The sequence below is a fragment of the Benincasa hispida genome, chromosome 1 (genome assembly GCF_027475165.1).
Source record: "Benincasa hispida cultivar pf3 chromosome 1, pf3_genome.v1.1, whole genome shotgun sequence".
Taxonomy (NCBI): Eukaryota; Viridiplantae; Streptophyta; class Magnoliopsida; order Cucurbitales; family Cucurbitaceae; genus Benincasa; species Benincasa hispida.
The window spans coordinates 51958539-52030627 of record NC_143478.1 but is presented as its reverse complement, the minus strand read 5'-3'; the positions used below and the strand labels follow the sequence as shown (position 1 = coordinate 52030627).

The window sequence follows — 72089 nt, the reverse complement described above, 5'->3', positions numbered from 1 at the left end:
CTGCTCCTTGATATTTTGATTGACAAAGTGTGATCTTTCATCACTTATGATGCCACGGGGAGTGCCAAAACGGGTGAAAATATTTTTCTTCAGGAACTGGGAGACTACCGCCTCATCGCTTGCGGCGCATGCAGTTGCCTTTACCCACTTGGAGACATAGTCGACGGCTAATAAAATATAATGCTTGTCGTTTGAATGAAGGAATGGTCTCATGAAATCAATACCCCATACGTCAAATAGTTCCAGCTCCAAGATAGTATTCATTGGCATTGTGTTCTTCCATGAAATGTTGTCTGTGTGTTGACAACGATCACATTTCATTGTGTAGTCGGCAACATCCTTAAACAATGAAGGCCAAAAGAATCCACTTTGCAAAATCTTGGCTGCAGTACATTACCCTCCAAAGTGCCCTCCATATGGTGAATCGTGGCACTGTGACAATATGCGTTATTGAGCAGCATCTGGTACGCATAATCGAATGATTTGGTCTGCACCTTTTTTTATACATATTCGGCTCATCCCAATAATAGTGTCTGCATTCATTCTTGAGCTTCTTTCGTTGATGGTAGGTGTAATCTTCAGGGAATTGTTCATAAACCAAATAATTAACGATGTCCGCATACCAGGGCAATTCTTCTATGCGAAACAGCTGCTCATCCGGAAACACAGCACTCACTTCAGATTCATTGCGGTCAACCTCGGAATTTTCTAGTCTGGACAAGTGATCTGCAACTTGATTCTTTGTCCCCTTCCAATCAATTATCTCGATATCAAATTCTTGAAGGAGGAGAACCCATCTAATCAACCTCGGTTTTATGTCCTTCTTTGTCATCAAATATTTGATTGTCGAGTGATTAGTGTGAATGAGTACCTTGGTTCCCAATAGATATGCTCGGAATTTTTTCAATGCAAAAATCATAGCCAGGAGTTCTTTTTCAATGGTGGTATAATTGATTTGAGCAGGGTTCAGAGTTTTACTCGCATATGCGATGGGGTGCAAAATAGTTTTCTTTTTCTGCGTTAATGCGGCTCCCATCGCATACCTGCTTGCATCGCACATGATTTCGAATGGCAGTGTCCAATCCGGTGCAATCAAGATGGGCGCAGTAATCAATGCATCTTTTAAAACTTGGAATGCGTTGAGGCAATTGTTGTCAAATTCAAACCTTCTGTCCGCCTCTAACAACGCACTTAGTGGTCGTGCTATTTAGAAAAGTCCTTGACGAATCATCTGTAAAATCCAGCATGCCCTAAGAAGCTTCGCACAGCCTTCACATTGGTTGGAGATGGAAGCTTTTCAATTGCGTCGATATTTTATTTGTCCACCTCCAACCCTTCTCGGGAGACCTTGTGTCCCAACACTATACCCTCTTTCACCGTGAAGTGACATTTTTCCCAGTTGAGCACCAGGTTCGTCTCTTCACATCTTTTCAGAATTTTCTCCAAATTGGCCAGGCAGACTTCATAAGTGTTCCCATAAACGGAGAAGTCATCCATAAATATTTCTACTGAGTCTTCGAGAAAGTCTAAAAAGATCGTCGTCATGCACCTCTGGAACGTGCTCGGCGCATTGCAGAGGCCAAACGGCATGCGGCGAAAAGCAAATGTCCCATATGGGCAGGTGAATATGGTCTTGTCTTTGTCTTCAAGAGCTATCATGATTTGATTATACCCGACATATCTATCCAAGAAGCAATAGAAATCGTTCCTTGCTAATCTGTCCTACATTTGATCGATGAATAGCAAAGGGAAGTGATCTTTCTTCGTGGCTGCATTCAATTTGCGGTAGTCTATGCAGATGTGCCATCCAGTGATGGTCCTTTATGGTATTAATTCATTATTCTCATTTGGGACTACTGTCATTCCTCCCTTCTTCGGCACACATTGCATGGGGCTGACCCACGTGCTATCTGCAATGGGATAGATAATGCTCGCATCCAGCCACTTGATAATCTCCTTTTTGACGACCTTCTTCATCTTAGGGTTAAGTCTACGTTGTTTCTCAATAGTGGCTTTGTGATCATCCTCGAGATGAATGTGGTGCATGCAGTACGCAGGGCTAATTCCTCTGATGTCAGCGAGCATCCAGCCAATTACTCGTACATGTTTCTTGAGAATGCTCATCAATGCATTCTCTTGTTCTTCATTGAGCACAGAGGAAATTATCACTGGTAGCTTCTCATGCTACCTCAGAAATGCGTACTTCAAATATGTTGGTAGGATCTTCAGTTCAAGTGTTGGTGGTTCCACGAGGGAAGGTTGCGTTGTTTTTCTTCCTTCTTTTGACTCTTCTTCTTGCATTGCGATAATTTCTTCTTTGTTTGTTTTTGCTACGATCGCATTGCAAGCAGCTACGGATGCGTTGGCATCCTCTTCTTCACACTCTTCATCAGACTTCTCTTCTTCAATCAAATTCAGGTCATCGTTAGAATCTTGTAGGTCTTCCTCATCCGGGAATTTCATGGCACGAATTATGTTAAATTTGAGCTTCTGTCCGTTTATGCTAAAAGTGATTTCTCCCTTGTGCACATCAATTTAAGCACGACCCGTTGATAAGAAAGGTCGCCCCAAAATGATGGGCACATCTTTGACGGCCTCATAGTCTAGAATGATGAAGTCAGCTGGCAAAATAAATTTATCAATCGTGATCATCACATCCTTCACCTTACATTCTGGATGAACCAATGACCTGTCAGCCAATTGGAGAGTCACTGATGTGGGCATGAGTTGTCTTACATTTAATTGTCGAAAGATTGACAACAGCATCAAATTTATGCTAGCCCCCAAGTCACATAGGGCTTGCCCAATATAGAGTCCTCCTATCGAGCAAGGAATAATAAAGCTCCTAGGATCGCTCATCTTCGGTGGAATAATAGATTTGGAACTTTGCGTTAATGCCACCATGGCAAATTTTTAGCACCTCTCCTCTTAGTTACCATGTCCTTCAGAAACTTGGCATAGGCAGGCATTTCCTCAATCGCTTCACTGAAAGGGATGTTAACATGTAGTTGCTTTAACATAGATAAGAAGCGTTGGTACTGTACCTCTTCTTTTTTCTTCTTCCTTAACCTCTGAGGGTAACTAGACTTTCACGATTTCTGTTTCATTTGACTTTGAGGACGACACAACCTCAGGTTTCACTACTTCATTCTCTCTTTCTTCTTATTGCATTACTGCAATCTCGGGCTCAGTTGCGATGGAAGTTGTTCTACTATGATTCTTCTTTTCTCCTTCCACAGTCCTTCCACTACGCAATGTCACAACCTGATATTGCTCCTTACCTGATCCCCCTAGGTTTCGTGGAAGCTCGGTTGAACTTGGCAACGCCCCTTGCGGTCTACTTTTTAGCTCATTCGCAATCTGGCCTATTTGCAATTCTAGGTTGCGGATGGACGTAGCCTGACTTTGAAGCACTGTCTCGTTTTTCTCTATATATTGCTTCAATAGGCTCTCTAGAGAAAAAGATTGCATTGGTTGTTGTGAGCTACTTGCTTGGTTGCTCTCTTGACCGTTGTTACATTGGAAGAATCCTGATGGCCCTTCTTTTTGCGCCACAGATTGAAAATTTTGTTGTTGATTCTTCCAAGCAAAATTAGGGTGGTTTCTCCATCCGGGGTTGTAAGTGTTTGAAATGGGATTATTCTTTACAAAATATACAGACTGTGGATTTTGCAGGCAATCTTTCATCACATGTCCATCACCGCAAGTCGCACACTTGCGGTGTTTTGACTTATTGTGTTAATTTGCCCACCTTGTGATCTTGGGCTGCTGATCACCATTCCTTGAATCAAATTCATCATTGCGGTCATTTAGTTTTGTAATGAAACAATGGCACCGTTATTTACATCAGAATCTTTGAGTCTCAATATCTGGTCATTCTCCCTCAAGTCTTCATGGTTCTTGGAGATACGGTCCAAAATATTCTTCGCCTCCTTGTAAGTTTTGTCAAGCAGACCACCAGCGGCTGCCACATTGGCAGCGGTCTGCGAAGCAGGATTCAAACTGTGATAGAAAATTTCCATTTGAAGGTAGTCTGGTAGCCCATTATGCAGACAATCTCGGACCAACCTTTTAAACATCGCCCAAGCATCGCTGAGCTATTCGTCCATATCTTGTTCAAAATTAGTAATAAGCTTTCTTCGTCTTGCGTTCTCAGTAGGTGGAAAATACTTTTTCATGAATTTCTCCACTACCTGCTCCCAAGAAGTAATCTCTCCTGGTTCGAGCGAATAAGCCCATTTCCTAGCCTGATCACAGAGAGAAAATGGGAACAACGTTAGTCGAACTTCTTTAGCAGAGATGTTAGGGAACAAAAAAGTATTGCAGATTTCAATAAAATTTCGGAGGCGGGCGTACAAATCTTCGCCTCGCCTTCCTCCGAATTGACCTGCAGTCTGGATCATCTACAGCATCACCGGTTTCATCTCGAATCTGCTTCCATCGAGGGCAGGCCTTATGATTCCCGGAGAGAAATCAAAGAGATTTGGCGATGCATAGTCCCTAATGGGCCTATTGCGATCGTTTGCCAACAGAATCGGATTCGCCATGACATTATTATCATTTGGTGCTCCACATCCAGGCTGCTCCGCTATCTCTTCTTTATCAGATTGTGGTTGTTGTTGGCGGTCTCTTAGTCTCCTTCGAAATGTTCTCTCAATCTCCGGGTCATAGTTCGCCAAAGATTGAGAGTTCTGCAAAGAAATCACAAAAATTACCCTTAACAACTATTTTGTCGAAGTCCCCAGCAACAGCGCCAAAAACTTGATGCGTTATTTTATGAATGGAAATATGGGTGATATGCGTTGATGGATTACGTTGTGCACTTAAGTTTCTCCAGCAGAATTCAAGTGTAAATTTCTCTGAGTTTCCCGGTAAGTCCAGGGTCGAACACAGGGACTTGTGAAAATAGTTGCGTTGGTAATGTTTATGAAAACTTTGTGGTAACCAAGTAAATAAATAAAGTGTGGGTGTGTTGTTGCGTTGAAGAAAAAGCAGTAAATAGAAGCGGCGGATTTGAGACAGATAGTTGCATTGATAGATGCAATGAGTATGTGATGAACGGGTTGAGAAGATTTTTAGCTAGCGTTACTTGGGAATGTGTCAAACTTTGCGATCATGTTACAACCATGCACAGCAAGTCATTTCCCAATATAAATGCGATGCTCCTAAGTCTAGGACGCATGTGTTGAATGCAAAATGTCCATAGAGCTTATCCCTAAGTCTCCACCCTTGTCCTATGCGTTGATGCAAAATGCATGAAAGCAAGGTGACCGCATACAATCATATCTTATTGCTAAGATGCATGCGATGCGTTAATAACAAATGGTGCTCATTCCTAAGCACCTATCTCCCGTTTATGCATTATAATCTGGTTCTTCTAAACCTAGATTCTGACCTGACCTTCCCAAGTCTAGATCTTCTCTTTACACTACCCTCCCGAGTATCTCTAATAGACGAATGAAGCATACATAAACAAGATAATCGTAGAGAATGAAGATTCCCTCATTATGCTAGCTAACTACTTCTTAACCCATTCAACTAATTTAGCTACTCATGCATAAATGACAGAAAGTGAATAGATATAGGGAAAGAAATTCCATTGTTATAAATGAGTTGAGTACAAAATGACAATGGAAAGTAAGGTAGAGAGCCTGGTAGCAATTCCTTGTTGACCGAGGCTTTTTACACTGAATCTCTATTCTGATCTACAAATGTTCCCGCTTCGGTAGGCGTTGACCCTCTCTCTGTCTTGGAGCTTCCAGTGCTTTCCCAAGCTTACCGGAACGATCTATCGGCATACCTTCTTTTGTCTGTCCACTTTAAAATGGAAAAAAAACTATAGACAGAGGTGTGAACTTGTAATGTGATGAAGTAATCGACTGCTTAACCCCTTCTCTGAAGAATGCATTTGGTATTTATAGAGTTTCCATGGTGAAAGGCAGCTTCTCTCTTTCGGTTGTACAGATGGGACAGCTTTAATTCTTGATTGACGCATCAGATGATTGTTACTGATAAAGCTGAATGTACTTTGTGACAGTTATCGGTTGTCAACTTAATTTGGATCCGACTGTCATCAGCTTTCTATCCCATCGCTCTTAATTATCCTTTCATCCAGATGCGCCCACCATGTTGCGTTGACCAAGTTGCAGTGATTCTTCTTGGGCGAATGTTTGCGAGCACGATCAATGCAAAGTCTTGCAGTGAAGTTGCGGTCGACCAATGTATTCCTGTATTGCACTCTCTGCATTATGTTAACGCATTTTCTGCACAAAAATGTAAAGATCAACTGCTCTAATGCATTGGACGCATGCAACCGCAATATTATAGAATTTATGCTTAATGGACGCAATTTAACATATTTCATCAACGCAATCTAACATTGTTTAAGAACTTAACACTATGTTAACGTGCATTTCTGCCCGTTATCAACCACCAATACTAAATGCAGATTCATAAGCAACAGTAGTGACGGGAATGGCTAGAATATCTTTTGAAATTTGATACAAAACAGGATATTTCACTCCATTCAACTTCCACCATTGCAAAATGTTAAAATCATTCAACTGCGGTAGAAGACACTCATCCAAATAATGATCCAACTCTGATTTGACATTATCAACATCATTTTCAACATTATTAACAAACTCTTCAAACTTGAGATATCGATCTTTCCTATTAACAAGAGCAATTGAACTACTACTTGCATCTCGCCTTGAAGTCGAATAAGTACTAATTGTAGATGTAGAACGTTGAGGTTCTTCTATTGTTCTTGAATTTAAACTATAAAACTTCATCAAATCACAACACGTCTCTAACACGTTGATGACATGTAGAAATGCATGTCATCGTAGACCTTTTACTTAGAATTATGAAGGTTGTTAGGCAGAATATGCGTCGATCATGATAGGAATTCACAAGAATATGAGCTTACGTCGATCAGCATGTCAAATCTCAGCTAACCAGTTATTTTGCGTTAATTATGCATTCAATGTTCTATCTTTGTAGCTAATGCAGGAAATGAATGAAAACGCGGAAACCGGACCACCACATAGACGACTGCATGCGGAGAAACACTCCATCGCAAAGGCAAACGCATTGATTAACGCATGGATGTTGTGGTAATCAGCCATATGCGTCCATCGTATGGGAGTTGCGCTCGTCAAGCAAATGCGGTCATCGTGTAGAGTTGCGGTATTAAGCGAATGCGGTCATTGAATGATTACGACTATGCGACAATGCAACTAATTGGATCAACGCAAGGTACGTGGAATGAACGCATCAACGCATCTACCTCAAGAAAATCCAAAGATGATGTTGACATTTCACCTACCACGCCGTCAATGGCAGAGGTTCAGAAAGGACGAACACGTCGAATGTCAGACTCAGAGCAGTACAATTAATGCTATCGGTGACCCAAGCTCTATAAATAGAGGCCGAAGAGCTAAAATTCAATCATCCGGAGAGTATCCCTCAACCAGGGACTTTCCCCGTGATCCAGACAAACTGCATGAGAAGATGGCTGAGAGTTCTTTGCCTCCTTCATCCATTTCGAGTGACGACCGAAGCCTTCGACTGGAGCTAGATCTCGAGAGAGTCATCTCCTCCACCCATCCATGGCACCACCAGTATCCTTGACGCACATCTGCTGGAAGCAAAGTTTTGCTTCCAGTTGGAAATTTCTTTTTCCTTTCTTTTTCTATATTGTAGTATGACATTTTTTAATTAAGAAATTAATACAATGTGTTTTCAATGCATTTCTCTATTCTTGCTTAGCATCTTTACTTTCATTGCAACACTTAGTGAGATTGCTTGGGTATTGCATACTTAGTCATGTGGATTAGGAATATGAAGCATGTAGCAACCCACTGAGAGGTGTGTGTTGTGCGAGTATGTGAGTAATCTTATTTGCTTAGTGTGAAGTTGTTGCAACAGTTGTCTATGGGCTAACGCATTGCTTGTCTATGAGTGAAGTCAGCAACAATCAACTGCCCAAGAGGGTAAGTGGTTGGACGCATGAAGCAAGGGCATTATTCACTAGGGATAGTAACAATATTAGGTTAGCAAAGTTTATGCGATTGTCTTGTATTATGTATGCTTCATTCGTCCATTAGGGATACTCGAGAGGGTAGTCTAAAGACAGGATCTAGGCTTGGGAAGGTTAGGTCAGAATCTAGGCTTGGAGAGCCAAATTAGAACACATAATACAAGAGATAGGCACTTAGGAATGAGCACTATTTGTTATTAACGCATCGCATACATCCTAGAGATGGGATATGATTGAATGCAGTCACCTTGCTTTCATGCATTTTGAATCATCGCATAGGACAAGAGTAGAGACTTAGGAATAAGCTCTATGGACACTTTGCGTTCAACACATGCATCCTAGAATTAGGAGCACTGCATTTCAAAATGACTTGCCGTGTATGGTTATAGCATGATTGAATGGATTGCGTTGACTAGGGTTGCCCTTGCGACCACTCTTAAGTTTTGCAATGAAAACATCTCCACATTTTATCTACTTTCCCATATATTTATTTCATGTCAAGGTTTGTCACATCTCTACCTTTCATGCATATTCTCATTGCGTCTTCTGTTAGATAGGAGTAGGAGTAGGATTAACTTAGCAACATCCCCTCCATTCTTTTATTTAAACCGCCGCATGCACATCACCACAAACATATAGCTACAAGTCCCTGTGTTTGACCTCGGATTACTCAAGAAACTTGCATCCATGTTATACTTGGCGTAAATGCAAGAAAACTTGTGGCAGGACACATGGTCATCGCATTCATTCGTTAATGCAAATGTCATTCTAACGCATGACCGTCGACGCATGACTATCAACGTATATCTGAGGAACATGCATCACATACTGCATCCAAGGGAAGTTGGTTGTCGAGTAAAATTGACTTCCAATTTCCCACCACCACACGTTTAATTTCAACAGTATGATGAGATCCATAGATTTGAGGAAAATAAAACTAGATCAATCTCATCTTAAATGTAGGATCTAATACTGTAGCTATTGCCAATACACCATGAATCCCACTCCAATATTTTTCAAACTTAGCAATCATTCTTGATGCCATTACTTGTACCTCCTCAACATCAGAGTTAAGCCACTTAGAAAGTTCCAACCAAATTTCACAAACTTCTTCAAAAAAGACATTGGAGGTTGGATAACTTGACCCAGAAAACAACTCAGTCATCAAGTAAAATGGTTCTAATCTATCACACATTTCTTTTGCAAAATTCCAATCAGTATCTGAAGGAAGACAAGTGTATAGTGGTTCACATTATTTTAAACGAGGAAAAACATCCTTGTATTCCAAAGCAGTTTTGAGCATCACAAAGGTTGAATTCCATCTTGTAACACAATCAAGATTGAGTTTTTTAGTGCATGGAATTTGTTGTTGACGAACTCCTTCTTCAAATTTTTGCTTCCTTTTTGGAGAAAGTGTCCAAAAATGAACAGTTCCTCTAATCTTCTCTATACCATCCAAAATCATAGCCAAACCATTTTTCACTATCAAATTCAAAATATGTGCATAACAATGAATGTGGAATAAACTTCTATGCAACCACATTGTCCTTAAATCTAACTTCCTTAATAAAATGTCAATCATCGCATCATTTGTTGAAAAATTATCTAGTGTTAAAGTGGATAATTTACGATCTATGTTCCAATAAAAAATACACTCCATTAATGCTTCAGAAAGTAACTGTCCCGTATGTGGATGTGGCACGTGTACAAACCTAGTATAGTAGTATTACGTAATAATATGTTAAAATGAAAACTACCAAATGAACAAAAAATACATAACAACGTAAAAGATTTAAATTACCTTCAAAGTCTGCTCTACAGGATCCATGAATCATCAATAAAATGTGCAATGATTGTCATGTATCCCTTCTTCTGACTAGACGCAGTCCACATGTCTGTAGTAAGAGCAACACTACTTCTATTGTTTTCCAAAAATTTTATTGTTTTAATTCTCTCTTCTTCATAAATTTTTATTATATCTCTCCTCATCGTGGTTCTTGAAATCATCTTAAACAGCGGTTGAACACCACTCAAAAACTTTCTAAATCCTTTGTGTTCAACCATGTTTATTGGATATTCATGTCAGATTGTAGCACAAGCAAGATCTCTTCTAGAAGCTTCATAATCAAAGAGGGTCGGATTTAGGACTACTTTTCCTTCATTGATTTTAGTGAGTCACACACGTGATTGCCTAATGTCTCTTTGTCTCCGTAAGGGACAAATTTTGAAATGGTCATGTAAATGCTTTGTCCCATTTTTAGATTCCCCTCCTAACTTTTTTTCACAATAATTACATATTGCTTTCATTGTGTCATTTATTTTTTTGTCTTTTATAATGATTCCATACTACTGACACCAACCTATTACTTTTTAGTACATCCTCATTATCATCGGTATCTAATGTAATAGGCGTAGATTGATCATTACCACTAGAAACACTGTTTATTGGGTTGATTCGCTCATGTTCATGGATGTTGGAGTTGAATCACCTTGTTCTAACTCATTATTATTCGATAGAGTCATTTTCAAAGTTCACCTACAAATAGTCAAATAGTAACATTCAAAGATCAAACATACCAAAATGTCAGACATATAAAAAAATCAATTTTGAATTTCTAACAGATCAGATTTCTAACCATTCAGAAATATCAAATCAAACATACCAAAAATCGTACATACATTCAGATTTATAACCATTTAGAAATACCAAAAATCAAAAAATAAAATAACCATAACTCATTTTATCTTTTAACAAATCAGATCTGAAAGTAATATTCAGATTTCGGAGTCTCGGACATACCTTGAGGGAGAGTCGGCAGATCAGACAGTAGATCTGACCGAGTGACTGTGAGGGAGAGCCGGTGGAGAGGGATTCAAGTGACTAAGCCAGCGGGTGAGTGACTCAGAAGAAGACGACCGGACGAGTGGGACGACCAGACGAGTGACACAGACAGAAATGATCGGACGACTGACGAGTGGGCGAGGAAGGACAACCGAATGAGTGGGAGAGCTGGTGGAGAGAGTAGGGACGAGAGTGGGCGAGGAAGTCGAAAGTTGGAGCCGAGAGGGAGAGCTCACACGGAGAGACGACCGGACCAGATGAATGGGAGAGCCGGCGAAGAGAGTAGGGAGAGGGACGTGGACGACAGTGGGTGAGGAAGTCGGAACTCGAAAGTCAGAGGCGCTGAGAGGGAGAGCTCACATGGACTATAGAGACACACACAAGTTGATGTGTTATTTTATGAAGTGGAATAATGGAATGAAATGTGGTGATGGAAATACGTTGAGCAACAAGTTTTCTCAACGGAATCCAAGTATAAACCCCGCTGAGTTTCCTGGTAAGTCCAGGGTCGAACTCAGGGACTAGGGAAGATAGTATGTGGTGATATTTCTCAGAAACTTTGCGGTAACCAGGAAATCAAATAAGTGTTTTGGTTTGTTGTTTGCGGTAATAAAATAAATGTATGTGGCGGATTTGAGAAAAGTTCAATTATGCGGTAGATACACTGAGTATATAGAGGAATGGGTTGAGAAGGTTTTTAGCTAGCGTTCTTGGGACTGCGTCAGACTATGCGATCATGCTACACTCATGCAACAGCAAATCATTTTTCAATGCAAATGCGGTGTTCCTAAGTCTAGGACACATGTGTTGAATGCAAAAATGTCCATAGAGCTTATTCCTAAGTCTCTACTTTTTTCCTATGCGATGATGCAAGATGCACACAAAGACAAGGTGACCGCACACAATCATATCCTATCTCTAAGATACATGCAATGCGTTAATAGCAAACAATGCTTATTCCTAAGCTTCTATCTCTTGATTATGTGTTCTAATCTGACTCTCCCGAGCCTTGATTCTAACCTGACTTTTCCAAGCCTAGATCCTATCCTTAGACTACCCTCCCGAGTATCTCTAATGGACGAATGATGCATACATAATACAAGATAATCGCATAGAATGAAGATCCCCAGTTAAACTAGCTAAGTGTTTCTCAACCCATTCGACAGATTTAGCTACTCATGCGTAATAAATAGAGAGTGAACAGATATAAAGAATTAAATTTCATTTCTATAGATGAGTTTAAGTATAAAATGTCAATGGAAGATAAGGATAGAGAGCCTAGTAGCAATCCCTTGCTTCCCAAGGCTTTTACACTGTCAACTTTATTCCGTTCAAAAGATATTCCTGCTTCCGCAGGAGCTAGCCCTCTCTCTGATCTTGAAGCTTCCGGCACTCTCCCAAGTTCACCGGAACGATCTATCGGCACAATCTCGCTTCTCTCGCTTCCGCTTTAAAATAAAAGAAAATCTAAGAACAAGGCTATTCTAACTATGGAAAAAATTTTCTAAGTATCTGAAATCCTTATACTACTGACCATTTAGGTTATCACTTAAGGCATGATCCACTTGTATGTCTCCACATACATGCTTAAGTTACAATGACAACCAGGGATCTTAGTTTATTGGTTTGTGATTAATGCAAATAAAATATCTCATATTTCATAGACAACAGTGAAAAAAATATTTCATATTATTACATCACAAGTGTTTGTTTATACAGGTGTTTACAAACTACAGGACTCTACCAGATTTAGGGCATCAACCCCAACAATCTCCCACTTGTCCTAAAGCGAATGGGTGTATAAGATAACAACAATTACAAAACAATAAACTAGGGCACTACGACCCAGTACAAAAATCTACCACTTGCTCTTGTCCAGCCACGGACGGTCCCGTAGACCCATGCTCTGAAGTTGACCCTAAAAAACTGTAGCTGTGAGAGTAGATATGTCCATTTAACCGGGGAATTTTTTTTCCCCATTTACATTTTAAGGCCAGGGACGAGGAATATATTCCCTGTCCTCGGCCCCGCCCCGAGTATATATATGTGTGTGTATATATATATATATATATTATAAAACCTAAAATTTCCTGCTGCCGCTGCCCCACCTCTACTCTAGCTCCAAATCTCGTGTGACTTGTGATAACGAGCAGAAATGCATGTTATTACAGTGCTAAATTATCTACAATGCAGGTTTGCGTTGATAAAATATATAAGATTGCGTCCAAAAAGCATTAAGTTTGTAACATGGCGGTTGCATGCGTTCATCGCATAGAAACAGTTAACTTTTGTATTTTTATGCAAATATGCATTGACGCAAGGTGGAAAGCGTGATCACAAGAAATCAACGGACGAGCGTAGCGTTACTGTAAGACTTAAAGGAGGGAAACCTTATCCTAGTGATACTACGGATACGACCCGCTTTGTAGATGTTACAAGTGTTGTAAAGTGCTACAGATGGTCTAATCCTGATCATTCATATGGAGACATGCGAACGGGGGTGTCCTATATAAAGGAGTTTGTATAAGACCGAACCACAAAGTGTTTAGTCTCATTATATAATGTCATTCATGACAAAGACTTTCATTTCACTAAGATGACCTGGTAGTATGACATTAATCCTGAGTGAGTTGGGAACTCCTGCCTATGAGGGTAGTCGTTTGATTTGCATGGGTGCAAGTGGCCAGATTGCTGACTCAAACCTACCACTTTGGGGATTCGTCTAATTAGGGAGCTGGGAACTCAGCTACATAAGATGGAATTCACTTCTTCCCCGAAGCAGGGGTAAGTAGATAGATTACTCCCTTAAGGGCTGATTCCGGGGCTTGAACGATGTGGCACCACACACTTTCTCATGGCCCGAGAGGTGTTCACTCATAGTAGCACTGTGATGTATTGTTCAATAGAGGAATCAGTGGTACTTAAGGACTTAGATATAACTACAGGGGCAAAACGGTAAATTAGCCCAACTATACTTACGAGCGATCTGTGAAGGGTTATCGTACTGTTGATTGGTTATATCCAATGGACATAGAAATATATTTTTAGTGAGAAGAGTGCAGTTGTCGGTCTTTTATGGAGTGCTCGGCAGTTAACGGATGGTGGATCTCGTGATTAAAAAGTTTAGTCAGTTATTCACGCACCGTTGGAGCTTCAAGCTACAAGTCCGTAAAGTCTTCTTGGTAGCTCAAATGGATACAAGTTAATAATCCATTTTTGGGTTAGTTTGAAGTGTTCAAATTAACAAGAGGGAGTTTGATTATATAGGATATAATTAAATTGGTTCAATTATATGTGATATAATTGATATGATATATGAGATACATTAATTGGAGGAATTGATATAAATGTGATTTATATTGAATAAAGGAGAAAAGAACTATAGTTTAAATATTATATATGATGTGATATTAAAACTATAGGTTATAAATATAAATATGATAAGTAAGTTATTATATTTATTTATAATTAAACAATTATATGATAAGTGTGGGTGGTTTTTCCTTCAACCGTACATGAAGTGGGAGGTTATGTTCAATTTTAATAACTATAGGATAAAAGGAAATAGTTTTCATTTTTGTTAAGAGATCACTTCATTAGTAAATTATCGGATCGTTTACTCATGAGAGCCTACATGATAGCCCTCACGAGAGACTAAACAATGAGAAATTTACTAAACGATCATGTATAGTAGGAGACTAAACGATCGTGTAGAGCTAGATTTACTAAACGATCGTGTAAACGATCTAGCGAGAGACTAAGCGGTCGTATAAGTGGCTGAGCAAGAGACTAAGAGATCTTGTAGACGATTCTCACGAGAGCAAGATTTACTAAACAATCAAGTATCCTCTGTCTATGCGACAGACATTCTCCCACTTGGTCGTGTAGTTCGGTCTTTGTATTCCTCATTCCCTCTACCAAATTCACACAAAGCCTACACCTCTTGAATTCTCACTCCGAGAATACCAAGGTTGCCGAGTGGTTGTATCGAAGGATTCTTGTTCGAGAAGCAGTTTGTTCGTGATTTGAGCGACAGCGAGAGATTGGCTAGACGATTGTTGCAACAACGAGAGATTATTGTTCCAGTAATCACAAGAGCGAGAGAATTACAGAAGAAATGTACTTCAAAAGTATGTCTCTCGTTTCTTTTGTTTTTAATTATGAAAGCATGTTGTAATTTATTCTGAAATGCATAGCTGTTTTGTATGATTGTGAATGTGTTTAATTCTTGCACAATGGGTTTGGAAATATCTTACTTCCACTCATAGTTTCTCTTGAATACAATTTTCTTCAATTGTACCCTAGCGTCACGAAGCTATGGGAACTTTCGTTCGCCTCACGTCGAAGCATCGAGGCGCTAGGGTACAGCGTTGCAACGCTGCTATATAGAAAGCTTCATTACAACGTGTTTCTGCTCTGATTTTCCTCTGTTTTGGCTCGAAAACCTCCAAATCTTTGCCGGAAAGCATCACGAACGATCCAGACCTAACAAATTATAGACTCGATTGCAATTACACCCAAAAACAAAAAGGCTCTTACATACCGAATTGTAAAATTAAAACAGTAAACTAAAGCCAATTCCGATGAAAACATCCAAAAATGCGTAATCAAACGTTCATCACATAAATGCACAGGAAAACAAAAATCCCATCATAACTCTAAATTAATTTCAACAATAATAAAAAATTGAACTTAAAACGTCCACTCTAATACCAATTGAAGTTTTTGAAAATCCTACGGAAGCATGGTCGGATCCCAATTTCATTTATTTTTAAAAAATAAAATAATTTAGAGACAGAAACAAAGTATGCATTAAAAAAATTAGAATGTTTTAATATAAAAACAAGAAAAGAGGAGCAGAATTAGGGTTAAGATAACAATTACCCTTGTAGTGACAAAATCTTTAGGAATTCCTCTCAAATTGATGATCTCAACGAACTCTCCAAAGTCTCCTTGGATAATGAACACACCAAAAAGACAGCAACCAAAATCTAATTTGGTTGATACCACCACAACGGAAACCACTGTATTCTCCTTTGAGTGAGAATCAAAGAGGGAGTTTACGGGCTTCTCTTAATTTTTGGGAGACAGCAGATTTTTTTTTTTTTTAGAGTGATTTTGAGAGGGAGAATTTCTTTACAAAGGATTGCATGGGAGAGGATAATCGTTATGTGTTAACAAGGAAGAAGACGACCTCTCTCAACTACCCACTTCCACAATTTTTAAGAGAATTAAAGGCGAAGTTATAATAACTCCCTCCCTTTTAAAATTAAAATTAAATTAAAACTAACTTTAATTTAACTAATATAATATAATTATATAATAACTAACTTATCATATAATATATATTATACTATATGTCATATCTAATATAACATATAACTTATAGTTTATATTATATCATATATAGCATAACTTGTAACTTGAAATTCTCTCATTAAATCTATAGAATTTAATATAAATTAAATTCATACTAAATTTAATCTATAGTTTTTATATGAATCCAATTTATATAATTAATATTTGAATCATATAAAATATTTATTTTCTCTCAAATTAATCTTTATATTATAATGTATAAAACACATTATATTAATTATATCACATAAAATTAATTTATATTAATTATATCACATATAATTAATTTTCTCAATTAATTTGAACAATTTGAATTAATCCAAAATTAGTTGAGCTACCGAGGGGACCTTATGAACCTATAGATTGAAGCTCCAGTGGTACTTGGATAATTAATTAAATTGTTTAATTAAGTTACCCAACTTTCATTAACTGTCGGTCACTCCACTGAAGACTGATAGCTACACTCTTCCACCATAGATATATTTCTATATCCATTGGATATAACCATCAACGGTACGATGACCCTTCACAAATTACTCGTAAGTACAGCTGGACCAAAATTACCATGTTACCCCTGTAGTTACATCTAACTCCTTAAGTACCACTGATTCCTCTAATGAACAATAAGTCATAGTCCAACTATGACCAAACTCTTTTCAGGGCAGGAGAGGGTGTGGCGCTACGTTGTTCATTCAAGCCCCGAAATCAACCTTTAAGAGAGCAATTTTTCTACTTACTCTAACTATATAGAATGAGTGAATTTCTTCTTGTGTAGTTGCGTTCCCAGCTCCCTAATCAGACGAGTCCCCAAAGTGGTAGGCATATTGAGTTAGCAAGTTCACCACTATCACCCATGCAGATCAAAGAACTGCCTCCATTGGCAGGAGTTCATAACTCACTTAGGATCCAGGTCAAGACACCTATGGTCATCCTAGTGTAATGTAAGTCTCTTCTATCGGTGGTGTTATATAGTGAGACTATTAATTTCATGGTCCGGTCTTATACAAAATCGTTGTATAAAACACCCCCCGCTCATGTGTCTCCACATGAATGATCAAGATCATATCATTTATAACACTTTACAATAATTGTAACAACTACAAAGTGGGTTGTATTCGTGGTGTCACTAGGATAAAGTACTCAGCCTTATCCATATACTACAAATCGTTTAAGTTATCACTTAAACATGATTCACTTACATATCTCCACATACATGTTTAATTTACAGAAGATAACATTTGATTTTAGTTTATTGATTTTGTGGGTTAGTGCTACTAAATGTCAAGTAAAATGCCTCATATTTATTAGATAAATAAATTGTTTATACATTACAATTATAAACTACAGGACCCACGAGATTTTGGACATCAATCCCAACAGTTAGTTTATTAACATAGTGCTAATTGCAGGGACCAAAATAATCACTTTTTAAGAGTTTGAGAACTAGATAGACGTTTTGAAAGTTTAATGACTAAAATGAACAAAAACTCAAAGTTGAGGGACCAAAATAGGATTTAAATAATTAGATATGTTTATTGATACTAGTCACTAGTATTGATTACTGATCATGATTATTGATATGAGATGAATATAGATCTAGAAAGATGATAAATGAAGGAAAATTAGTCAAAATTCAAAAAAATAGTGCGAGTCTACATTTTTTAGAATGAGGCCCACGGTTTACTTCCATTACAAAGTGAAATAAACGCAATAAATTTAAAAATAATAATAATAAAAGAAAATCTAGATGTTTTAATTTAGGTGAAATACAAATTTGAATAAGTAAATAAAATTAAAAGAAAGCATTAAGTAAATTTTTTTTAAAAAAAAAATACATTTTAAATTTTGTAGCATGTTAGTTAAATTGATGATCATAAATCTTAGAGGTCATTTTGGTAATCACGTGTATTTTATTTCCATTCTAAATAAAAGTAAACAACTATAAATGGATTTTTAATTAGGGTTTTAGCTAATTTCCATTACGAATAAGTGAACAATATCAATCGGAAATACAATTACAATTTTCCAAAATTTTCATGAAAATTAGAAGCCATTGTTATATGGTTAGGTAAGCTTTTCAAATTTCAATATCCTCATTCTGCCTAACTCTTTAAAGAGGAATTATGCATGCACCACCTTCTCATACCTACTTTCTTCATTCCACCTTCCAATATTGTAAGACCTACACGGATAACTTTAATTGATTCATGTGGCCTCACCTTGTCAATAAATAGATGACACATTTTATAACCAAATTAAGTACATTTGCAAATATAGCAATCAGGCCTAAGTATTAACTCGCACAATACAAAAAGAATTTACAATTATAACAAAATTTAGATTCAGCTTTCAAAGTCTATCATTGATAATATCATTAACTTTATCAAAGATAAAGTCTGTCACTAATAGATTTTATTATATTTACAATTCTTTAAATATATTGTTATACACTCAATTATTAACTAAAAGTGCTATCAATTGAAATTATCCATTGAATTATGTGTATGAAACCTCTAACGTTTAAAATTATTTTGTTTCTGTATTTTTGCCTTCAGTTTACTTTAACTTCAATGTCCTTAAAATATTAATTTTTATCTCTACTTTTAAAACAACGGTTTTAGTCTTAGTATTTTTAAAAACCGACCATTATAATTTCTTCATTTCTCATTCTCCTTGTCAAAGTTTTAGCATGATACCTCGTTCACTAAAACTAATAAATCTAGCCCTTAAAAAACAAATAGGTTATAAGTAAAGAAGATTCTAATGAAATGCAAGTTATCAACCATTGTTGTTTGGCTACTAGCTCATTTAAAGGTGTTTGGAATACATTTTGAAGTGTTTAGTTTAAAAAATAAATAATTTTTAAAAGAATTAAAGCATTTGACAACCGTTTAGTATAATTTATACAATTTTAATCAAAAGTGTTTAAATAAAAATAATTTTTTTAAAAAAAAAATATTTAAACGGACGCTTAGTTAACAAGTGAGATAAAAGTTGTGGATAAATTGGAACTGAGAATGAAGAGAAGCGGCTAATTTAATATTTAAGCACACTAAATTCACAAATGCATTACAATTGGCTAACTGATTCCACAAATGAAGTAGAAAAATAAGAAACTGGAGAAGAAAAAACTCACTCGTACAGTATAACACACATCCAAATCAACATTTACATCTGCCAAATCATTAAGTCCCCCTCTCTCTCAACTTCCCTTTCGTATTTTGCACATATAAACTTTAATGTGGAAGCTGAATCACAAACCCTTAAACCTCAACATATCCCACTTCAAACCCATAAAATTAGACTCTAAAATTCGTTTTTCTTCAATCAATTTTTTTTTTTTTTCCTTTTTCATTTAACATCTAAATCTGTTTCCAAGTTTATTAATGATCACGTGTTTCTCGGTTGTCAGCCGTCAAGTTGCCGCTGCTGCTGCTCCCTCCGACACGATTTTCGCCACCTCTTGCTGCCAAGGCAACAACTTCAGGCGACATGTCCCAGCTTCCGCTTTTCCTTCCCCAACTGGATCGCCGAGGATGTAATCCACCACGTTCGTTACCTTCTTCAACAGCAACTCTAATATCTGGAGATACTTCGCCAAGTTCACCTTCTTTTATGTTCAACCGCTCGCTGATCTGAGGTTGTCCATCAAACGGATCTGCTCCAGAATTCATGTCTCCCCATACTGTTTTCCTTCCCATTTCAATGTCCTCTACCCCTTTTCCTACATTTGGACTCATAAAACCACTGGTTCCGAGTCGAGTCGGAGGTAGAACAGGCTCTTTAGGCACGGTCGCTCTGAAGTTGTTCTTGGATGCAGGAATGCTGGAGCAAAAGATCTCCTTGAAGTTGTCCAACACTCCTTTGTTATATGGGTTGGCTCTTCGATCATAACGATATCTAAAATTCTCATAGGTAGTCTGCAAATTAAGCCAGCTCAAATTGATCAAGAATGAGAATGTGATCGTTTTCGTGAGTTCTAATAAATTTTGTTTAGAAGTTGTGGATGATGCTCACCTGGTTTGTACTGATGAGATATAAATGGAAGGCAGTAAGGCCACCAACGAACCACATTGAGATGAAAGTGTAAACAATTAGCACAATGGAGGCAGGAGTCTTGATCATCGCTTTCCATATGGATGTTTCCTCTGCTGACATAATCCTCCTGATGTATACCCAGCAGAATGAAAACACGTATATGCAAAGAAGGGTTGTTGAGAAGACGAACATGAAGAAGAACCTATAGTTTCTCTGCATCAAATATTAGTTAAAACACATCAATAAGCAGAAAGAGTTCAAGAAGAAGAAAAACAAGACCCACGAACTCCAAGTTAGAGACTAAGAAAAACTCAAAAATAGAAATATTGACAAGATATTGACAAGATGAACCTGAATATAAGGTTTTAAAGAAATGAACACTTACCAGACCAATACACTGCCCGACCCAAGGACAATGATGATCAAATCTTTCCACGCAGTTATTGCAGATTGAACAGTGTGAGCAGCGAGGAGGTCTATAAAGCATGCATGTGTCACAATACTTGATCTTAACAGTGATACCATTGACCTCTACTTCCTTGATACGAGGCAATCGTAATTGAGGAGTTTGTGCAGATCCAGTATCAACACTACCTTCATAGGCTTCAGGTTCAGGTGGGTGTGCATTCCGAGGAATTATTCCAGGATCTCTTCCCGAGGTAAGCAACAAGAGGACTAAAATCTAGAATAAAGCATATAATTATAATCTCAACAGCTCAAGAAACAACGCATCAAGAGCAGAGCAAATACCAACAACAGTAGAACAAATAATTGTGGTTACTATTGTATGTTGAAAATGTCCAACACTCCCATGTTCATAATGGTCAATGTGACGATTACCATAAAACTGAGATAATGACTCAACCATTAATCCTCAGTGGCTAAAAAGCATCTATCTAGTATCGTACATGCTATACACTTCTAATTCATCAAATTTCCAGGTATAAATAATCCTTAAGTTACATTTTTTTTATATAGGGACGCCCTTACTCAAGTGTCCAAACTTGTAGGAGAGTTATAAGTCACTCTTATAATCCAGTTTACTACCCTCTCCTAAGTCAGCAGATAGAAAAAATTCACTAGAACAACAGCCAACAGATGATCATCCTGTTACAATAACGTGACAAGCAAGTCGGCTAAAGTTTGTTTGAACAGTCCATTCAAGCTTGACCTTGAGAACTACCATCAACCAAAATATGCTTGTCTGATATGTAGGGATTGAAGGATTTCTTGGAGAATTTAAGGCATCAAAAAATTATTTGAATTGGAAGAACTATGTTTTCTTTGTCTAAGCCAATTGAGATATACTATCAAATAAGTGTAAAGTTCTCAATAAGATGGAGACAGATGGTATCACAACTTGTAGAAAGCCATTAGTTAAGCTAACAAATTTATGTTGCACAAAAAGCATTCCAAAATAAAATCCACAGGGAAACAACATGCAAGTTGGACTGAAAGAATATTATGGAGGAACATAGCGCTTAATTTCTGTATGAAGTTAGAAGGATGGAACTCACAAAGACTGTAAATGCAACAGCAACAACCATTATCGATATTCCCCAATCACCAGAAAAGTCATCCATCAGCTTCTTGGCAACAAATACACAGAAAATGGAAACAGGAGCAACAATAAGAAATATTGTCAGCGCCAATGACCTAACATCTGGTCCAAAAATGAACCTTCCTTGGAGGAAGAAAATCTGCAAAACGAGAGACAGAAACAGACTATTAAACAACTCCCAAGAGTACAAATGCAGTTCCTATTATGACCCATGCTGATGGTTAAAATGACAAAGAAGATGAAAGTACATCCATAGCCAATGAGCGTACAGCAGATCACTAATCTATTGTGGATAGTACCTGCTTCGTGGTGAAGATAATGAATGCAAGTTATGGAATTGGGGAAACAATGCTTGTAAATTGTGACAACAGACCATGGGACATTACAGGTTGCGACTTTATCAAACTATCCATATTTTCAAGATTGTAAGAAAAAAAAAAAAAAAAAAAAAAAAAAAAAAAAAAAAAAAATTAATGCATGTACTAGGTCATCTTTACCATTTCACCACAAATATTAAGATATTATAACAAATGAGCTGATAGTCAGCTTATGTTCTTACATATATATTAAGATATTATAACAAATGAGCTGAGCTGATAGCCAGCTTATTTTCTTACACATATGTAACCACAAGAAATATGTCATTAGCGAGGAAGAAAACCTCCAAAGGAAAGTAGTTGCACAATTGAGAAGCCTTTACAGGCTGGATATTTGTTTCTGAACTATCTTCTGTTTGAAGCTAGATTTTTGTTTTCTAAACCTCCTTGTTTTGCAGTTAGACTTAATCTTGTTAATTGTACTACTATCGATCATATACAAAACGAATCCATTAACTTAGTATACTGGTGTGGTTCTGTAAAGCTTATAAATGTTAAGGCAAAAGCTGCACAGTGTTTAGACATCCCTCTGAATTTCTCTATAGCAGATTCTTCATGGTATAGACAAGATTTGAGAGAAACCAGAAAAAAAATGCTAACATGAAGACGACAACAAGAAGCGGATTTAAGCAAACACAAAGCACAAAAAGAAAAAAAACAAAACAAGAAATGAAGGAGTAATGTAAAGCAAAAAAGAAAGAGAGATGAAAATTAGGACTCACATTGCTTCCTTTCCAAGCTTGGTAGACTCGTAAATCAGTAGAACCGCTAGAGGATCCAGAAAGCGGATCCGATCGCTGCGGTGGAGGAACCACATACATCTCTATTTTTCTTTTCGTTAATCCTATGAACTTTGTGTTTCTCGAACCGCTCAACTCTCTCAGCTTAACGGGAGATCCTACAAAACAAACTAAAAACAACATAAGCCACTCCAGAAAGCGAACAGCGCATCAGATCAAAGAAATAACAAAAAGGAAAGAAGGAGAAAGAAGGAGCTGAAGTAGTCGGCGCGAAATATCCGGCGGCCAGAAGCGAAAGCCGGCAGTTACAGAAGCAAATCTGAAAAGGAAAAAAGAAAAATCCTTACCGGTGAGATTGCCGTCGAGCTGAGAGAGGGTTAATCGGAGTAGGGGGAGGAGGAAATGAGGGGTTTGGACATTGAAAAATCAAGGGTTTCTATTTTCTCTCTCTAAAATCTCTCTGCTATGGCCTGCTTTTTGGTGGGAGGAGAAGAAGAGGAGGAGAAGAGAGAGAGAGAGAGGGAAAAAATTGTACGAGTGATTACTTTACAGTGCGAAATGGAGACGTGTCGTATTTTGATTGGATCACTCAAAGTTGGCCGGTTTTTATCGAACCCGGTTGGTTCGCTTTGGATTCGGTTGAACCGGAGATTGAGCTCAAATTCCACCCATGTGGGGTGTCTTCATTTGAACAAGTCTGTTTCTTTTTTTCTTCCCAAATGCAAACTAATAATAAACTACACCAACTGCGCCGTTAGCTGCATTTAATATTTAAAATTATCAAAATACGTTTTTTCTGCAACAAAAAGAAAAAAGAAAAAACTATTCATAATCTCCAAATATATATATAATATATATAAAAGGAAAAAAGAAAGAAGGAAATAATTATTCACATCTTTTCATTTGGGCCCTTCACAAATTTCACTTTTGCAGTGGAGATTTTCACGTCAGACCTTTAATAAATTGATAACATTTTTTTAATCTTTATTTGATAATTATTTGATATAAACTCTATTCTACATCTGAATAATTTTATTATATGGTTGGATTTCTATTAATATTTTTAAAAATAAACTAAATTTTGAAAATTAGGTTTCGTTTTATAATCATTTGGTTTTTATTTTTTATTTTTTATTTTTTTCTTGAAAATTAAGTTTATTTCATCCACCTTTCTAACAATGATTTACATTTTTTAAGTACAATAATTGAATTTTTGGCCAAATTCTAAAACAATAACAACTTTTTTAAAGCTATTTTTCTTATTTCTCAAATTTTGGCTTGATTTTTTAAACTATTGCTGAAAAGTAAATAACAAAGGAAGAAATTTGGAGATAGAAGTAGTGTTCATAGGCTTAATTTTTAAAAACAAAACAAAAGCAAAAACAAAATGGTTACCAAACGAAACGTAAATGAATGGCTTTAAAAAAATTGTTTTTGTTTTCTTTTTTATTAAAAAAAATGATTCTATTAGAAAAGTAAAACTATAACAAGATAAGTAGATATAAAACAATTATAAATTTCAAAAACAAAAATCAAAATGGTCATTAAACAGAATCTTAATTATTGAGTTGTGTTCGCAATGACACATAAAAAATTGTTATTGTTTTCATCGTTAACTTTTCAATAACTATTTGTTATAAATTTATCTTTTGTTGTTAATAATACTTTTTTAGTGTGTCAATATACGACAATAGGGATTCAAAGCTGCAATAGCAACAAGTTTGGAAGTGATTCTAAAATGGTTAAAATCATTTTTGTCATTTTCAAAATCACTCAAAAATATTTTTATTCATTCAAAATCGATTTTAAAAGTATGAAAAATGTGTTTAAAAGTATAAATTAAACATTAAATTCATTTTAGTGACTAAAAAATTGTTTTAAAGAGATTTTAAATCCGACGAAAAATAATTTTAATTATTTTAATATATCTCTCAAACATGCATCAAATATGTGTTTGATTAGTGATTTGAAAACATAATTTTGATAACAACGCATTCAACAATAGTAATAAAAAATATATATATGTCATAGTTTCAGTGGTTTTAAATGTGTTACAGAAGATTTAAGTCTTTCTTTTATATTTATTTAGACTCTATTTGGTAGTCATTTGATTTTGTATTTTTAGTTTTTGAAAATTAAGGCTATAAACATCTCTTTCACCTCTAAATTTGTTGCTTTGTTAACTATTTTTTCTTATATTTTTTAAAACTGGGTAAAATTCTGAAAACTAAGAAAAGTAGTTCTTCCACTTGTTTTTATTTTTAAAATTTGATTAAAAGTTCAACTCTTGTATTTAAGAAAAATACAAATCATCAATCATCATAAGAAAATAAGAGGAAATAAGCTTAATTTTCGAAACCCAAAAACAAAAAATGAAATGGTTATTAAACGGGGCTTTATTTTTTTTTGTTTTTTAAAATTAAGTTTATACTATTCCCACCAATGAATTTATTTGTTATTTTATCTACTTTTTCATAATGTTTCAAAATTCTTTTAAAAACTAAATATATATATATATATATATATATATTTGTAAAAGGTTATATATATATTTGTAAAAGGTTGTTTCTGTGCTTGTTAAATAAAAATTAAAATGTTAAATTGTGAACTTCTTAGCATCTACATCAAGCCATATATGTGACGTTTATAATATATAGTTTTGCTTTATAAAACCCAAGTAAAGAAAGTGAAATTTAATATAATTTCTTTGAAAGAAGGTGGTTGGAGAAAATGGAGGGAATTTACATATATGTTTTATTTGGGGGAAAAAGTCAGCGGTCAACAATTCAAATGAATGTTTACACCATGCTTATTAACCCTTTATTAGTTTTAGAAATTATTGGACAATGACAAAATATGAATAATAGTCTTTTAGTTTTTTTTTTTCTTTAATTTAATGTTTATGGATTGAGTTTAGATTTAATTTAGTTCTTATGAATTTTTATGATTTCAATTTAGTTTGATTCATTTTCAATTTGATTTTATATTTTTGAATTTCATATGTATAATTTGGTGTAAACATTCCAAATTATCTCACTAAATTTTTTGGTTTGTTAACAAACCAAAAGACATCTCTTCTTTCTCTTTTTAACTTTTTTTTTTTTTACTTGACTTAAAACATGATATAATTAATCGAGTCACACAAATTTATTGCCACATAAAAAATATGTCATATACTCAACATAATAACAACTTATAACAATAGGAAAAATTTGTGAAATGTTTAGCAAAGCTTAAGATAGAATTAGGATCTTCTTCCAGCCACACGCCAAAAAGACTACTCCTCTAAACATTTTTAGCAATAAAAGCAACTAGCACATTGCATCCATGGTTAACATGCACAAAAACCACACTCTCCAATCACTTTGAGAGGGCCCAAATTTCCTCCAACCAATAATTAATCTCTCTCATCCACTCTACTTTCCTCAAAAGTAAATTGATAGTTTGTAGACAATCAGACTCAACAACCAACTTAATATGATGATTGAAAGATCTGGCTAAACGAACACCTTCAAGAACAACGAGAATTTCTGCTAGTAAAGCAGGATAACAACGTCAAGGTGAGTCACAGAACAGCTACTACTAAGCCGCACAAGTCTCGAATAACAACTCTAATCCTTAATTCAAAAGAAAAAATCTCCCAAGCAGTATCAACATTAACTTAAAACCAACCAATGTGAGGAGAAAAGCCAATGTAGAATGCAATAGCAAGGCTTCCTAACAAGACCTTTCAAAGTCATAGTTCTTCTTGCCCAAGTTATGGCAAACTCATCTTTATACTTCAAAATCTAGTTGCACCTCAAGTTTAAGAGAGGAATTAGAATTTTCTTGATTGATCGCATATTTGCCACTCCAAATCGCTCAACAAGCAATGACCACAAGGTTAAGATCCTTTTTAGAACTCTAATTATTTAAAGCAATCCACTTGTCAATAAAGTTGTTATTGAAATCATTTTCTAGGAACTGGTTATTGAGGAAAGATTTCCATATGAGTTTCGTACGACAACAAGCGAATAACATATGGTTAACAACTTTAAACTCTTGATTGCAAACAAAACAAGAAGGTACACGGTCCATCCCCTTACTCATAAGATTTCCTCTCCCAGACGCTAATTAATAGGCATTCTTATAATAATCTCCATATCTTCACTTAGGATAGCTTCATTAAGAAGGGCATAATTTCACACGCCACTAGGAAGAATAAAATAAGCAACTAAAGAGTCTTTAAAGTTGGGATTTAAACAAAAAGGCTAGAAGATTTTCTCCTCAAGGAACCAAGGATTCACGAATGTTCTAATAAAATAGCCATTGAGCACCCTATATCTTTCAAGAAGGAACCACCCCAAATCAGACTTCTCTACAATAGGATGGATTCAAACCCAACTCAACCTCCGAGATAGAGCAATTGAGGAAGTAAATTCGTTTCAAGGCCTTAGCCACCAAACTTTTCGAGTACAAAAAGATCCTTCATACTCATTTCACCACATTGGTAAGGTTAAAACCCTCTAGGTCTCTGAATTTGAGACTTCCCTAAATTTTAGGAAGACATAGAGTTTCCCACTTGAGCTAATGGATTTTATCTTCTAAGGATTCCCACCAAAATCTGGCAAACATCTTGGTAATATTTGATAAAAAATGCTTAGGAACCTTGAAAACATTCATGCCTTAAGTAGGAATTGTCTGCCCCACACTTTTTATAAAGATTTTCTTGCCTTCAATTGAGAAGAAAGAACTGTTGAGAAATGAACGTCAACTGTGTGAAATTAACCTTTTACAGGCAATTGTAACAACTTTTGTAAATCCTATAGATATAAAGGATACCAGTTATAAGCTTTGATGTGAGAAGAACAATATATTAAAAAGAAAACGAAGTAACTTATCTGTAATTTGCTTCAGATCTCTACAAGAAATAAAGATCTCAGCTCCTTCATGGATGTAAGCCTCTGGTTGCCAAACCATGTTAATCCTTGGTGTTCTTTCTTCTTCTTCTTCTTTTACTTTTCATGCACAACTCGATCATCGTCTTCTTCCTTTTCTTTTTCAGAAATTGACCATAGTTCTTCCACTTTTCTTCCCTATTTCGTTTTCTCTCTAAACTGAAAATGAATAAAAATGGGAATGGGATCGATTGCAATCTGATAGAGAGTTAGTGGGTTAGAAAAATCTTGACCATAAATGTGTAAGGAAAGGGTTACTTTCACGGGGCATTTCATTGCCACTCGTTTTCTTCAGCTGAAAGGTAAGCCCGTGGTTTTCTTCATCCTGGTTTGGGCCTCAGTGCCAGAGCCTGCAAGAATAAGAAAGATTAGTCAAAGAATTTAAAAAAGCTAATCTTGGAGCATTGTGAACAATAAAAAAGGTAGAAGATGGTTGTTGCAAGGTATGCTATAGAGAAATTCGATGGGAAAGGAGATTTCAGTCTATGGAAGGTTAAAATCAGAGTTGTACTAGGGCAACAAAAGGCTCATAAAACTCTTGAGGATTCTTCTTAACTCTTTACTTATGTAATAGATGATGAAAGGGAAAACATGGAGTTTATTGCACATGAAACTCTTGTCCTGAACCTCCCAGACAGTTTGCTTAGATAAGAAATTGAACAAGATACAACATTTAAAATGTGGACAAAGTTAAATGAGCTATAAAACAAAAGATCTGCCTAACAAACTCTTCTTGAGGAAAAGGTTCTTTACATTTAAGATTAATCTATCTAAAACCTTGACAGAGAATCTCGATGAATTTAAAAAGGTTACAACTGAATTTAAAATCCAAGGCGTGAGAGAGATTCAGTCACCATAAATATTATCATTTCAACTCTTAGAATTAAATAGATGGAATTGATAACAAATAAAGAAGAGAAACCTAGTGCAGAGGGATTACTCGTGAAAGGAAAATCAAAGCATCACAGTAAAGAGAAGGGTAAACAAGCCAACACAGAAGAAAACCAAGAGAAGTCAAAGATTAGATGCAATTATTGCAAAATGATTAGGCATCTAATCAAAGATTTCATAACCTTAAAATGGATGAATGAACAGAAAAATAAGAATCAAAACCAAAAAAATCAATCTGTACAGTCTGGGGAAGCCTCAATAGGGCAAGATTCTTTCTTCTACTTAGATGCTCTAGCTACCTCAAATCAAAAGTTAGAATATGAAGAACCAGCTAAGGGCCTTGACTGAGTTCTAGATTCAGTGTTCTTTTCATATGACCCTTAATAAGGACTGGTTCAACACTTATAAAGAAATGGAAGGAGGCTCTTTGTACATGGGTAACAATCACTCATGTCCAGTAGTTGGCATTGGCTTAGTTTCACTAAAATTAGAAGATGGGTCAGTAAAGCTACTAAGAAATGTCAGACATGTGCCCAAGTTAAAAAGAAATTTGATCTCTTTAGGCATACTTGACTCAATTGGCTATGAATACAAAGGAAAATGAGGCTATTGTGAAGTTTTAAAGGACACTAAGCCAATTTTTAGAGGAGTTCAAAAGATGCAATCAGCTCTAGTTGTAACATCCAAGGAACCTATAGAAGGAGAACTTTGGCACAAGAGACTTTCACATATCAGTGTAAAAGGCCTTCAAGCTCTAGCCAAACAAGGGATCCTACCTAAAGGGGTTCATCAAGGCCTATACTTCTATAAACATTGTGTAATAGGGAAGGCAGCAAGGTAGAGTTTTACCAAGGCTAAACGCACAACTAAAGCAATCCTTGACTATGTGTATTCAGACTTATGGGGCCCCTCACTATTCCAATCCTTAAGTGGTGCCAGGTATTTCCTACTTTTGTTGATGACTTCTCTAGGAGATGCTGGATATACTTTCTTAAAACTAAAGATATGGTATTTGAGAAATTCTAGAAATGGAAGACTATGGTTGAAAAACAAACTAGCTGTCAAGTTAAATATCTTAGAACGGATAATGGACTTGAATTTTGTGCATAAGAATTTAATGTTTTTTTGTAGACAACAACGAACAGGTAGACACAAAACAATGAGGTTCACACCTCAACAAAATGGTAGGGGTGTACATAAAAGCACCAAAAATCGATCCAACCGATCAAAACTGATCGAATTAAGGTCAGTCAGTTAGGGCTAGGGGTTGGTTGGTTGGTTTTTCAGTTTTCCTGAAGAAAATTTGAAAACCGACCGACCAACCGATGTGTGTGTGTGTATATATATATATATGGTTTTTTAATTTCTTTTTTAAAAATAAGTATAAAAGCAAGCCCATTACCACCAACCCAAGCCTAAGCCTACTATTTTAGTATTGATTTATTATTATTTTTTATGTTGCCTTATTTTTAAATCATTACATGATTTATTTAAAATTTTTCATAAAAAATGATTAATTTAAAATTAAAAAGGTTGCTAATTTTATTAACCTAACAATAACACATTATCAATTTCATCTTTCCTTTTCATTCACTTTGGCTCCTCTTTAACAAACAAAAAAAAAAAAAAAAAAAAAGACCAAACCAATCAAACCAACCGACCGACCCAACCGATGTACGAACGATTTTCACACTCTTTTTTTGGTCGATTTTCGATGCCGATTTTCTCCCAAAATCGACATCGACCGACCAATGTACACCAAAACGGGGTAATAGAGATGTTGAACAGAATTATACTTGAAAGGGTTAGGAGTCTCTTATCTGCTGCTATCCTACCAAAGAAATTTTGGGCTGAAGCAGCCTCCTATACAGTTTACACACTAAATAAATGCCCTCATGCTTCTCTAGATCTACTTACCCCCGAAGAAAAATTGACCAATCACCCACCTAATCTGAGTAATCTGAGGGTTTTTGGGTGTATTGGTTTTTTACATCAGAGCAAAGGGAAGCTGAATGGCTGAGCTGTCAAATGCATGCTTTTGAGGTTCACTAAAGGAGTGAAAGGCTTCATACTATGGCATCTACTAAGAAGAAATGTGTAACTAGCAGAGATTTTATCTTTAGGGAGACTAAAAGGTTTATGCGGAAAACTAACACACCTGAACAAACACCTTAAGAGCAGACAAATACAATTGAGGTGGAGCACTCACTTATGCCTACTTCAGTTCTCTTAAGCTCAATTTCTAGTGATACCAGTGGCCAAGTGTCTCGATATGAAGAAGAAGAAGAGACAACCTCTGACACTGAGCAAGAGGGACCCGATCTAAGGAATTATACCTTAAATAAAGACAGACAAAGGAGAACTATTGTACCACCTTCAAGGTATGATGACTATATCAATCTAGCTCTAAATGCCTCAGAACAGGATACTGATTTAGAACCTTCTAACTTTGAAGAAGCAGTAAGTTGTGCAAATGCAAGAAAGTGGATAGAAGCAATGAATGATGAAATTGATGTTGGGTTTTATGTCCTAAAACTCGTGGTTTGTAAACGATAAACTCATTTTGCAAATCAATAAAGTTGTTATTGAAGTTTGATTCAATAGAGTTGTATTAAATATATGAATTGCTTATTTCGTTTTAGAAATAAATTCAATAAGCTAAAAGATCCATGACTATTACATGAGTACTTGAACTTTATGTGGAAACATAAGAGTGGATCAAGTTCGAGTAAATAGTCTAAATGATCTATAGTATATGAATAAGGTTGGGTGCCTTATTCTAGTAATACTATCGGATGCGGCCCACTCTGTAATTCAATTTGTTATAAGGTGCTACAAACAAAGTGATCCTAATTCATTTATGTATTGACATAAGAAGTGAGGGCGTCCTATGCAATGAGTTTGCATAAGATCAGACCAAGAAATAAGTCACTCTTACTTTATAACGTTGTTTACTGTTTAAGACTGACTATTTCGCTTAGATGACCTAGGTAACTCGATCTTAATCCTAAGCTAACTATGAACTCTTACTTTATAATGTTGTTTACTGTATTGACATGAGGAATGAGGGCATCCTATGCATCCTATCTTACGCCTGCTTGTCGTATTTATGTCGGCCTTGCTAGTTATTTAACAACGGCTATTCCCTCGGAGGGTTATAACATAGAATTCGGAACAACTCAAACTCCAGAAATGGATAGGATTTATTAGGTCATTTTCCAACCTTGACTTTCCAATTCGGTAGTATCACTGGGGCCAACCTCTAAGATCTGAAAATGGAGGGTTACACTTTCGAAATTACTAAAGTGTTAGTAAGTTCTGACAAAAAATGGTAGTTAAATGACTATCGGAATATGAGTTATTCTGGAGATGGTATTTAGTCAAGAATGTCTTGCTTTAGTGAATGAATATTTGATTACCCCTCGGTAGCACCTATTCTAACTCACTATAGTATCGTTGCAAAAATAATGAAATTTGGGTACATTATTACTTTGCTAAGACATGATTGGGTTTAAAAGCAATTCACTAACAAAGAATTTATTTATATTTTCGGAATGACTAGTTCATTAGTACAATTATTGGCTTTGGATAAATTAACTGGGGACAATTATGCTACAGTAAAATCACATTTGAACACAATACTGGTGATAAATGATTTAAGGTTGGTTTTGACAGAGGAATGTCCTTCCATCCCTAGCTCAAATGCAAACTGAACTGTTCGGGAAGCATATGACAGATGGACGAAGGCGAATGAGAAAGCCCATGTCCACATTCTTGCCAACATATATGATATCTTGGCTAAGAAACATGAAAGAAAGCATAAGTACTGCCAAAGAGATATGGAATCTCTACGAGGGATGTTTTGACAATCGTCCTTCTCCCTGAGGCATGATGCTATCAAATATGTTTACAACTGTCAAATGAAAGAAAGGGCCTCTATTAGAGAACATGTCCTAGACATGATGGTCCATTTCAATGTGATAGAGGTAAACAGAGTTGTCGTAGATGAGAATAGCCAAGTCGGTTTTATTCTTGAGTCTTTTTTTAAGAGCTTCTTGTAATCCTGTAAAAACACATTAATGAACAAGATAGAATATAACCTGACTATACTTCTCAATGAGCTACAGGCTTTTCAATTCATTTGAGAATAAAAGGACAAAAAGCAAAGGTAAATGTTTCCGCTGTTGAGAAAAAGAGGATCGTCCTCTAAAAAGCCTGGTGTTGCTTCTTCTTCTAAGAATAAGAGTATTCCCTTGAAGAAGAACAAGGGAAAGGGAAAAAGAAAACTTCTACAGGCCGCAAAGGCAAGGCCAAAGCTGCAGACAAAGGAAAATGTTTATACTGCAGCGAGGATGGGCATTTGAAGAGAAACTGCCCACAAAACCTTGCAGAGAAAAAAGTGTAGAAAGCAAAACAAGGAAAATAGTTCCCGAGGGTTACTTGCAATGAGATAATGCTCTAGGTTATGAACATGGGAGAATATCTTAGAAAGACCTGTGAGAATTTTTAGAGTTGTTGACAAAAGATGAATCTGGTTACTTTTATTATGAACGGTCTCTCTCATTAGGTTGGATAACGTTTTCGTGCATCGCTTCGAGGCACCCTGGGAGAATCCCCCTAAAGAATGGTTGTAACAACCCTACCCCCTAGGACTTAAGTTAGGCCGTTACTAAATACATGCATGGATGGAACTCAAAACGACACTCGGTTATGGCGAAATAAATGCTAATTAAATAAGGTAAGTTCAAAAGACTTTCATTAAATTCAAATACTAAATCAATAGTAGGGTACCCATAAATCATAAAAGATAATAAATAAGTTTGAAAAGCGATTCTTAAAAGTAAGTTTTAAACATCACTAAAAATTAAGAGAAACAAGAAAAGAACTCTAAATCTCATGATGCAGAAGCGTAAAAACTAGTCCTAGTGGCTCGATCACAAATTCTGCTTGTCCATCGTCGGTGCATCTTTACCCTTACCTGAAACAACAACATGAGAAAGAATGAGTATAAAATACTCAGTAAGTAACCCCACTACTAGGGTCAAGTTGGGCATCTATGTCCCCTAGATACCCACCTCTGGTGAAACATATAAACTGCTCTAGTCCTCATGGGACACACATACACATTAAACAAGAAGAAGACTGAGTCCTATCCTACTGTAGTTAAGTATACCCACTACTTCTGGTGAATCCCGAAGGAGACACAAACTGGTGAATCTCGAAGGAAACACAAACTAGTGAATCCCGAAGGAAACACAAACTGGTGAATCCCGAAGGAAACCAAAATCTAATGGGCATCTAACTAATCAGTAAGAACATTTACACAGTCTCAACATCATAATCATCACTGTACGAATCTATGACATACATATAAATCTCAACATCAGGGCTCTACAACATACACATATACCTCAACATCATGGTTCTACAACATACATGTATACCTCAACATCATCAGATCAAATACAACCATGGAAGCACATACCATCTTATACTAGCATTCAAGTGTCTATGTGCATAAATAGAACATACTTTAATCATGTTATACTATCAATCTTTGATGTTGTCATTCTGCTATAACCTTCATTTAACACGCTAGCATATAACTAATGCTTGGCCCGTGGGCAGTTCCAGTAGTAAGATTACTTACCTCAAATTACGCCTAAGTGGCAAGCAATTTAATCTTTCTCCTCGCTTAGATGAATCTTGAATCAAGCCCAAAGTGTAGCTTGTTCCAAAACTGCCTTCGATCTCTTAAACAAATTTCTCAATCTAGGCAATTCAATAATAGTGGTTAGAACCTAAAAACACAACAACTATATTTTAATTTAATCCTTCGAAGGCTTAATATACTTACCAAAACATTGCTTGGTCCAAAATTAGTTTCGAACTTAAGTTCGTTTGCGACCCCAACTTAATCCTTCGCAATGCCTGACAACACACTTCTACCATAAAATTCCACTAGTGCTCGAATCTATGACCCAAACACAATGGGTAATAATAAATGGAAGCCAAAACTTGATGGATAGTAAAAATCTTCAAGAAAACCCATAAAAAGTAACACATTGTGATGGGCTGAAGAAGAGATCGTCGGTCGCATGTGACAAGCCAAGCGAGGACAGCTGGAGCGGCGGCTAGGGTCTCGGCTGGAGGAAGAAGAAACTGAAGGGGGGGTGCCCACGGGTGCGCGAGGAAGAAAGGGAAAGAGTTTTTTTAAAATAATAATAATAATAATAATAGTAAAACAAAAAAGGAAATAAATATAATCACATTTAATTCCTTTCTGTTTTATATTATTAAATTCCTTTCCATTTTATCTATTAAATTTCTTTCCATTTTATACTATTAAATTATTTCCGTTTCAAAAGAAAATTAATTCTTGTCATTAATTTCCAATTTGAATAATTTCACGCCAACAATTAAATTCTCGCACTTATATTTGAAGTGCAAAATTCCAAAAATGCCCTCCAACTAATAACAATTACTGAAATTCCAAATAACAAAGTTACTGAAATTACATTATTACTAAAAAATGTGTGAGGTGTTACAATGGTTCCCTGGATCTATCTCTCTCCCTCGTCTCCTTTCCATGCCCAACCATCCAGTCGTCGTCTAACACTTTAAGCTGTTTGCTGCTTGCCAAAGTTCTCGCGCCGCCATCTGAGATCGCAGCGAGGTCGCCACGCCCCGTGCCATTCTTCTTCTTCAAGCCGTGCTGCCAGATCCGATGCCCAACCCTCGATCGCGTTTTCAGCCGCGCGCCATCGGACATCCTTGACTCCTTCTCGTCAGGTTTTGCTTTGGTCTCACCAGAATTTTAGATTTTGGATAAGGTTTCAGTGATTTCTCGTTGTTTTGGTTACCCATTGGGAATGGGTTTAAATTCTGGGTTTTATGATAATTTTGAAGGTTGGAATTAAAGGTTGTTTTAAAATATTTTGGTGGAGATTTTGGAGCCAAAGCTTGGGCTTGACTGTTGATCAAGTTCGCTTTGGGTAAATTATTCGAAGATTAATTACATAAATTGGTGGATGGAATTTGGGCTTTGAAAGATGAATTAAATTTGGGTTTTTGTGTTGTTAGGTTCTAGTTCACACTCTTTATTTCATCATCAACTATTTGTTGCTTGAAGTACAATATTTGGACTTATATTTTGAGGTAAGTAGCTTTATTACCCTCAAGCTAGGCGACTCAGACCATAACATATTATTTGAATTGTTTGGATGGAATTTAGAAGCATGACATGACATGATATTCTTAGCATGATATGAATAGAGTTGAATCATGTGCACGATGTTATTTACATATATGTTTATGTGTGGGACCCTAAGGCATGTATTAATACGGAATGCTATGATCTTATATTTTGAGGTAAGTAGCTTTATTACCCTCAAGCTAGGCGACTCAGACCGTAACATATTATTTGAATTGTTTGGATGGAATTTAGAAGCATGACATGACATGATATTCTTAGTATGATATGAATAGAGTTGAATCATGTGCACGATGTTATTTACATATATGTTTATGTGTGGGACCCTAAGGCATGTATTAATACGAAATGCTATGATAGATTCCATGTAATGTGTTAGCGACCATCCTATCACAATTACATACAAGTCCATGAACTGACAAGTTCACAATTACATTACAGCTCCGTGAACTGACAAGTTCACAATTACATTATAGTTTCGTGAACTGACAAGTTTACAATTACATTACAGCTCCGAAAACTAATGAGTTTGCAATTATGTTATAGATCTATGGACCGACGAGTTCACACCATATTACAGCTCCATGTTAGGACAGGTTAAACCATTCACTAGACGACCACCTGAGTGGTTAATTATTATGTGTATATGTCCCACCTGTTTGCATTTATAGGATATAAATGACCTGGCCCTAGTAATGGAGTTACTTACTGACTATTTTTATACTAAACCTTTCTTATTTTATGTTTTTCAGGTAAGGACCGGAACAAACCAACGAGTGACGAAAGGGACCCGTGACCAAGCCATATGAAACATGAAAACCGCTTCAGCTGAGTGTATGTTTTCCAGTTGTTTGAATATTTTGAACTTGTTGTTAGACAAATTTTTTTAATAATTTGATGTTATTTTCTTTATTTTTCTTAGTTTTGTTTAGAGTTCCTGAGCAAAAAGGTTTTTTATCTACTTGTTTATTTTACAGATTTAATAAATTGATTTGAAATAGTTATCTTTGTTTCAATAAATATTTTACTTTATTAGTCAGAATGTTTTGAATGTAAATATGCATATAAGAGTAATGACTCTTGTCAGAGTAAAAGGTCGGGTCGTTACACTAATGTTTTCATAAAAAAGATCAGAAAAAAAAAGTTAGGACGAGGTAATAATAACCCATCTTTTTTATCTTTTTTAATTAAAAAAAAACTGTCAACTTTTTGTTGATATTGTTAAGTAAATACATAGATATACTAGGGATATAAATGAAAAGAAATTTCTTCATATCAACTACAAATATCCAATTAGTCATTTTTGCAAATACTTCAATAGTTTAGGTATTTTTCATTAGCAAAATTTTTGTTGTTACTATACATCACAATTTTTCTTAAAGGTACTTGTACATTAATTTTAGTAACATTTTAACCTCTAAACTTTAATATTTAATAATTTAGACAATGTACTTTCAAAAATTCCAAATTTAATCCATGATTTGTTCTTCTACCAAGATGTTGAAGATTTGAATTCCCTACCTAGTGATAAGGAAATAAATTACAATGACAAGAGCTAGAGCTAAAAGTCTTGTTGAAGCATTAAATGCTTACATCCAAAGTAAGTTTCCAAATTATGATGAAGAGTTATAATCTTTTAAGTTTAAGGCCACCTAAGAGATGCTGTGAAAATGAAAATCCAAATTCATCCGCATCCTTATTGCCTTATGTACCGACTAAATTTCATGTATTTACATTTATAAACGTCCATGTATAGAGTTAAAGAGTTTTTTGTTGGACTCGATTATATAGGTGAAAGGTTGTATTCTTTCATAGTGACATTTCATTTAGTTTAAATTGTTTTGTATTTTTCACATTTGAAGTAGAATTGAAATTAGAATGATTTTATTATAGAGTTTAGTTTCTTAAGCTTTTATGCTTTTTTTGTATTCTTGTGTTCATAATGCCTAAAACTTTCAATCTAGTTTGATCAATTAAACTGGAGAGACTTTCAAATCTTGAAGATAAATAAGTTCTCCTTTCTTTTTTATATTTGATCAAACTTTTCAAGCCAAATTTACTTAACATTCTTGGGATTGATTATCAATTCATTATTCAGGGTTATTCTTATTATTGTTTTGGGGATCACCTTGAATAAACGAAATTCTCAAACATAATTGAGACAGTTCAGTCATGTACATACGACCAAAAGGTTAGAACTTCAAGAGTTTAAATACTATTTTGGTCCTTATATTTTTACTTTTGTTCATCTTAATCCTTGTACTTTTAAAATGTTCATTTTGGTTTCTATACTTTCAACTTTGTTTCATTTTGGTCCCTGTACTTTTAAAATGTTCACTTTTGTCTTTATGCTTTCAAATTTTGTTCTTTTTTATCCTTGAACTTCTAAAAAGTAACAATTTCACCCCCTTAAAAATAAAGTAAAAATGGAAATGAAAAGACCAAAATGGTCACTTTTTGAAAGTACAAGGACCAAAACGAATATTTTGAAAGCATCAAAATGAATCAAGGTTGAAAGCATATGGAATAAAAATGAGCACTAAAAGTACAAAAACCAAAATAATATTTAAACCGAACTTCAAACTACCCTTTTAAACTATTAAAAGAAATGGCAAAATAGTCAATGATGCGAATAATCTAAAGCCCAAAATCAAGGAATTTTCTTCCCCTTTCCTGGAAGAACCATACATTTCGGCCCAAAAGGCCCAAAATTTGTGGGGATGTTTGGTTTCTTGCTTGGATAAACAAGTTCTTTTGTTTTCTTTCTAATTTTATTATTATTATTTTTTAATTGAGACTTTAGTTTTTCTTTCCTTTCCTTTTCTTTTTTCTTTTTACTTTTTAGAATGCTTTTGAAATCTAAATTTTAAATACAATAACAAGTTTTTTTTTTCCTTTTTTAAAAGATGGCTATGAAATCATATTATAAGGTAATGGGCATGTTTTTAGAAACAAAAATGTTATAAGTATCTTTCCTATTTTTTAGCGAGTTTACATTGTATTTCTAAAGAACGATAACGAGTTTAGATTGTGTTTCACTTATAGTTTTTGTAGTTATATTTTGTTTGTGTCTTAATCTGAGACTATAAAATCCTCTTCTCTTTATTGTAATACGATATAAAATCATAGTCTCGTATGTAGAATTATTGATAAATTTTCACCAATATTAGTTACATAGTCGACATTGCAACACTTAAAAGCAAATTAAAAGGCACATTTTGTTTGTGCATTTTTATGTGTATATGATTTCAAAAGTGTAATTGTTGAGTCTTCAATGTTTTTTTTTTTTTTTTTACAATCTAGTTCGACAAATAGCTAAATCACAAGTTCCTTCAACTTCGTTCATTTACTCACAATTCATGTAGAAATTGTTTTAAATAAAAACTTTTCTTTTAGAGGTTGAAGGTTTAGATCCTCATATACACATTAATTATACTAAAAACTGCACTAGCAAGAAAAGCATACAATGCCAATAAGAGCGTAGCTCTACTGGTATAATGTTCATATTATCAATCTCGTGGTTCGAGGTTCGATTCCCCCACTTGCACTTTAATTACAATACATATTCAAAAGAAAAAAAAAAAGAAAAAGAAAATCATATAACAACAATCAAAATGTTAATACCTAAAATATAACTGAAGCAAAGATGCAAACTCTACTTAAATTATATTCTATTTTTATTTTTGGGTATAATAAAGATTAAATTAAAGTTTAACTATCTAAACTTTTATTTTATATATATATATATATATATATTTAGTTTTTTAACTTTAAAAAGTCGTCTAGTTCAATGAATTCCTAAATAAAGTTTAAAAAATGTCTAATACATTCTTAAACTTTTAAATTTATGTCTAATTACTTCTATTTTTGTTATTTTTAAATTAACTTATCTACTAAAAATAAAATTGTATTTATATCTAATAGACTCTAAACTATCAATTTTTGTGTCTACTATATATGTAAATTTTAAAAAGTATCGAATAAATCGGGAACTATTACAATGGATTGGGTTCACTATTTTGAAAGTGTTGTATGTATTAACTTATCCAAACAAACTTATGTTTAGTTGAAAAGTTTTGTAAACTCATATCTAATGGAAATTTTATAATAAATAATTAAATTAATTTTTATTTAAAACAAGTAAATTTAGTTAAACTGAAAAATAATAAAATAAATTCATTGACTGCCCTTAACTAAACTCAACTCAAAAACTATTTACACTTATCATAAACTTCGTGTTTTAGAGCCATTATGATAATAAATTTAAACAGAGAGATAATTTTGATGTATTTTCTTCACGTTGATGAATATTATAAGAATCAACTAGAGTGTGTTTGTAATATATTTTCACGTGTTTAATTTAAAAAATAAGTCATTTTATAAAAAATTAAATGTTTGATAAGTATTTAAAATAACCATTTAAATGTTTTTTTAATAAATATTCACGAAGGATGTTTAAATAAAAATAAGTTTTTTAAAAAACCATTTTTCCACCAGCAAACGGACCCTACATCACTAACTACATATTTATTTTATAAAGTAGTTCTTCAAACAGAGTTTATATTAACAATAGTAATAAAAATAAATTATTCATAACATAATAGTTATTAATTTATAAGGAAAAATTTATAATATCTTAATTTTTTTTTTATTAACATTCAAATGATCAAAAATAAAATATTATAAACTCCAAACCCGAATAGTAATAAAAACCCGAACATTCCTATAGGTTGGAAGTTGCTCAATCCCCCACGATGTTGTATTAAAAAAAAAGAAAGAAAGTTAAATTCTAAAATAATTTTTTATTGAAAAATTTCCCAAATAGAAAAAATGTCAAACTATTTACAGAAATAGCAAAAAAAATATTAATAGACATTGATAGATTTTTATGTCAATAAACTTCTATCGGTCTCTATGCTCTATAAAGAAGATTAAGATTTTATTATTTTGTGTAAATAGTTTTCCTAATTTTTATTTTATTTTTGAAAATCTCTTTTTTTTTTTTTTAAACTATTAATAGATAAAATTTAGTCAACGAGTATACCAAATAATGAATGATTACATAAAGGATATTAAGAAAATCAAGGTAATCTTCATACCCTGATTTTTGTATTAAGAAAATCATGTTCGATATATTTGTATAAAAGAATTTATGTCTATTTGTTTATACTTTTTGCAATTTTTTTAGTACAACAAATATGAGGTATGGAGATATGAAGGTTCATACATGTCAATTACCACTTAATTATGTGCACTTCGTATTTTGGTAAATACTCCAAAAAAAAAAAAAACATTCATGAACAATCAAATATTTATTCTATAAAATTATTATGGGAAGAAAATTTTGATAGATAAACGTATTAAAAATATTTAATTTATTCTGTTCACATTTTTTTCTACCATATGTGGAATAAGAAAATTGAACCTCTAACCTCAAAATTAATTAGTAAAAGCTTATGTTAGCTGAATTACGATTCATTTATTTATAGCACAACACTTCCTAATTTTCGGTAAATGCACTTTCGACAAATGGTGTTTAACAAATTAGAATTTAATCACAAATTAAATAAATCTTATTTAATATCATAAAACCTATTCTAATATCATCTTAAATCACAAATTGACTCAAAAGCTTAAATTTGTAAGTGAAGGTAAATTTAATCTTATATCATCTAACATAAATGTTAGATAAGAATTACTAAAAGAAGGACCGACATAAAAATTACGCTCTCGATATAAAATGAAACAATTGCTAATAAATTAAGAAAAATCTAAAATTTGAAAAGGTTATAAGCCATTGAAGAAATTGAATAATTAATTCAAAAGTAGTACATAATAAAGTTTTAATAGGAAGGTAAAAAAGAAGGGAAAAAAAAGTCTATTGTTATGTTTGACCATCTGTAATGCTCGAATTTTACATCATTAGTATGTCAACGAATTCTCACTGTATATTAAATTGAGCTATGAATTTTAGGCAAAATAATGACAAGTAAATTTGACTAAGTTACATCTCTATTAAAAAAAAGTCTGGCAACATCAAATTACCACCATTGAGGGCCAACTCCGACGACCTCCTATGGCAGTCACTCCACCAAATCTTGACTATTATTTTAAATTATTACTACTACAAATTTGAGCTTTGTTGACATACGATTTTTTGTTTTGTTGACGCTTGTGACATAAAACCATGAATAAAACCTTAATTTAAACCTTCAAAATAACTATTAATTTAAAAATACATATAAAACATGAATAAATGTTTATATTTAAGTTGACACAAAAAATTGTCAATAAAAACACCTTTGTTGACACAAAAGTACGCAAGTTATGCCAGAACGTTGAATTCCTGATTTTTAATTAGTTCATAGTATTTTATAGTCGTTCTTTATAGGAATTTAACATTAATAAAATCACTTTTATCATGTAAAAAATCAAACAAATTTGTATGTAAAAAACTTTTGAGAAAATTTTGTTAGACACACGAGAGTTTTTATTTTAAAAAGAATATCAAAATGCTAAAAAAAATCATTCAACTAGACATCACCTGCATAATTTTGTAAAATGATTGCTCATGCATGATCCAAAAGTAAACCCTAAATCTTATATCCTAAAACTTCCAACAATATATGTATGGTTAAAAAAAAAAAAAAAAAACCAAGTGCGTGCATGCATGTGTGAATAAAATTATTGAATAAAAAATTCCAAACAAAAATGATTATCATACAAACAGATTATTTATGTATTAAAAAACTACACCATATACCCTTGAGATATTAACCCATACATATGAACCCCACAGACATACAAACTTTAGAGATAATTAAACTATAGACATATGAACTCAACGTAGTGTGCCAAACAACTCCTTCTTGATTTATTTATTAACATTTTTTATATTAATTATTTTCTATAATTATATAATATTATAATACATTACATAATACATATTCTATTTTTTAAAAAATAAATTGGGTTTATGACATGACATCCTGAAGTTCTAAGGGGGCATTTGGAGTAATGAATTGGTTATTATAATCCTAGGTTATTATAGTTGGATTATAATAGTTTGTGTTTGGGTATAGATTATTTTAGTTTTGGTTATAATAGTTTGTGTTTGAGGGGTAAACTATTTTAGTTTGAGAAGAAAATAGTAAACACTGTAACAATGAATAAAAAAAAATGATGAAGGTAAAAAATAGTAAAAACTATAGCAAATAATGCTTTTAAAATAGTGTTGAAAGTAACTAATTAAGGAATACAAAATAGTATCTACTGTAGCAAGGGGTGGTATTATAGTCTTAAAAATAATCTTCACCCCAAACACACCCTAAATATTTTTATATTTATTTAATATAATTCTAACACTTTAAAATTCAAAATTCAAAACTTAGATACAACGAAAACATAAAAATGTTATTTTTTACAATTTGCATTATTTGGATCACAATATCCAAAAACTTTTTTCAGAATTAAAATTCAAATTGTCTGTCAAACGCAAATTTGCTAAATTCAGAAAATCTATAAACATAAAACAAAATTCAGATTATCTACCAAACATGTTCTTAATTATCATACCAATCAAAGTGGAATTTTCTTTATTTATTTGAAATAGAAAAAAATAAAATAAAATTGTGAGATCAACAAGAGCGTTGACATAGTACTTGTACTATCGATCTCAAAGTCTGAGGTTCGATTCTCCACCCCACACTTTAATTAATTACAATATCTTTCAAAAAATAAAATAAAATTGTGAGATGAAGGAGAATAACTAGTGAGAAAAGATTGTTGACTTGACATATTCAAACATAACGGTCAAATTTCTGCTGTTTGCATTATGGTCACTGACCGGCCAGGTGGTGTTGTCCGCGGCCAGTTTCTGCTGTCAGATAAGAATTCTCTTCTATTTTGCAGCCACTTCAACAAGCTTTCCTCTTTTCTCTCTCTTTTTTCACTTTCTTACAAGATATTACTATGAATAAATAAATAAGAGAAAAAAATTATTTTATTTTATTTTTAAATTTGGCTCTACTTTTCATTTAGTTTATAGGCTACACTTTTAAGTTGACTTTTTTTTTTTTCCCAATATGGTCATAATGTTTCGAAATTTAAATTTTTAATCTCAAATTTTTACTAAATACTCACTTTTAATTTTTGATGTGAATATCTATTATTTAATTTAAAATAATTATAAATTAATCCATATACATTAATATTAAAGATTGAAAGCGAATCTTTTGTAAAAAAATTAATATTAAAATTGTAAATCTTGAAACATAAAAACTAAATTAAAATGAAACTGAACCTCAATGGTAGAATTGTAATATTTGAGGTTAAATTCAAATCAAACCAAACAATTAAGAATGAAAAGTGTAACATCTAGAAACTTTGAAACCAAACTTACGGACCAAAGATATTTTTTTTAAAAAAAATAATATAAATATCTATTACACAAATTAGAGATGCTTTGATTAACTAAAGAAAAAAATATTTTTCAGAAAAGTCATTTTTATTTAAAATACTTTTTTAATAAAAGAAATTGTTTAAGATATATTTTGAAAGGGTTTAAAAAGCTATTTTGAGTGGTTGTCAAATATTTTAATTTTTTCTAAAATGATTTATTTTCAAAATTTAAACACTTAAAAAGTTATTAAATTACTAAAATTTCAATAACAAATCTGTGAAATAGTTAATATGAGGTTAATGGAGGGAATAAAAAACACCTTAAATCCAATTAAAGTTTCTTCTTGTCTTCCGAAAGTTTGTTTTCATTATTGTTATTGTCACATAAGCAATAAGTTTAATATAATATATTTTTTAAAATGTCAATATAAATAATATTATCAAATTAATGATCATATATATTAATTAATTCAATAATGAGGATTATTTAGACAAGACATAAAATATATACTATTAACTAAAAAATTAGAGATTTGAAACTTCTATTTAGACATTAAAAATATTAAAAATTTATGATTTTGGAAACTAAATAAATAACCTATAGAAAAATAAAATAAAATCGTGTGTATGTTGATAGATATGAGTTACTTCTCTTATAACCAATTGATGAGATAGAATTCCATGTTATTTGATATGACATAAGAACAAAAGATTATGTGATCGTGTCATATACTCCTCAATTAAAATTGATATCTTCACTTGTTGAATCTTCTATATATTTCAAGTTCATAAATAAGAGAAGTGTTAGAGTGTTGATATAATATTAATTTTGTCTTCACCCATTAACTTTTGCTTTTAGGTCAACCTGTGATTTAACAATATATATATGTGTCGAGTAGATATTTGAACGTTCAATTTTTAAAATAAATAAATAACTCAATCATTGAACTATGACTAATGATAGCTAAAGCAGTTAATAGTTGAGACTCAAACAAACAAAAAGTACTTGTTGTTTTAAGTTGGAGTGCAAAAGTTGCTCAGACAAATTTTCTTTACTTAATCTTTAGTAATAAGGACATTGATTCCCACCAACATTCTTAGTTGTCATTTTCGACTTAAAAAAAAATACTTTCCAATAACTTTTTACTTTTCTAGGTTTAAAATAATTATATAGATTTTCTTTATGGGGCGATTCGTTTTCAAATATATTAAAATAGTTGATTTATTTATAAATATAACAAAATGTCATTATCTATGAGTAGTAGTGTTGATAACGGGGCCGAAGTGGAGCAGAGCAGGTCCCTAGTTTGACCCTATCCTTGGTTAAATTGAGGATTTTCCACTTCGATGGGAAATTTTGCCAACCCTATCTATCAGTGATAGACACCGATAAATATCTATCAATGATATCTAGCAATGGTAGATATCTATCAACGATAAATACTGACAGAGACTGATAGACATCTATCAGTGATCAATATCTATCACTATAGACATTGACATTTTACTATATTTAAAAATATTTCGAGTAATTTTTCATTTAAAACAATTGTCTTTGTTTTTTTTTTCTTTTTGAATTTATTTTGTTTTTCAATTTTTCAATTTTTAAAGCTTTAAAAATACTCTATGTATATTTCTTTTGTTTTCAATAATCAATTGTTGTGAGTTCTCAGTATACGTGAAATATATAAGTGAATCGTGCATTGAAATTGTAAAATAACTTTTATTAAATCACAATGAAATATGTTCTTAATCACTCAAAATTAATTTGATATTTAATTTTATACTTTTATATACAATTTTCATATCATCAACTTTAGTTATGACTGATTGTTTTAGAGTAATTTTGAAAATTATAAAAGTTAATTTAACAATTTCAAAATTACTCTCAAACATGTCATTAAGTAAGTACATGAAATTACATTGAAGGTTTATCATTTTTGGTTTTGTGAAAGCAACAATTTAGTATATGAATTTTGATTTTGTAACATTTTAGTTCACATACTTTTAATTTTATAACAATTTAATATATACGTCATAAAAGAATATTCTATCCAAATTAATGCTAGTTTTTATTATTTAACAATTTTGATTTTATAGTTTATAAATATATTGGATGTCTAATTAGTATATTGATCATCCATATAGATGAATTTTGTTGAGCTTTGAAATAATTTAATTTCAAAATAAAGACTAGATTGTTATAAATTTTTAAATACATAAATTAAATTGAATGTAAGACGAATTATTAGTTTTAGCATAGTTTAAATACCAAAAGTGATATTAAACACCAAACATAAATAAATAAATGTGTTTTTATCAGGTTGAATATTTAATTTCTCTCTTAAAAAATGTTGAATATTTAATTCTTGGTTTCCAAGTAATTAAAAAAGGGAAATTGGACCATTTATCGATGTACGATACCATTAATTAGACATTGTTTGTTTCGAAAAATAAAAAATAAACTGACATTGGCCACTGTGATACGAGAATTGTATGAAAAATATACTTTAAATTTTGACTTAGAATATTATATTAAAATCAATTCGAAAAAATAAAATTAAACAAAAATATTGGTTTTTCGCAAGCAACCGTCTTAATCCAAAGCTGAGATAAGCCTTATCTACGCGCTTTGGCTCCCGCGTGGACAACACTTTCCTTGAAAATATACCACACATTTATTTTTCCAAAATTTCATTTTAATTTTACTTACGTTCACTTGTTAAAAATTTCCAAATATATTGAACGTGTATTTTTCTATGAATTTTTTTTATTATACCAAATTTGATAAAAGTGACAATAATTAAGTTTAAAAAGTTACCGAAAGTTTATAAGCTAAATGTGTAACATTTGAAATATACATTTAATAAAATAGACTAAGTACTATAATAATATTTTATCTTCTTAGTCATTAATTGATATTTTAGGAAAAAAATTAACTTGATAAAATATTATTGTTGAAAAAAATTAACTTGATAAAATCTTTAGAACAAAAGTTGTACAATCATCGCATTTGAAAAATTCAGGTTTGTTGTTTTTTGTTTCCTAAAAAAACAAAAACATTTTTTATTACAATTTTTTTGTTTCTCGCTTCTTTCTTGTTTTTTTCTCCTTTTAAGGTTAATAATATGATTTAGTTCATTTTTCGAACCAATATTATTGTCTTTTATCTTGATTTAATAAAGGGTGACGTAATTTAAAAAATGAACTAATATTGATTTAAAGAAAGGCGCTGAGTGCTAACAAAATTCATAGGAAAATGTAATGAAGAATTTACACGCCTGTCTTTTGTCTTTTATCACCCGCTTTTGACTCTAAAATGACAACAAAAAAAATTCCCTTTTTTTCTTTTTTCTTTTTCTAATTATTATTATTTTTTACTTTCCTTTTATTTCCCTCTTTATTCTTGCATAGTTTAAATTTTAGCTAAATTATATATATTCTTCTGCTATTTGTGTAGGAAATACCCATATATATTATTGTAAAAGTTACGCTATAATATTATCCTTGAACATTTCTAAACGTTTAAAAGATAGAAAAAATATTTTTTGGTCTATAGATTTTATGTCTAGTTTTTATTTTAGTTTGTAGATTTCAAAATGTTATCTATTTAATCTGTAAGTTTTGAATTTTATTTAAGGTTTAGGATTTAGGTTTCAAAATGTAACGATTTTACTCTTGAGATTTGAAATTTGTTTTTATTTTATCCATACGTTTCAACATTTACATTTTTATCCTCGATTTTTTACTAGATACTTACTTTTTGTATTTAGTGTGTTAATGTTTATTAATTAATTTTAAAGAATAAAAGGAATTATAATCAGTTAAGTTTTACTATCTTTATCGATATTAAATTTTAAATTTACTTCATAACTATTTTAAATTAATTAATAGACATTAATGTCAATGACTAAAGTGAGCATTTAATGAAAATTTGAGGTTAAAAGTATAAGTATTGAAATCTAGAAACCAAATCGAAACAAAACTTAAATCTCAATGGTAAAATTGTAACATTTTGAAACCTAGCTAGGGATTTTGAAACTAAACTCAAAACTTAAAGGACTAAATATGTAACATTTTGAAACTATTTCAAAATTGAGGAAAGAAATATGTATTTTTCCTTAAAAAATATCAATGAGTAGAAATTCTTTAGAATGTTGGACAAAATCGATGGATGAAATGATGTGATATCGATCTATAACGAAAATTTAGACCACCGTATTAATTAAGGTAATCACTACGTCATTTTGAATTTCGATTTCTATTTGAAATTCTAAAGAATTTCTCATTCGAGATTAGTTTTGAAACAATAAATATGATGATTGAAGACTAAAATGCAACTTTTGAAAATATATTATTATTATTATTATTTGAAGAAAAAAGTATGTGATTATTCTTTAGACAAAGGGTATGGTCAAAAGGTTATTATTATGACTAATCTAGCCTTATGTTTTTTGAGTTTGAATTGTATTATATTTTCTAATTTTTGAAACTTAGTTCAAATTTATTCTAATTGGATATTAAACCTTCATTTATTTAGTTCATCTTCGGGAATAGGCAAAATACAGCCTTATTTGATGCTTCCACTTCGCCTTTTTCTTCCCTTACTCATTCCCTGCAGCAGCAAAACCCCAGAAACCACCTCTCTTTCTTTCTCTCTCCTTCCTATAAAAACACAGACAAGCCCCATTTGAATCTCTGCTAACCTAACAAAAAAATAAAAAATAAAAAAGCTGATAAAAGTGACAATAAATTTGATAAAAATAAACAAATATTTAAAAAATAATTTCCAGCTGGAGAGTGGTATGATTTATTTGTTATTTATTAGCAAAACTCAACGGCCAAAATTTTGAAACCCTACTCCTCAGACGTTGAACTTCCTCCAAAATCACGCTCCCATGGCCACCGATCATCGATCTACCTCCATACGGAGGAAGGAGGAACCATTTGCCTTCTCTGCTTCTCCAATCTCATCTCCGATCCCCTCTCTCCCACAGTTCACGTCCCTTACGCGCTCTCCCAGTTCTCCCAGGCTCCTTCTCAGTCTCCATTCCTCCAGACCTTCCTCACTTTCGATTCTCACTTCATTGTCGCTCCCTTCGTCGCCGCACTCTGCTCCTTCGACGATGACGCCATTGCTCGCCAAGTCGTTGATCTTGTTCGTCACCTCTGTGATGTTACTGAAGTTAACGGTGATGGATCTCTTTGCGACGACTTTATCGCCAGAGTTTCGGATCGGCTTTCTTCTGGCGCGTTGTCTTGGAGCCGCCATCGGGGGTATATGGTAATCATGTTTGTTCTACTGTTCTAGATTCGTGCGTATTTCGTTGGAATGCTTCATTGTGCCTGTAGTTATGGAATGCGTATTTCATCAGGTGATTTTTTTTTTTTTTTTTTTTTTTCATTTGTTCCTTTTTGCTTCATTGTTATGGAATGCTTATGTCTGCCTGTAGTTAATAAGAGACTGATTTCACTTCAACAGACAGGAAACCAATTACACATGTTTTTTCTTCCTTTTGTTTTTTCCTTTTTTTTTTTTTTTTTTTTTAAAAAAAAAAATTTCGGGGAGGAATAAAAAATTGGCTACTACTGCCAGACCAGAAGAGGTAGCTTTCTCAGACATAAACACAGAAATAGCTTTCTCAGAGTTTAGTGGACACTTAACGAACCAGCCAAACAAATGACAATGAAAAGGAAAGTTACAGCAATACATTCATAATGCTACAACAACCAAAGGAAACAAACATTACCTAATATCAAACTCTTCAGATTTCTGTACAGCTTCTTCAGAAATCTGTACAGCTTCTTGGGCAGCTTTAAACTATCGGACAACAAATTTCCATGGCCAAATTAAGAACAACGATGGCCTCGCGTCAAATCTCGTGCCAGGCCTTGAATTACCAAGGTGATAAACTGAATAATTCGAAAGAAGCAAATTATTTTGTACTGCGCATATGCATTTTTTATGACAAGTTCTGAATTACTCTTCATATGCAGCAAGGAGATATGGGGAGAGATCCTCTTTGTTCTATATAAATTGACCACAATTCAATATGCATCTAACCATAGTACTGAAAATGATATTCTCTTTGCATTTTGTCCAGAACTTCTGTTCCTATCTCTGGAGGCGCTCATGAAGACTCAAAATGATGATGTCCGATTGAAATATGTAGGTTTGTCAACTTCTTCAAAACCACTTTTTCTGTGTTTCCTAGACCGAACATGATGGCTAAATCTTCTTTCTGGTTTATAATTTGTAGCTGGTGGTGCATGAGTTTGGGTGATATTTTTGAATGTTTGCATTTGCATACAGATGAAGCCAAGTTTCTCATTTCTCACTCTTCTTTTATCTGATGTGTATTGATTTATATACTGACAACTACCAGAATATTATCTTGTTAATTTTCCACAAATTCCTCTCCCTTTTACTGCTTTCAACCCCTCCTAGACAGCATTCTGTATGCCTTCAATATGTGTTTTGTTACTACAGAATGAAGCTCATAACACACTTGTAGTCCTGAGGCTGACCCAATAAAACCAGTGTCCTAAAGTGAATCAAGTAATGAGTTTAGTCATCTATGTAGTTGGTTAAAAATAGGGAGGGGCGCTTCAGAAATTATAGAATTTTCTGTTTCTCTGCAAAACTTGGTTATTTTCTATTCTATCCTTACATCACACATTTCATATGGCCTTGAATCGCATTTTCAGGGTTTACATTTTATTCTAGTGTTTAATCTTTAATAACATTTTTAATTACTTTTTTCTTCAAATTCATGCCAATTGGGAAGCGTTTTTGTCATCCCCGTAGCTAGGTGGGGAAGCCTCATCTCCCATCCCTTATAACCTCCTTTGTGATAATAAAAGTTTTGTTTGTATGTATATGTGTGTGTGAGTGTGTGGACTTGAACCATATGTATCTAACTATTCCTATTCATTCATTCATTGTGCATCACTACCAGAATAAATGTTTAAAAAAAAAAGCTATGAAACACAATTATTTCCAACCTCGAGAATACTGCATGATCATTCTATACTGACAACTAACCTGAATGCTTTGAGAAAATACAAGAAATGGATACTCGTGGTATTATGTCATAATGGATGGAAAACTGCATACCTTAATGGTTGCAACAAGGCCCAACCTGAAACACAATAAAGCTGCATTAGGCCTTTCTAAATGTAGTAAACTAATAGCTTTATTAAAAATTATAAATCAGTCTCTGCTTATCATAACTAAGCAGCCCCAAAAAAAATTAATTTTATCAGTACAAGAACAACATAAAATGAACTAAAATATGGAAACCCCATAGAAAGATCCATGAATCATCTCTTGTGGCAAGGCCAATAACAAAAAATTTTCAAACACTCTATGGAAGGAGCAGAAATTAAGTTTATTCACTACTTAAATCCCAATTAGAGTAGTGGCTCCCAAAATGAATAAAAAACTTGAAATTCCAAAGCAACAAGATAAATCGACTTATTTGAGCTCGGACTTAAGATATGCCATTCCACCAACAAAGTTGCTTGCTAGGATATTGAAGAAAGAAAGCAAAAAGCTACAAGAAAATGCAACTCAAAACATTTTGTTCATGTGCAAGTTATTTCCAGACTGAAGAACCATTTTACAAAATTCAGCTCAATCACAGAGCTGCGCATCTACAGTATGGTTATAGGTTTCAATTCGATATTCTACCCCCAAAAGATATACCCAGATGAGTTTTCATCTACACGACTTCTTAGCTCAACTCTAAGTTTCTAAATTCTGATTAGTCAATCTTGTAAACAAGATAAGATCACTTATCCAAAGATTTTAATCGACTTCTTTTCCAATAAATTAACAAACGCTGCCCTAAATGACTAAAATTTTGCAATGGCATATCAGAAGTAAAAATTTTGCAATGGCATATCAACTCCAAGTTTCTATCAAAGGTCCTTTGCTTTCATCAGACTAAGATCTCCAACTTAACACTCTGGAGCTAATAATTAGTTATTTGTCCTCAGAGGGCACTTTCATCAAGCCAAACCAATTATTGGTTGAAGAAAATATAGTGGATTATGTATTTGAGATATTAAGATTTTCAGGTGAGCAATCGTAGTCCTGAAAATTCATGAACAAGCATAATCTGTCAGAGATAAAGATATCTAGCTATTTTTTTTAGATCGAAAGGACACAAATGTACAACCTATGAAACAAATCCTAATCGTAGTCTTGAAAATTCTAGAACAAGCATAATCTGTCAGAGATAAAGATATCTAGCTATTTTTTTTTAGAACTCAAGGACATGTATGTACAACCTATAAAACAGTTCCTGTTCAAGTAAGGTCGTAGATATCTAGCTATTTTTGTGTTGGTAAATGCATGAAAACTAGTCAAGGTCATAGATATCTAGCTATTTTTGTGCTATTAAATACATGAAAACTACACATTCTTTTTTCAAAATAGAACATATGCCAGAAACTTCGAATTCTAGGATAATGAAATGAGTTGCACATTGCTGAAAGTAAGGATCCCTTAGCAAGGGCTTGTCTTCAGGCCCTTGATCTTCTTTCAAGAGCTGAATTGCCCTTCAATCAAAGGCTTGCGGTTGGATTTGCAACACTAATTCTAGTGTTGCGTCATGTTGCTGAAGTTCCTTTCCATCCAATTCACAGCCAAACACTTGGTCTCATTTTGAAATGCATTTCTCAGTGTCCTGGAGTAGTGGTTGTATCTCATATTGAAGAACTAGTTCTTATTTTGACGAGTATGCTCCGTAAGAATGTGACTGGGGAGATGGGCATACATCCAGACACATTTGCAACAACCTGTGCAATCCTGGTCACGATTATGAAGTCTCCATCTCATAGGGTGCCGCATCTAGCAACATCAACATGTAGTTTTATTTTGTCTCAGTACATTCGAAACACAACCAGGTCAACTTTTAAATTCTTTATACCTTCTCAAGGAGTTCTATATATATAGTCAAGTCAATACTGTCATGGACGACTCTATCACCAAAGAAATGAAAAATTGTGCTCTCTTTACTACCTTGGCTTTTAGCAACTATCAATGTAACTGAAGAGGAACTTGTTTTGGGGTATTGGAAACTTTTCATTCGATTTTGCTCCAAAATCCTGACATCAGGACCATAGATTTTGCAAACACACTTCTATCTGCGTGTTATTTGAGTTTCTATTTTAGATGTTTAGGCTCATTTCCTTATGAAAAGATGAAATGGAGAGTGTATCTAATGCTCAGTTCTCTGGTGGATGTCATCTTCGGAAATGATTTCACAATGCATTAGAGAACCTGTATCATTTTTACCATCTGATCCAGTTGATTTACTGTTTCTACTTGGACAGGAAAGCTCCAATGACTCGGATCTTTCTTCTTGTCAGTTCACTGTTTTGTTGTTACTATATGTAAGTTCATTACATGATGAAGGTAACACACTTTTGTTTCTTCTTTGTTGTATCCTCTTTTTGGTATATATTTGTTGTCTATGTACTCACCACATGAATACCTCTAGACTTGTTGATGAGAAGATGGTTTAGCATCTCTGGAATAGTATATTCTTGTCATCAAAAATGGCTTACTATGTGGATACCATGACCCATTTATGGTCACACAAATGGTGAATATATATGGATTTTGTAGGTCTGTTGCTGATGCTAGTCGCCACACATCCTATGGTTCAGAAGTCGAGAGAATACTGTTTCAATTGGTGACTGAAAGTGAATGAGATCATCATTAGTACGGTTGTTTAAGCAAGAGAAAATCAGAAATCCATTATGTTATAAGGTTTTGAAAATATACCAAATCCATTATGAACTTTTGCTGTTTTACTTAAACGCTCATGTTTAATAATTTAGTGATAACACATTATATTTAGCACTTAGGTAGTAGGCAAATCAGTTGAGATCTCCAAAATATGCATGTTGGTAAATGCATTAAGATCTTTTAAATTCATATTTGATAATTAGCGGTACCAAGTATGTAGACTTCCATTATGAACTCGTAAAGAAAATGACCAATAAAGTAATGGGTTAGGCTTGACTTTCAAATGTAAACTTACGAATGGTACGAGCGAATGGCCACGAGATGATACGAAAAAAATTGTACCTTGTTGTTTAGTGCTCTGTGTGTTATCTCTTTATTTCTTCTTTTGACTTATAGGTACGAAGGGATGTGTAGTTTATCCACGAACTTTGATTCAACTTATCTACCCATATCGCAATCAGGTTAATTTTCTTGAAGTGATTTCTAGCTTTCACTTGTTAGAATTGTTAGTGTGAATACGTGCAGTCTTGATGCGAAGTGATTGCCATTTGAATGCAATTCTTGATTTAAATGCATTTTTGTTTTACCGGGGTGGTTTTGATATGATATGCAGTGGGAGGGATAAGATTGAAACTCCAGATCAGGTGAAACTCTTCCTTCCCAGAATTTTCATTTTGAGACGTCTTAGTTGTAGTCAAGGCATTAATTGACAGTTCGGTTCTATTTTTCAGTTTAAGCAAGCTGGAGAAACTGCTCAGAACCTTGATCTGGGTGACCTTGTTGTAATTGGTGGAGATGATTCCAACACAAATGCCTGTCTCCTCCCTGAAAACCTTAGGTATTTTTCAGAACTATGAAATTTGTTTATTGCCTCCCTCCTTTTTGCTCTCTCTTTCTCACTCTCATTGTCATATATGGATAAGCTATTATATGTTATTTTTATTGCAGAAATCTACGGTTGAGTAATTAATTATTCTAGGGTACCATTGTTTTTTTTGTGCAAGATTCTGTTATCTATATTCTCTCCTTCATTCTGTTGATTTCCAATTAGGAGTAAGAATTTGAAAACTCGAGTGATTGGTTGCCCAAAAACTATTGATGGTGATCTCAAATGCAAAGAGGTCCCTACATGTTTTGGATTTGATTATGCTTGCAAGGTACTCATTTCTCTTTGTAACTGCTTTAGAATTCATATTTCGTTTGGACTCAACTTTGGTGAACATTGCAAAGTTGAAGTAGTTTCTTCAAGAATTCGAGGAAAAATTGGAATGTCGCATTCATGAGATGAGACTCTTAATAGGCTCTGCTATTGTTTATGCAGATATATTCAGAAATGATATAATGTGATGGTAATGTGATGGTTGATGCTCGATCTACAGGAAAATATTACCACTAATTGAAACTAAAAATAGTTATGATGTGCTGACATGTTCATAATAACTGAATTATTGACATTACCAGTATTTCAAGTTCAGATATGTCCACTTTTTTAAAAGTGTATATTTATAAATGAATAAATAATATCAATAATAAGGCCAATCTTGTTGCTTCATCTGTAGAAAACAGAGCACTTCACGGCTGGACACTTGATGAAGTGCACGACTGCGACACGTTCAAGACAATGGAGCTACAAAATTAAAATGAAAAAACAATGAAACAGCCATTTTGAAGCCCAAAGGCTTATTATAATATCAGCCCAACCCAAAACTTAGCTTTAATGATAAATATGTAGAATTGGTTGCCCAATTTATCTACCCATATCGCAATCAGGTTAATTTTCTTGAAGTGATTTCTAGCTTTCACTTGTTAGAATTGTTAGTGTGAATACGTGCAGTCTTGATGCGAAGTGATTGCCATTTGAATGCAATTCTTGATTTAAATGCATTTTTGTTTTACCGGGGTGGTTTTGATATGATATGCAGTGGGAGGGATAAGATTGAAACTCCAGATCAGGTGAAACTCTTCCTTCCCAGAATTTTCATTTTGAGACGTCTTAGTTGTAGTCAAGGCATTAATTGACAGTTCGGTTCTATTTTTCAGTTTAAGCAAGCTGGAGAAACTGCTCAGAACCTTGATCTGGGTGACCTTGTTGTAATTGGTGGAGATGATTCCAACACAAATGCCTGTCTCCTCCCTGAAAACCTTAGGTATTTTTCAGAACTATGAAATTTGTTTATTGCCTCCCTCCTTTTTGCTCTCTCTTTCTCACTCTCATTGTCATATATGGATAAGCTATTATATGTTATTTTTATTGCAGAAATCTACGGTTGAGTAATTAATTATTCTAGGGTACCATTGTTTTTTTTTGTGCAAGATTCTGTTATCTATATTCTCTCCTTCATTCTGTTGATTTCCAATTAGGAGTAAGAATTTGAAAACTCGAGTGATTGGTTGCCCAAAAACTATTGATGGTGATCTCAAATGCAAAGAGGTCCCTACATGTTTTGGATTTGATTATGCTTGCAAGGTACTCATTTCTCTTTGTAACTGCTTTAGAATTCATATTTCGTTTGGACTCAACTTTGGTGAACATTGCAAAGTTGAAGTAGTTTCTTCAAGAATTCGAGGAAAAATTGGAATGTCGCATTCATGAGATGAGACTCTTAATAGGCTCTGCTATTGTTTATGCAGATATATTCAGAAATGATTGGTAATGTGATGGTTGATGCTCGATCTACAGGAAAATATTACCACTAATTGAAACTAAAAATAGTTATGATGTGCTGACATGTTCATAATAACTGAATTATTGACATTACCAGTATTTCAAGTTCAGATATGTCCACTTTTTTAAAAGTGTATATTTATAAGTGAATAAATAATATCAATAATAAGGCCAATCTTGTTGCTTCATCTGTAGAAAACAGAGCACTTCACGGCTGGACACTTGATGAAGTGCACGACTGCGACACGTTCAAGACAATGGAGCTACAAAATTAAAATGAAAAAACAATGAAACAGCCATTTTGAAGCCCAAAGGCTTATTATAATATCAGCCCAACCCAAAACTTAGCTTTAATGATAAATATGTAGAATTGGTTGCCCAATTTATCTACCCATATCGCAATCAGGTTAATTTTCTTGAAGGGATTTCTAGCTTTCACTTGTTAGAATTGTTAGTGTGAATATATGCAGTCTTGATGCGAAGTGATTGTCATTTGAGTCCAATTCTTGATTTAAATACATTTTTGTTTTACTGGAGTGGTTTTGATATGATATGCAGTAGGAGGGATAAGATTAAAACTCCAGATCAGGTGAAACTCTTCCTTCCCAGAATTTTCATTTTGAGACGTCTTAGTTGTAGTTCAAGGCATTAATTGACAGTTCGGTTCTATTTTCAGTTTAAGCAAACTGAAGAAACTGCTCAGAAGCTTGATCTGGATGGCCTTGTTGTAATTGGTGGAGATTATTCCAACACAAATGCCTGTCTCCTCGCTGAAAACTTTAGGTATTTTTCAAAACTATGAAATTTGTTTATTGCCTCCCTCCTTGTTGCTCTCTCTTTGTCACTCTCATTGTCATATATGGATAAGCTAGTATATGTTATTTTTATTGCAAAAATATGAGGTTGAGTAATTAATTATTCTAGGGTACCATTGTTTTTTTTTGTGCAAGATTCTGTTATCTATATTCTCTCCTTCATTCTGTTGATTTCCAATTAGGAGTAAGAATTTGAAAACTCGAGTGATTGGTTGCCCAAAAACTATTGATGGTGATCTCAAATGCAAAGAGGTCCCTACATGTTTTGGATTTGATTATGCTTGCAAGGTACTCATTTCTCTTTGTAACTGCTTTAGAATTCATATTTCGTTTGGACTCAACTTTGGTGAACATTGCAAAGTTGAAGTAGTTTCTTCAAGAATTCGAGGAAAAATTGGAATGTCGCATTCATGAGATGAGACTCTTAATAGGCTCTGCTATTGTTTATGCAGATATATTCAGAAATGATTGGTAATGTGATGGTTGATGCTCGATCTACAGGAAAATATTACCACTAATTGAAACTAAAAATAGTTATGATGTGCTGACATGTTCATAATAACTGAATTATTGACATTACCAGTATTTCAAGTTCAGATATGTCCACTTTTTTAAAAGTGTATATTTATAAGTGAATAAATAATATCAATAATAAGGCCAATCTTGTTGCTTCATCTGTAGAAAACAGAGCACTTCACGGCTGGACACTTGATGAAGTGCACGACTGCGACACGTTCAAGACAATGGACTACAAAATTAAAAATGAAAAGGACCATAAAAAACAATGAAACAACCATTTTTAAGCCCAAAGGCTTTTTAATATCCGCCCAACCCTAACTTAGCTTTAATGAATAATAGTAGAATGGTTGATTTATCTACCCATATCACAATCAGGTTAATTTTCTTGAAGGGATTTCTAGCTTTCACTTGTTAGAATCGTTAGTGTGAATATGTGATTTACACTATGTGAAGTGATTGCCATTTGAATGCAATTCTTGATTTAAATGCATTTTTGTTTTATCAGGGTGGTTTTGATATGATATGCAGTGGGAGGGATCAGAATGAAACTCCAGATCAGGTTGAAAACTTTCCTTCCAGGAATTTTCATTTTGAGGACGTATTAGTTGTTGTCAAGGCATTAATAGGACACGTTCGGGTTCTATTTTCGAGTTAAGAAAGTCTTAAGAAATCTGTCAGAAAACCTTGATCTGGGTGACCTTGTTGTAATTGGTGGAGATGATTCCAACACAAATGCCTGTCTCCTCCCTGAAAACCTTAGGTATTTCTCAGAATTGTGAAATTTGTTTATTGCCTCCCTCCTTTTTGCTCTCTCTTTCTCACTCTCATTGTCATATATGGATAAGCTATTATATGTTATTTTTATTGCAGAAATCTATGGTTGAGTTATTAATTATTCTAGGGTACCATTGTTTTTTTTGTGCAAGATTCTGTTATCTATATTCTCCTTCATTCTGTTGATTTCCAATTAGGAGTAAGAATTTGAAAACTCGAGTGATTGGTTGCCCAAAAACTATTGATGGTGATCTCAAATGCAAAGAGGTCCCTACATGTTTTGGATTTGATTATGCTTGCAAGGTACTCATTTCTCTTTGTAACTACTTTAGAATTCATATTTCGTTTGGACTCAACTCTGGTGAACATTTGGGTACCACTTTTTTTTTTTTTTTTTGTGTGCAAGACTCTGTTATCTATATTCCCCTTCTTTCTATCGTTTTCAAATTAGGAGTAAGAATTTGAAAACCCGAGTGATTGGTTGCCCAAAAACTATTGATGGTGATCTCTAATGCAAAGAGATCCCCACAAGTTTTGGATTTGATTATGCTTGCAAGGTACTCATTTCTCTTTGTAACTGCTTTAGAATTCATTTTTCTTTTGGACTCAACTTTGGTGAATGTTGCAAAGTTGAAGTAGTTTCTCTAAGAATTCAAGGAAAAAATGGAATGTCGCATTCATGAGATGAGACTCTTAATAGGCTCTGCTGATGTTATGCAGATATTTTTTTGTAGAAATGAGTTCCATCGTATGATGGTTGATGCTCGAATTCGACAGGAAATATTACACTAATTGAAACTAAAAAATAGTTATGATGTGATGACATGTTCATAATAACCTGAATTATTGACATTACAAGTATTTCAAGATCAGATATGTCCACTTTTTTAAAAGTGTATATTTATAAATGAATAAAATAATATCAAATAATAAGGCCAATCTTGTTGCTTCATCTGTAGAAAACAGAGCACTTCACGGCTGGACACTTGATGAAGTGCACGACTGCGACACGTTCAAGACAATGGACCTATAAAATTAAAATGAAAAAACAATGAAACAGCCATTTTGAAGCCCAAAGGCTTATAATATCAGCCCAACCCAAAACTTAGCTTTAATGATAAATATGTAGAATTGGTTGCCCAATTTATCTACCCATATCGCAATCAGGTTAATTTTCTTGAAGTGATTTCTAGCTTTCACTTATTAGAATTGTTAGTGTGAATATGTGCAGTCTTGATGCGAAATGATTGCCATTTGAATGCAATTCTTGATTTAAATGCATTTTTGTTTTACCGGGGTGGTTTTGATATGATATGCAATGGGAGGGATAAGATTGAAACTCCAGATCAGGTGAAACTCTTCCTTCCCAGAATTTTCATTTTGAGACGTCTTAGTTGTAGTAAAGGCATTAATTGACAGTTCGGTTCTATTTTTCAGTTTAAGCAAGCTGAAGAAACTGCTTAGAACCTTGATCTGGGTGAACTTGTTGTAATTGGTGGAGATGATTCCAACACAAATGCCTGTCTCCTCCCTGAAAACCTTAGGTATTTTTCAGAACTATGAAATTTGTTTATTGCCTCCCTCCTTTTTGCAATCTCTTTCTCACTCTCATTTTCATATATGGATAAGTTATTATATGTTATTTTTGTTGCAGAAATATAAGGTTGAGTAATTAATTACTCTAGGGTACCTTTTTTCTTTTGTGTGTGTGTGTGTGCAAGACTCTGTTTTCTATATTCCCCATCTTTCTGTTGTTTTCAAATTAGGAATAAGAATTTGAAAACCCGAGTGATTGGTTGCCCAAAAACTATTGATGGTGATCTCAAATGCAAAGAGGTCCCCACAAGTTTTGGATTTGATTCTACTTGCAAGGTACTCATTTCTCTTTGTAACTGCTTTAGAATTCATATTTTGTTTGGACTCAACTTTGGTAAATGTTGCAATGTTGAAGTAGTTTCTTCAAGAATTCAAGAAAAAAATGGCATGTCGCATTCATGAGATGAGACTCTTAATAGGCTCTACTGATGTTTATGCAGATATATTTAGAAATGATTGGTAATGTGATGGTTGATGCTCGATCTACTTCAAAATATTTCCACTGTAAGCATTTTGCTTAATGAAATTGAAACTAAAGATAGTTCGTATGTGCTGACATGTTCATAATAACAGAATTATTGACATTACCAGTATTTCAAGATCAGATATGTCCACTTTTTAAAAAATATATATTTATAAATAATATCAATAATCAATAATAAAGCCCATCTTGTTGCTTCATCTGGAAAAAACAGATCACTTCACTATTGGACACTTGAATGGCACAACTGCAGCACGTTTAAGGCAAAGGACCTGCAAAATTAAAATGAAAAAACAATGAAACTGCCATTTTTAAGCCCAAAGGCTTATTATAATATCAGCCCGACCCAAAACTTAGCTTTAATGATAAATATGTAGAATTGGTTGCCCAATTTATCTACCCATATCGCAATCAGGTTAATTTTCTTGAAGTGATTTCTAGCTTTCACTTGTTAGAATTGTTAGTGTGAATTTGTGCATTCTTGATGTGAAGTGATTGCCATTTGAATGCAATTCTTGATTTAAATGCATTTTTGTTTTACCACGGTGGTTTTGATATGATATGTAGTGGGAGGGATAAGATTGAAACTCCGGATCAGGTGAAACTTTTTCTTTCCAGAATTTTCATTTTGAGACGTCTTAGTTGTGGTCAATGCATTAATTGACAATTCGGTTCTTTTTTCAGTTTAAACAAGCTGAAGAAACTGCTTAGAAGCTCGATATGGATGGCCTTGTAATTGGTGGAGATGATTCCAACACAAATGCCTGTCTCCTTGCTAAAAACTTTAGGTATTTTTCAGAACTATGAAATTTGTTTATTGCTGTTGAATATGGGAAATCACCTCTTTCCTTATACATATGATTTCATTCCTTGTACATTTTATTCTTTCCATATGTACATTTTTTAATACTTTTATAACGTTTTCCTTAATTAGCTATCATAGGTGTATATATAAGGGATGCTTCCTCTTGTAAAATTATCATAAAAAATAGAAGAAAAGTTATGTATTCGACATGGTATCAGAGCCAACCCTATAAATCTTTTCTATAGGTTTCATGTCTGAAACCCTAGAAAAGAAAACAGAAAACCTCAAACATACCTAGTAGCTCCATCGATTCCTTGCGTACAGCTTCACGTTCGAAGAAAAACCGCATTAAACCCAGCCAACAATCTAAAAACGTTCATTCGACGACCATCCGACCCAAAGCAAAAACAAATTCTCTTAAGCAAAAATGTTCATCCGACGACCACGAACCCGTCCATCAACTGGAAGTCATCGACCGTAGGTGTTGATTCTCGAAAGTGTCGTCTCCGATCGAGAGTAGTCGCGGATCGTGGGTAGAGTTCGTCGAACAAAATCGCGGCAGCATCATCAACAAAATCTCGTGGGAATAGGTTAAGTTGAGCCGGGTCGCACGAACGAAGTTGGGTCAAAATAGGGTCAGCATCTTTTGGGTCGGATCGGGTTGACGGAACCACGGGTGAACGGGTCAGAAATTGTACGGGTCGCGTAAACGAAGTCGGGTCGAATCGGGTCGGAATTTTTTGGGTCGGATCGGATGAAATCTCGAGTCTGGAGCTGAATCGGGTCTGGACGAATTTGATCAATTTTTTCATCGTTTTTTCCTTTTTTTCCTATTCTTGCTTAATTAATTATTTTGCCAATTAACGACTTTTATGGCATCTAATTCTAACAATACTGATGGGACTGTATTTCCAATTACTAATCACAAATTAAATGGAAGGAATTACCTACATTGGTCACAGTAAGTTATGATGTTCACATGTGGAAAAGGAAGGAAGATTACCTGTCAAGCAAAAATCCTATCACAGACCAATCTGATCAAAGATACAAGACAGAGAAAGCGAAAAATAATATGGTTATGTCATGGCTAATCAACTCCATGACAACAGAGATTGGTGAAGGTTTTTTTACTCTTCTCAACTGCAAGCGAAATCTAGGAAGCAGTTCGTGAAACTTATTCTGACCAAGAAAATACTGCAGAGTCATTAGAAATTTAAGGCAAAATTCATGAGCTATGACAAGGGGATATGCAAGTCACTCACTATTTTACTCAACTATCTCGACTTTGGCAGCAACTGAACGTATTTGAAAGCCATAAGTGGGAATGCGCTGCAGATGAAGCTACATTCAAAAAAATAGTTGAAACGAAACGAGTGTTCAAATTTCTACTTGGCCTTAATAAAGAACTCGATGAGGTACGTGGTAGAATATGTATTCAACAATTGCCTCCCTCCTTTTTTGCTCCCTTTTTCTCACTCTCATTTTCATATATGGATAAATTATTATATGTTATTTTTATTGCAAAAATATAAGGTTGAGTAATTAATTACTCTAGGGTACCACTTTTTTTTTTTTTTGTGTGCAAGACTCTGTTATCTATATTCCCCTTCTTTCTATCGTTTTCAAATTAGGAGTAAGAATTTGAAAACCCGAGTGATTGGTTGCCCAAAAACTATTGATGGTGATCTCAAATGCAAAGAGATCCCCACAAGTTTTGGATTTGATTATGCTTGCAAGGTACTCATTTCTCTTTGTAACTGATTTAGAATTCATTTTTCTTTTGGACTCAACTTTGGTGAATGTTGCAAAGTTGAAGTAGTTTCTCTAAGAATTCAAGGAAAAAATGGAATGTCGCATTCATGAGATGAGACTCTTAATAGGCTCTGCTGATGTTTATGCAGATATATTCAGAAATGATTGGTAATGTGATGGTTGATGCTCGATCTAAAGGAAAATATTACCACTTTAAGCATTTTACTTAATGAAATTGAAACTAAAAATAGTTATGATGTGCTGACATGTTCATGCTAACTGAATTATTGACATTACCAGTATTTCAAGTTCAGATATGTCCACTTTTTTAAAAGTGTATATTTATAAATGAATAAATAATATCAATAATAAGGCCAATCTTGTTGCTTCATCTGTAGAAAACAGAGCACTTCACGGCTGGACACTTGATGAAGTGCACGACTGCGACACGTTCAAGACAATGGAGCTACAAAATTAAAATGAAAAAACAATGAAACAGCCATTTTGAAGCCCAAAGGCTTATTATAATATCAGCCCGACCCAAAACTTAGCTTTAATGATAAATATGTAGAATTGGTTGCCCAATTTATCTACCCATATCGCAATCAGGTTAATTTTCTTGAAGTGATTTCTAGCTTTCACTTGTTAGAATTGTTAGTGTGAATTTGTGCATTCTTGATGTGAAGTGATTGCCATTTGAATGCAATTCTTGATTTAAATGCATTTTTGTTTTACCACGGTGGTTTTGATATGATATGTAGTGGGAGGGATAAGATTGAAACTCCGGATCAGGTGAAACTTTTTCTTTCCAGAATTTTCATTTTGAGACGTCTTAGTTGTGGTCAATGCATTAATTGACAATTCGGTTCTTTTTTCAGTTTAAACAAGCTGAAGAAACTGCTTAGAAGCTCGATATGGATGGCCTTGTAATTGGTGGAGATGATTCCAACACAAATGCCTGTCTCCTTGCTAAAAACTTTAGGTATTTTTCAGAACTATGAAATTTGTTTATTGCTGTTGAATATGGGAAATCACCTCTTTCCTTATACATATGATTTCATTCCTTGTACATTTTATTCTTTCCATATGTACATTTTTTAATACTTTTATAACGTTTTCCTTAATTAGCTATCATAGGTGTATATATAAGGGATGCTTCCTCTTGTAAAATTATCATAAAAAATAGAAGAAAAGTTATGTATTCGACATGGTATCAGAGCCAACCCTATAAATCTTTTCTATAGGTTTCATGTCTGAAACCCTAGAAAAGAAAACAGAAAACCTCAAACATACCTAGTAGCTCCATCGATTCCTTGCGTACAGCTTCACGTTCGAAGAAAAACCGCATTAAACCCAGCCAACAATCTAAAAACGTTCATTCGACGACCATCCGACCCAAAGCAAAAACAAATTCTCTTAAGCAAAAATGTTCATCCGACGACCACGAACCCGTCCATCAACTGGAAGTCATCGACCGTAGGTGTTGATTCTCGAAAGTGTCGTCTCCGATCGAGAGTAGTCGCGGATCGTGGGTAGAGTTCGTCGAACAAAATCGCGGCAGCATCATCAACAAAATCTCGTGGGAATAGGTTAAGTTGAGCCGGGTCGCACGAACGAAGTTGGGTCAAAATCGGGTCAGCATCTTTTGGGTCGGATCGGGTTGACGGAACCACGGGTGAACGGGTCAGAAATTGTACGGGTCGCGTAAACGAAGTCGGGTCGAATCGGGTCGGAATTTTTTGGGTCGGATCGGATGAAATCTCGAGTCTGGAGCTGAATCGGGTCTGGACGAATTTGATCAATTTTTTCATCGTTTTTTCCTTTTTTTCCTATTCTTGCTTAATTAATTATTTTGCCAATTAACGACTTTTATGGCATCTAATTCTAACAATACTGATGGGACTGTATTTCCAATTACTAATCACAAATTAAATGGAAGGAATTACCTACATTGGTCACAGTAAGTTATGATGTTCACATGTGGAAAAGGAAAGGAAGATTACCTGTCAAGCAAAAATCCTATCACAGACCAATCTGATCAAAGATACAAGACAGAGAAAGCGAAAAATAATATGGTTATGTCATGGCTAATCAACTCCATGACAACAGAGATTGGTGAAGGTTTTTTTACTCTTCTCAACTGCAAGCGAAATCTAGGAAGCAGTTCGTGAAACTTATTCTGACCAAGAAAATACTGCAGAGTCATTAGAAATTTAAGGCAAAATTCATGAGCTATGACAAGGGGATATGCAAGTCACTCACTATTTTACTCAACTATCTCGACTTTGGCAGCAACTGAACGTATTTGAAAGCCATAAGTGGGAATGCGCTGCAGATGAAGCTACATTCAAAAAAATAGTTGAAACGAAACGAGTGTTCAAATTTCTACTTGGCCTTAATAAAGAACTCGATGAGGTACGTGGTAGAATATGTATTCAACAATTGCCTCCCTCCTTTTTTGCTCCCTTTTTCTCACTCTCATTTTCATATATGGATAAATTATTATATGTTATTTTTATTGCAAAAATATAAGGTTGAGTAATTAATTACTCTAGGGTACCACTTTTTTTTTTTTTTGTGTGCAAGACTCTGTTATCTATATTCCCCTTCTTTCTATCGTTTTCAAATTAGGAGTAAGAATTTGAAAACCCGAGTGATTGGTTGCCCAAAAACTATTGATGGTGATCTCAAATGCAAAGAGATCCCCACAAGTTTTGGATTTGATTATGCTTGCAAGGTACTCATTTCTCTTTGTAACTGCTTTAGAATTCATATTTCTTTTGGACTCAACTTTGGTGAATGTTGCAAAGTTGAAGTAGTTTCTCTAAGAATTCAAGGAAAAAATGGAATGTCGCATTCATGAGATGAGACTCTTAATAGGCCTGCTGATGTTTATGCAGATATATTCAGAAATGATTGGTAATGTGATGGTTGATGCTCGATCTAAAGGAAAATATTACCACTTTAAGCATTTTACTTAATGAAATTGAAACTAAAAATAGTTATGATGTGCTGACATGTTCATAATAACTGAATTATTGACATTACCAGTATTTCAAGTTCAGATATGTCCACTTTTTTAAAAGTGTATATTTATAAATGAATAAATAATATCAATAATAAGGCCAATCTTGTTGCTTCATCTGTAGAAAACAGAGCACTTCACGGCTGGACACTTGATGAAGTGCACGACTGCGACACGTTCAAGACAATGGACCTATAAAATTAAAATGAAAAAACAATGAAACAGCCATTTTGAAGCCCAAAGGCTTATAATATCAGCCCAACCCAAAACTTAGCTTTAATGATAAATATGTAGAATTGGTTGCCCAATTTATCTACCCATATCGCAATCAGGTTAATTTTCTTGAAGTGATTTCTAGCTTTCACTTATTAGAATTGTTAGTGTGAATATGTGCAGTCTTGATGCGAAATGATTGCCATTTGAATGCAATTCTTGATTTAAATGCATTTTTGTTTTACCGGGGTGGTTTTGATATGATATGCAATGGGAGGGATAAGATTGAAACTCCAGATCAGGTGAAACTCTTCCTTCCCAGAATTTTCATTTTGAGACGTCTTAGTTGTAGTAAAGGCATTAATTGACAGTTCGGTTCTATTTTTCAGTTTAAGCAAGCTGAAGAAACTGCTCAGAACCTTGATCTGGGTGAACTTGTTGTAATTGGTGGAGATGATTCCAACACAAATGCCTGTCTCCTCCCTGAAAACCTTAGGTATTTTTCAGAACTATGAAATTTGTTTATTGCCTCCCTCCTTTTTGCAATCTCTTTCTCACTCTCATTTTCATATATGGATAAGTTATTATATGTTATTTTTATTGCAGAAATATAAGGTTGAGTAATTAATTACTCTAGGGTACCTTTTTTCTTTTTTGTGTGTGTGTGTGCAAGACTCTGTTTTCTATATTCCCCATCTTTCTGTTGTTTTCAAATTAGGAATAAGAATTTGAAAACCCGAGTGATTGGTTGCCCAAAAACTATTGATGGTGATCTCAAATGCAAAGAGGTCCCCACAAGTTTTGGATTTGATTCTACTTGCAAGGTACTCATTTCTCTTTGTAACTGCTTTAGAATTTATATTTTGTTTGGACTCAACTTTGGTAAATGTTGCAAAGTTGAAGTAGTTTCTTCAAGAATTCAAGAAAAAAATGGCATGTCGCATTCATGAGATGAGACTCTTAATAGGCTCTACTGATGTTTATGCAGATATATTTAGAAATGATTGGTAATGTGATGGTTGATGCTCGATCTACTTCAAAATATTTCCACTGTAAGCATTTTGCTTAATGAAATTGAAACTAAAGGTAGTTCGTATGTGCTGACATGTTCATAATAACAGAATTATTGACATTACCAGTATTTCAAGATCAGATATGTCCACTTTTTAAAAAATATATATTTATAAATATTATCAATAATCAATAATAAAGCCCATCTTGTTGCTTCATCTGGAAAAAACAGAGCACTTCACTATTGGACACTTGAATGGCACAACTGCAGCACGTTTAAGGCAAAGGACCTGCAAAATTAAAATTAAAAAAGAATGAAACTGCCATTTTTAAGCCCAAAGGCTTATAATATCAGTCCAACCCAAAACTTAGCTTTAATGATAAATATGTATAATTGGTTGCCCAATTTATCTACCCATATCGCAATCAGGTTAATTTTCTTGAAGTGATTTCTAGCTTTCACTTGTTAGAATTGTTAGTGTGAATATGTGCATTGATCCGGATGGCCTTGTTGTAATTGGTGGAGATGATTCCAACACAAATGCATGTCTCCTTGCTGAAAACTTTAGGTATTTTTCAGAACTATGAAATTTATTTATTGCCTCCCTCTTTTTTACTCTCTCTTTCTCACTCTCATTGTCATATATGGATAAGCTATTATATGTTATTTTTATTGCAGAAATATAAGGTTGACTTTCCTTCGATTACATCTCCATCTTTCTTTACTTAGCATCCTTAACTTTTATAGCATCACTTAGTGATAACGGGCAGAAATGCACATTATGCTAAGTTATTAAACAATGAAGGTTTGCGTTGATAAAATATGTTTGATTGCGTCCAAAAAACATTAAGTTCATAACATTGCAGTCACATGCATTCATCGCATAGAAACAGTTAAATTTTGTATTTTTATGCAAAATATGCATTGACCCAAAGTGGAAAGTGCGATCACAAGAAATCAATGGTCGAGTGCAGCGTTACCGCAAGACCTTGTGGTGATTTGTGCTTGCAAACATCTGCTCAAGAGGGTGCCGCATAGAGCCGGCGTAACTCGGTGGGCACATCTGGGTGAAAAGTATAATTAATCACGATGGGACAGAAAGCTGATGACGGTCGAATCTATGTTGACAAGCCGCTAACGATAACAATTACACTTAGCTTTTCGGTGACAAATATTCGGCGCATCAGTCAAAGAATTAAAGTCATCCCATTTGTGCAATCATAAGAGAGAAGTCGCCTTTCACCCCGAAGCTCTATAAATACCGAAGGCAACCTTTAGAAAAGGGGTTCATTTAGTTCAGCAAGTTCGGATACTTAAATAATTTTCTCCATAGATAGAATAGCCTTGTTCTTTATTTTCTTTTATTTTAAGGCGGAAGCGAGAGAAGTGAGATTGTGCCAATAGATCGTTCCGGTGAACTTGGGAGAGTGCCAGAAGCTTCAAGATCAGAGAGAGGGCCAACTCTTGCGGAAGCAGGAATATCTTTTGAACAGAATAGAGTTGACAGTGTAAAGGCCTTGGGAAGCAAGGGATTGCTACCAGGCTCTCTATCCTTATCTTCCATTATCATTTTGTACTCAAACTTATCTATAGAAATGAAATTTACTTCTTTATGTTCACTCTCTGTTTATTACGCATGAGTAGCTAAATGTCAACCCCGTACTCTATTTTCCTACAAAAGTAGGTAACAAGCTAGCATGTTAAGTAAAATTGAGAAGGAAGATAAAGAAAGTAGGAAGATGAAGGAAGAAAATTCTAAGTATTAGAAATACTTAGATGTGTGAGTTTAGATAATATAACAAGTGGAAATTTGGCTAAGTATGGAAGCATAGTGTAGACATGCGTTGATGGAGAAGAGTGAACGCATGAGGTTGCGTGAGTAGCAATCAAGGCTTGTAGAGGCTAAGTGTTGAAGGCAAGGGTAAGCTAGGCATTGGTACCAAGGGTGAACGCATGAGTGAAGCTATGATGCGTTGGTAAGCAGCCAAAGGCATACGGTGCAAGGGCATGCAGTGAGGGAGGCATGCGACGTTGGACGTGATGGACGCGATGGATACAGCCTATGCATTGGTGCTATACAGCCTATAGGTTGGTGCTATGCAGCCTATGCGTTGGTGCTATACAGCCTATGCATTGGTGTTATGCTACGAAGCGAGAAAGGCTTAACGCATGGTTGATATGATAAGAGCTATGCGTTGGCTTAGAAGTGTGTGACCAAAGGAGAGACGCAAAAGCCTTTAGATGAGCTATGCGTTAGCTAGATTGGGCAATACGTTGAGAAGGAGGTATGCGTTGGCTTAGAAGGGCTTGACAAGGATGATGAGCACATGCGTTGGAGGTTGAATGGGCGCAAGGATGCACTGAGAAACATCAGATCATGGAACGCATATTGAAGCCATAAGCACAAGGTTACGTTGGACGATAGGTGCAATTGGATGAACGCATGGGGCATGCGTCGATGTGCCACCAGATGGGTGTATAAGCCGAGTGTTAGGCGCAATTGGATGAATGCATGGGGCATGCGTCATGTGCCACCAGACGGGTGCATAAGCCAAGCGATGAGCACAAAGATTGCTATGCATTAGGCCATGCGATGGGTAGTAGGCACGAGCTGAAGGCTTGGACGCATAGAAGGCTTAAACGTCTAACGCAATGTATGGACGCAAGGCATGGTTGCATGGTAATGAAGTTGCCGCCTAGTCAAGTTAAGGCCTAAGAATTGAGCTAAGTGTTCAACATACAGTAAACATATACATGAAGGAGATTGCCAAAGACTGTGAATGACTCTAAATGTTTTAAATGTTTTATGTAAATTGCTTAAGCTTATGAATGTTTAGCAATGCATGTTTAGTGAAAGCTATTTATGACAATTAATCTCAAATAGCTATGTAGCAACGCATCTCACATGAATGTTATATTTATGCTATGCTTTACAATGACCATGAGGATGCGTTAGTAAGGAATGTGTTTGGGTAACTAAGTTATTAAGAGATAAAAATATGCAAGTAAGTATAAATAGCTCAGTACTGAGGTACACGAAGAAGGTACTGAAGCTTGGACTAAAAAGTGAATAGCTCAATACTGAAGTACATGGAGAAGGTACTAAAGCTTTGTCTTAGAATTTGAATAGCTCGATACTGAAAGACATGGAGAAGGTATCTGAGCAGCTCGATACTGAAGTACACGGAGAAGGTATCTGAGCAATAGTACCTAAGGTACGACGGTACTTAAACTAGAATTATACAAATAAATGAAAAGTTATTATTGGTAGTGTCGAGATCACTCCACTTTAGCTATGAATTGATGTTAAGGGATTGAGTAAAGGTTCTCTCTCAACTAAGAATGAAAATTATGATTGTAGGAAGCGAAAAAAAAGGGTTCCTTCCTAGTTAAGTAGTAATGCGGTAAAGAATGATAAGGAGTGAGCAAAAGAGCCACTCTAGACAAATAGACCAAGGATAGTCTAGCAAAGTTAGAAAATGCTATGTGATGTCAATGATGTCATGAATAATAGTTGCCAAGTTTATATTTCAGTAAAAGCTTTCTGTTTAAATATGAAATTAATGTATAAATGTTATACTTAAATGTTAGTCACTCTCTGAGCATCTAGCTCATGTTTTCAAATGTTTTCCTTTCAGGTAGCGGTCAGTTACCAAAAGAGTTCGCTGCTGCTGCTCTGCCACTTAAAGAGTCAGGTTGAAGGAAGCTTAATTGAAAACCTGTATTTAGTTAGTACACATGTGTCTGTCTAGTGACTAGTATTCTAGTTGGGGCTCACTAAATTGTAAGAGTCATGTATGAACAATGCTACAAAAACCTATAATGTAAATGTGTTAAGTTCTGAATTAATTGTATAGTGTATTGATGATATATACTTTTTAAGGGTTTAAAACTATTTAACAGGTTAATTAGGCAGTAAGTGCCAGTAAAAGGGTTGGTAACTACTACAGTCACCACTCCATCCGGGTTTGGAGAGTAATCTGAGGTGGGGTGTGACACTAAATCTGTCGAATGGGTTGAGAAGCATTTAGCTAGCATAACTTGGGATCTTCATTCTATGCGATTATCTTGTATTATGTATGCTTCATTCATCCATTAGAAATACTCATGAGGGCAGTCTAAGGATAGGATCTAGGCTTGGGAAAGTCAGGTTAGAATCTAAGCTTGGGAGAGTCAGATTATAACACATAATCAAGAGATAGGAGCTTAAGAATAAGACTATTTTCTATTAACGTATCGCATGCATCCTAGAGATAGGATATAATTATGTG

General features: G+C 34.1%; 2 protein-coding genes and 1 pseudogene across 12 annotated transcripts; 2 read left to right on the top strand and 1 right to left on the bottom strand.

Moving 5' to 3' along the window:
- Positions 1-19262: 19262 nt before the first annotated feature.
- On the bottom strand, positions 19263-23693 carry LOC120069689 (DHHC-type zinc finger family protein). 2 transcript variants are annotated; one of them, XM_039021471.2, is made up of 6 exons: positions 23308-23693; positions 22943-23130; positions 21800-21982; positions 20668-20964; positions 20262-20495; positions 19263-20164 (listed from the first exon to the last, which is right to left on the bottom strand). In XM_039021471.2, exons 2-6 carry the CDS (start codon positions 23039-23041, stop codon positions 19628-19630), a joined length of 1350 nt encoding a protein of 449 aa, XP_038877399.1. In that variant the 5' UTR covers positions 23042-23130; positions 23308-23693; the 3' UTR covers positions 19263-19627. The 2 variants fall into 2 exon arrangements, with proteins under 2 accessions (XP_038877399.1, XP_038877398.1); XM_039021470.2 differs by having other exon boundaries at positions 22943-23118.
- Positions 23694-30999: 7306 nt separating this feature from the next.
- LOC120069681 (protein PUTATIVE RECOMBINATION INITIATION DEFECT 1-like) lies at positions 31000-57247 on the top strand (annotated as a pseudogene). The gene is made up of 15 exons (XR_016529483.1): positions 31000-31248; positions 49230-49705; positions 50224-50306; positions 50506-50624; positions 50715-50758; positions 52284-52483; positions 52708-52718; positions 52887-53362; positions 53442-53452; positions 53591-53646; positions 53744-53825; positions 54039-54182; positions 54558-54622; positions 54775-54999; positions 55721-57247. The product of XR_016529483.1 is annotated as a protein PUTATIVE RECOMBINATION INITIATION DEFECT 1-like (transcript).
- Positions 57248-58840: 1593 nt separating this feature from the next.
- Positions 58841-71656, top strand: LOC150038530 (pyrophosphate--fructose 6-phosphate 1-phosphotransferase subunit beta 1-like). Of its 9 annotated transcripts, none has more exons than XM_090310173.1 (8): positions 58841-58920; positions 59132-59237; positions 59894-60284; positions 60372-60478; positions 60701-61799; positions 63967-67108; positions 67196-67302; positions 67525-68510. In XM_090310173.1, exons 6-8 carry the CDS (start codon positions 66995-66997, stop codon positions 67754-67756), a joined length of 453 nt encoding a protein of 150 aa, XP_090166299.1. In that variant the 5' UTR covers positions 58841-58920; positions 59132-59237; positions 59894-60284; positions 60372-60478; positions 60701-61799; positions 63967-66994; the 3' UTR covers positions 67757-68510. The 9 variants fall into 9 exon arrangements, 6 of the variants coding, with proteins under 6 accessions (XP_090166299.1, XP_090166290.1, XP_090166287.1 ...); XM_090310164.1 differs by having other exon boundaries at positions 59894-60478; positions 60701-60806; positions 60971-61799; XM_090310161.1 differs by having other exon boundaries at positions 59894-60478.
- Positions 71657-72089: the final 433 nt, after the last annotated feature.

Bases quoted from the DNA above. Each gene is read 5' to 3' on its own strand.
- LOC120069689 (XM_039021471.2), bottom strand. From the start codon at position 23,041: ATGTATGTGGTTCCTCCACCGCAGCGATCGGATCCGCTTTCTGGATCC. The intron at 21,983-22,942 runs GTGAGTCCTAAT...CTCGTTTTGCAG, and splicing joins AAGCTTGGAAAGGAAGCAAT to ATTTTCTTCCTCCAAGGAAG. The intron at 20,165-20,261 runs GTGAGCATCATC...CTTAATTTGCAG, and splicing joins ATCTCATCAGTACAAACCAG to ACTACCTATGAGAATTTTAG.
- LOC150038530 (XM_090310173.1), top strand. From the start codon at position 66,995: ATGCGAAATGATTGCCATTTGAATGCAATTCTTGATTTAAATGCATTT. The intron at 67,109-67,195 runs GTGAAACTCTTC...TCTATTTTTCAG, and splicing joins AGATTGAAACTCCAGATCAG to TTTAAGCAAGCTGAAGAAAC. The intron at 67,303-67,524 runs GTATTTTTCAGA...TTTTCAAATTAG, and splicing joins CTCCTCCCTGAAAACCTTAG to GAATAAGAATTTGAAAACCC.